This window comes from Callithrix jacchus, chromosome 2, assembly GCF_049354715.1.
Source record: "Callithrix jacchus isolate 240 chromosome 2, calJac240_pri, whole genome shotgun sequence".
Taxonomy (NCBI): Eukaryota; Metazoa; Chordata; class Mammalia; order Primates; family Cebidae; genus Callithrix; species Callithrix jacchus.
This window is the reverse complement of record NC_133503.1, coordinates 34,144,619-34,216,707: the sequence shown is the minus strand read 5'-3', so window position 1 is coordinate 34,216,707 and position 72,089 is coordinate 34,144,619. Positions and strand designations below refer to the sequence as shown.

General features: G+C 43.9%; 1 protein-coding gene across 1 annotated transcript in view; it reads right to left on the bottom strand.

The window, feature by feature from the left end:
- Nucleotides 1–392, bottom strand: part of LOC118150158 (uncharacterized) — a 4,870-nt gene extending 4,478 nt beyond the window's left edge. The window contains exon 1 of the mRNA XM_035285209.3: nt 358–392. The gene's annotated coding sequence lies outside the window, so the exon portion shown is untranslated. The remainder of the gene's footprint in view (nt 1–357) is intronic.
- Between the last annotated feature and the right edge of the window lie 71,697 nt (nt 393–72,089).

Below are 72,089 nucleotides of genomic sequence, written 5' to 3'. Positions count from 1 at the left end.
TCACCTAAGGCCCTACCCCTCCTGCCATCCGGTGGGCGCTGGACAGCACAGACTCTCCCTATGGCGGGCCAGCGGCCCTCCTATACCTCATTCTTTCCTGCCAGGGCCCCAGCTCCACTTCAACAGTGAGTCCTGGACTGAAGGAGGCCAGGTGTCCTCTGAATTCCCCTGGGAGGCCTCAGCAAGATGGCACGTGCACAATGCCACTCACGGTCTCTAGTGAGCACCACCTCCTGCGTCCTGTTTTTGGGTCAGCAGTAGCACTGTGTCAAGACACGATGAAGCCTAATTGTCAAACTCTGGCTAAAAAGACAGAGCCTCCCTCAGCAGTCCTCTTCCTCCCAGCCTCCTCTTTACCTTGGCAAATCCCCTTCTGCTTGCTGAGAGAAGACATCACCATGAAGTCATAAAGCCTGATGCCAGGTCATTAAAGCCATGAAGTCATAAAGCCAGATGGCTCTGTTGCCATGGAGACTCCACCCAAGCATCCAACACCTGTGATCATCACCTGTCTCTTAATTCATCTTAATCCACATCTCCCCAGGAGACTCAGGGGAAACAAAGAGAATGCAAACATCTTCTGGAATCTGATCAGTTTTTCATGACTGGGGGCCAGTGAGCTCACTAGGGACTTCTGCCCAGAGACTGAGAGTGACTCAGCGCCTCTAGTGGATGGGTCAGGAAGGGCCCCAGGGATTTGTTCCACCAAGCCCAGGGAACTGGGGTGAGGTGCATGGGCTGCTCCTCTCTGGGGTGCCTCAGTCCCCTCTGGGTGTGGCCGAGACAGCATTCTCTGCCCTTGTCACTAGCTTTCAGCTGCCTCTCCTCTGTGGCTCTTCTCCAGTCACTTGCTGGCAGGACACAAGAAGTGGAGCAGTCATGGGAGGGCTGATGATGTGGGACATCTGCTTTCTCCCACAGAGCCACCGTCCCCAGATCCTCCCCCAGGCCTGGTGCTCCTGTCAGCTACCGCCCAGGGCAGTTCCCACGTGGTGTGTCATGTGGTCCTCTCCACAAACCTTCAAGTCAGGAAGTGCACTGTCATGCCATTTTGCAGATTGGAGAGTTGAACCTCAGTGCTGGGACAGGAAGGTGAACCAGCCTGAAAAAGGGGCTCCAGAGTTAGTTTCTAGCCTTAGGGCTTGAGGCAAGAGAGCCTTGAAATGCCACTGAAGGTCACGAGGCTGGGATATCTCCAGGACCTCAGGCTTCCCCAGGACTGGATTCCAAGCCAGGAGTGGCCCAGCTGGGTTCTCCAGGCTCAGCATCTCCAGTTCTCCACATCTCTCTACCCTGTGCCCACAGACCCTACTACTCCTGGGCCCATCTACTCCTAGGTCATTTTCTTTCTTATAGAATTTATTTTTGGCAAGTGGTAATAGATACGCCTCCAACTTTATTTTATATTATGAATAGTCACTTGACCCAACATCATTTAAGAATAAATTATTTATCCCCAACCTGATTTGAAATACCAAAATAGACACATTCTAAATTCTTAACTATTACAAACTCAAGTCCTTTTCTATAATTTATTTTTGTATCCATCTCTTTGTCCCTCTTTGTACCAATACCGTATTATTCTGATCTCTTTCGTTTTAAATAAATTTAATTCATGTTGTATCATCACCATTTAAAAACTCAACTTCACTGAGGGCTAATTTACATATACCATAACATGTACTGTTCATGAATCTATACACCAAATAACGACCTGGAAATTAATACATAGAACTGCCTCTTTTCAGTTAATCCGCTCCCTTGCTTCCCAACCCCAAGCAACCACTGATGTGCTTTTTGATACTAGAGATTCATCTTGCCTGTTCTAGAATAAACGGAATCACACAGCACATGTTCTTTTGTGCCTAGTGAGCTTCTGGTTTTCAGCACTATGTTGTGAACATGCATCCTTTTTGTGGCATAGTTTGCTCCCTTTTATTGAGGAGTAGTATCCTGTTATGTGATGTAACACAATTTGCTTATCCATCTCCTGTGTGTACCAGCTAGTTGTTCCCATTGTAAAGAGTGCTGCCAGAAATACTTACAAGTCTTTGAGTAGGTATAGTTTTCATTCCTCTTAGGTAAATAGCTAGGATTTGAGTAGTTTGATCACATGGAAAGTGTATGTTTAACTAAATAAGAAACTGTCAAATTGTTTTCATTTTATGGCATATAAAATGGTACATTCATGGCCGGGCACGGTGGCTCACACCTGTAATCCCAGCACTTTGGGAGGCCGAGGCAAGTGGATCATGAGGTCAAGAGATTGAGACCATCCTGGTCAACATGGTGAAACTCCGTCTCTACTAAAAAAAAAAAAAATACAAAAAATTAGCTGGGCATGGTGGTGTGTGCCTGTAATCCCAGATACTCTGGAGGCTGAGGCAGGAGAATTGCCTGAACCCAGGAGTCGGAGGTTGTGGTGAGCTGAGATTGCGCCATTGCACTCTAGGGTGGGTAACAAGAGCGAAACTCCATCTCAAAAAAAAAAAAAAAAGGATACATTGATTTTACACTCCCAACAGTAATATGTAAAAGCTTCAGTTTCTTCACAGTCTTAATGCCACTTTTTAACTTTTGCCATTCTCGTGGGTGTATAGATAGCATGATGGTTTTCATTCGCATTTTCTTGATGGCTAGTGATGTTGAGCATTTCTTATATGTGTATATTGCCAATTTGTATATTTTCATTTAAGTGTCTACATCTTTCTCCCATTTTAATAACTTGATTGTTATAACTAAAGTACAGTAAGCTATATAGTTTCAAAGTGTAGAATTTGATCAATTTTCACATATGTACACACCTCAGAAACTATTACCATGGTCAGATTAACAAATATTTCTCCCCAGAGTAATATTTGTTAGGTGACAAAAACCCCTCACCTACTGTTAGGTGAGGGAGTCACAGCCAGCCAGAGAGTATCACTGGAGGGTGAGAGAAAGACCTGTGGATACCAGCTGTCACATAGCACGAGCCCAGCTCTTGGGAGCATTGAGATGTAAGCTCAGAGTTACACAGTTCCAAATCTTGGGAAGGGGCTTTCAGACACATTGTTTGCTTTCTGCTCAGATAAGGAATGCATCACTCTGCCAGAGTATGACTTTTTACAGATTATTAAATAAAGCTGTATATATCTCATTGTAAAAATAAAACAAACAAATATTTCTATCAACCCCAAAAATTTCCTCATTCGCTCTTATAATCCATCTTCCCCCCATTCCCTTCCCCAGACAACCCCTGATCTTCTGTCACTCTAGATTATTTTACATGTTCTAGCATTTTATATAAATGGAATCAAGCGTTTGCGTTTATGTGATTTCTCTTAGCATAATGCTCTTGAGAGTAATCTGTGCTGTTGCATGAATGAATAGTTTGTTCCTGTTTCATTGAGCACTATTCCACTGCATGGATAGTCCCCTGTTGTTATTCTACTGTATGCAGTGTGTCATTCTTCTCTAGCTGTTTTGAAGATGTTTTTCTTTATCCTTTGTAAGTGGTAGTGGATAAGGTTTTGAGCACTTTATAATGCGTCTAGGCATGGTTTTCATTGACCTTATCTTTTCTGGGGTTTACAGAGCCTCTTAAGTACATTTGCATTTTTAAGTACATTGATTTATGTTTTTCACCACGTTTAGGAAGCTTTAAGTCTTTCTTCGTTTTGTCAAGATTTTTTCTTTTTAGCCTATTTCTGCTCCCCTTCTGGGACTCCAACGTCATGTATGTTAGATTTTTTTAATGTGTTTCCACAGATCTCTGAGGCTCTGCTCATTTATTTCTTAATATTTCCTCTGTGTTCTTCAGATTGCAGAAATAATATGGATCTATCTTTAAGCTCACAGACTCTTTCCTCTTGACATCACCATTCTGCTACTGAAATCATCGAGTGAAATTTTTTAATTTCAGATTTTGTATTTTTCAGTCCTAACATTTTTGTGGTTTTTTTTTAATAGTTGCTACTTCTCTATTGAGAACTTATTTTTATTCATGCCAAATGTGTTTTTCTTAACCTCATGGAACATACACATAACAGCATTTTGAAGTCTTTGATGATAATTCCAACACATGGCCCTCCTTGGGATTGATATTTGTCGTCATTTACCTTGAGAAGTAGTCACATTTTTCTGGTTATTTGTACACTGGGTAATTTTAGATTGTCCTAGGCATTTTGAAAATCATTTTATGTAGACTTTGGGTCGGGCACATAATCCTCTGCAGAGAGTTGATGTTTTAGCTTTATCAGACAATCAATTTAGTTAGGTTTGAGTTGCAAGTTCTGTCTTGCCTTTTGTATACAGTGGTACAAATCTCAGTTCTCTAAGCTTTCACTGTATTCATTTGGGTCTGTTTTTTGCACGCATTATTGAACAATTAGGCTAAAAAGAGTACACATGGTTTAAATCTCAGTTTAGTTCTTTCTGAAAGCTTTGCTATGCTGGTTTAGGTCTATCCCACTCAGGCATAACTCAGAAGTTAGGCTGAGACTTGTAAGTATTTATTCACAGAATTAGAGGACTGCTTTTCTGGCTACCCTCCCTCCTGGATGTCCTCATGTTCTGTTTCCTTCCAGAGTCTCTGTCCTGACTCATTTGACCAGAATTACGGGATTTCTTCTACAGTAGCTATCCTTTGCCACCACTGCATTGCTGTTGGGTAATTAGAGTGTGCCCTCTGGGCAAAGCTGAGAGAGAAAGAAACAGAAACAGAGAGAGGGCAGAAAGAAAGAGAGAGAGAGAAAACCTGGGAAACTCTCTCCTGCATGGATCACTGTCTAAATCCAACTAATTTTACCTCTCATCCACAATGTTTTTGTTTACTTTTTAGAGTTCTCTGGTGCTAGTGTTTGCATTTGTGTAGAGTTTTTGGTATAGTAAGTGGGAAGAATGGGCCACAGTGAACTTATGCTATCACACTATGATCTTCATTTTGTCCATTTCTTATAAGATTATTTGTCTTACTGTTGTGTTGTAAGAGCTTTTTGTGTATGCCAAATACAAGTTCATTGTCAGAAATCGGTATTGTGAATGTTTTCTCCCAGGTTGTGCCTTGCCTTTTTATTTTATTAACAAAGTATTTCTAGGAAACAACTGAAATTTTAAATTTTGATGGGTCTAATTTATTTTTTTATTTGTGTTTTTTGTATCCCATCTAAGAAATATTTGCTTGCCATAAGATTGTGAACACGTCTTCTTTTTTGTTTTTCAAGTTCTATAGCTTTAGCTTTTATATTTAGGCCTGTGATTCCATTTGAGTTCATTGATGCTATTTGAGTTGGAGAGCACGATTTATCTATTTTTTCCATTTGGATAGCTGTTGTGCACCACTGGCTGAAAAGACTTTTCTTTCAGAGTCTTTCGAAAGATGCCAGTGTATAGACTTGGTTATACATTGTGGTCCTCCATAAGGCAGTGAGTAGAGATCAGAGGAACAGAACACAGAATCCAGCTATACATTGGCATCTTTGTAAAAAAATCAGTGATATACACGTGGATTCATAGATTCTCTGTTCTGTTGCACTGATCTCTACTCACTGCCTTATTGTGGACCACAATTTCTCAGCCTTGGCACTGTTGATCTTTTGAGCCAGATAATTCTTTGTTGTGGGGCATCGTCCTGTGCACTCTTGGATGTTTAGCAGCACCTTTGCTCTCTACCCTACTTGTCAATATCACACTGCTCTCCTCCCTCCAGAGTAATGACAATGAAGAATGTCTCCCAACTTTGCCAAATGTTCCCTGGGGCGGGGGGGATCTAGCCCCAGTTGAGCACTACTGCTATAAATTCACTACATTCCTTGATAGTTAGGACAGTCTGCCCACTCTGTTCTTTCTAAAATACATCTTTATATTTTTACAGTAAAAAAATACATCTAGGTCCTTTGTACTTTCATATAAATTTATATTAAATTTATCTCTAAATATTTTGGGATTTTTATGTCTTTTTTAGTTGGGATTATTGAGATCTGGTTATGTACAGTGAAATTGACAAATACACTGTTGCATTCTAAAGACTGTCTTCAGGTTGAAAGCCGAGGTAATTTTAGGGCTCACCTCATTTTTTCTCTTTTTCCTTGAATCATTGTTCTGTGTTTTCTGCTTTCCATCATCTTTAAATAGTGGCTTCTTATTTTACTCAGTTTTCTTGTTGTTTATAGTGGGAGGGCAAATCTAGAACCGATTACCTCACCAAGACCACAAGCAGAAGTCCCTGATAATCAACTTTTAACAGTCTCATTAATTTGAGTGGTTACTCAGTGCCAGAAAATATACTAGTCATTCTTCATTGATTATTTTATTTTTGTCTTAATAATCTTATCAGGTAGGTACCATGATCATCCCTATGTAAAGATAAGAAAATTAGGCTTAAAGAGGGTAAGAATTTACTGAGTACTAGACAGTAGCAATGGAAGGGCTGGAATTCAAATTTTGGTAGTTGGACTCTGAAGCCCAAGTGTTTAATCACTTTGCCAGTTGTCCAAAAGCACTATATGAAAAATGATTTTAGATAACACACAGGTGACATTTTTAATAGCAAATTAATGTAATATATGTTAGAAAAAATACAGTTACCACATCTGATATGGTTTGGTTCTGTGTCCCCACCCAGATCTCACCTCGAATTGTAATCCAGGGATGTTGAGGGAGGAACCTGGTGGGAGGTATTTGGATGATGTGGGTGGTTTCCCCCATGCTGTTCTCGTGATAGTGAGGGAGTTCTCATGAGATCTGATGGTTTTTAAAAAAGCAGACTTCCCTGTGCGTGCCCTCTCTCCCGCCACCATCTGAAGAAGTTGCCTACTTCCCTTCACTTTCCACCATGATTCTAAGTGGCCTGAGACCTCCCCAGTCACGTGGAGCTGTGAGCCAATTAAACCTCTTTTATTTATAAATTACCCAGTCTCGGGTAGTATCTTTATAGCAGTGTGAAAATAGACTAATACAATGTCTAAGCCATGATTTTTCAGATACTTTTGCTCGGGACAAGAGTGAGTAGATTTTTTAAAATAAAAAGATGAGTCTGTTTAAACATCTGTATTACAGGTCATAATCAGATATGGCAAGAACATGGAGGTGACAGAGAATATCTGCCTGGGACAGGTGCACTGACTATGAGTATCCCTTCAGGCTTGGTGAATGTGGCTCCAGTGTCCATGTGCAGCTGTAGACACGGATGAAAAGAACTACTTTTACATAAGGGAAACTCACATTGCAACTTGCTTTTTTTATTCCACAATATGCGCTAGCCTTTGACCTTACCCACACATAGAGATAGTTCAAAGGCAGCCCCAGGCCTTTCTGTGGGGTTGATGGTCTTCCTTACTTGAAAGCAGCTTTCGATGCCTTTATGGCAAGGGTCCCCAAACCCCGGGCCATGAACTGGTACCTGTTCGTGGCCTGTTAGAAACTGGGCCACACAGCAGGAGGTGAGCAGCCAACAAGTGAACATTATTACCACCTGAGCGCCACCTCTCGTCGGATCAGTGGGGGCACCAGATTCTCATAGGACTGCAAACCCTATTGTCAACTGTGCATGTGAGGGATCTCGGTTCCATGTTCCTTATGAGAACCTAACTAATGCCTGATGATCTGAAGTGGAACTGTTTCATCCCAAAACGACGCCTTCTCCCCATCTGTGGAAAACTTGTCTTTCAATAATCTGGTTCCTGGTGCCAAAAAGGTTGGGAACCGCTGCTTTTGAGTACCTCCTCCTCGTGGCTACTGTGAAAGTTAGGGTTCCAGGATTTCCATAGCAGGCCCTCAGTCATCCCAGCCAGCACAGAGACCAGGAGGAAATGCACCAATTCACAGTGCAAGATGAAACTTAATCAAACTAGGAAAGAACAAAAGGCCCACAGCTCCAGCATCTGGGCTAGTAGAACCCACAGCAGTCTGTGGGCCGATTTCAGCGAGTCCCCACCAGTTCACATGACAGTAGTCTCCCAGGGCCTCACTGAATCCTCACTAGGCCTTCATGCCCAGCAACCAGCCTGAATGATCCAGCTGAGACAAGGGATGACTTGTCCAGGGCTGAAAAATGGTGGAGCTGGGACTCAGCACTAGGAACTGTGCAGAGGAAGCACTTTAGACATACCTTCACATGTACCTCTCTCCACGCCAGGGCCAGGGATTCAGACCACTGTCCTGGAGATGCGGCACTCGAGGTCAGTGTGGCTGGGTGCCTGGTCCCAGGTCCCTCTGACTCCAGAGCCTGTGTTTCTAGCATCTGCTCTGCAGGAAAAGCATGCTTGCTGCCCAGACTGCACTATCTAGAAGGGGAGGGACACTAGCCCTTCTGATGACTCCTACCTCATCTGTGTAACAGGATTCTGCCAGGATCTGACCCATCCTGGCACAAGCAGGTAAGAACAGCACGGGCAGGATGTTTGAAATTCCTGCTGGAATTCCAGGAATACATGATTCCTGCGCTGCTGAGTGCAGTTGGAGATCTCAAAAAGCAGAGATTAGCAAAGGCTGGCGTGATCAGGGTAGGCTGTCTGCAGGAGGCAGAAGGGCTGGATTGCAACCAAACTGACTGAACCTTCAGGAAATGGATCTGAGGGGAAAGTCCCCAAGCAGAGGCAGCCGAGGGATGGCGCATGGAAAAGGCCCAGGGTGCAGAAGCTCAGGCAGTGGCACCCATGGCCATGGTGCTCATGGGCATGGACCCCAGGCTCAGTGAGAAGTCACTCCATCTTATCTGCAACTTGGTTTTCCATGTCAGGGGAAAAAAATCCCCAAACTCACCACATGGGTACCTCTGGTCAAAGTGGCCCTTCATGTTTTCCTTCTTCCTGGAGTGACAGGAATAGACACTCTGTGTCACCTGTGTGCTATTCCTTCTCAGGGATCCACTTCTGACCCTGTCTCCAATCACTCGTCAACCAAAAGTGGCTGGGGGGTTGGTGCAGTTGCTCTGCGGGGCACATGGGTGCCTTTGTTCCTGGGTGCTGCGCTCAGCACAGCACCCTCCTCTCACCCTCTGGGAAAGTTCTCTCTCTCCTTGTTCCCAACATTGCTCTTCTTCCCTCCCAGGATTTCTTCCTGAAAGGACTGATGTTATGTTTAATTTTCCCTCTCTGCCCGACTACCAGATGAGCTTCTTACCAACTCTCTTCTCCAATTCAGATAAGAAGTTTGCATTGTCAGAAGGACAAACTTTCAGAGTAATGTCTACTTTTCAACACTGGCAAATCACAGCCATGGCTGTATCTAATAGTTACTGGTCACAGTAACCACACTAATGCCACTCGAGGGTCTTACAGCTCTCCTTACCCCTGCCCCAGCTGTGGCGCTGACATCTCTCACCTATTAGACAGTGTCACCTGGATCCCCACGCACAGTCTCTGTGTCACTGTGTGCTGTTCCTTCTCTGGGGTCCACTTCCGGCCCTGTCTTCAACCACTCTCATTCCCACTCTCACTTGGATTGTGGACAACTACAGCCTCTCTCAGCTGGTCCCAACTTTCAACACTCCCCCAACCCAAGCTGCTGCCAGTCTTCTTTCTCTAAAATTCTGACTTCATCCCACCACTTCTGAGGCCCCTCTTAGCCTGTGGCTTCCGCATTTGAGTTCTGAGGCTTGGGAGATGGCAAAGGGTGGGTGGCATTAGGTAGCAAGGCCAGGAGCTGGGCACCTCCACAAGGGAGCTGGTGGACACATTGAGCCAGGAGTCCTCAAAAGAAATCAGCTTTATGTTCTTACAAGAGTATGTAACTCGTATCCTGACAAGCCAGGGTCCCTTCTCATAATTAAAGGGAGGCTTAAGTTTTACGGGGCTGGGGGCCCATAGCTAAGCCCTTGGCACCAACTACCCCTGGAAACAGCCGCCTTGCCTCCACCTGCAGCTGGTATTCACCTTTAACTCTTTCAGGGTGCATTGTTCTGCTGGTTTTCCTACTTCATTCACTCTTGACACAGACACAGCAGAGGACAGGCTGGCACCCTGGCAGTAGCTGTCCCTCCCACTGCCTGGTACACATGGGCAGCTGGGGTGGATACAGAGGGGCTGGGCTGCTTCCAAGTCAGCTCTGGGAGCTTACATCTTGGTTTGCTGTGCTCCAGAAGTCACCTCCTCCTCCAGAAGCCCTTGGACCCCCTGAAGGGGTTAGAACTGGAGTTAGGGAGAAAGACATTGTAGACAAGCCACCCTGAGAGCAAAGGGCTTGGTCAGGGCCAGACACATTGGAGAGCCCTAGGAAGACATGAGGGGTGGAGGTGTGCAGAGAAGATGCAAATATAACAGGAGGGATAAGGGCTGAAAGGACAAAAACAGAGTTGAAGTTCAATAATTTGTGTGCTCCTGTCCTAATTTCTCACAATTCCACCTATCACTGGGCCATTGTTACCTACAGTTTGTCTATAAATTAATTCGCTTAAAAAAACCTTAAGCACAGCAGGGTGACTACAGTCAACAATAACTTATTGCACATTTAAAAATAACTAAAAGAGGGGCTGGGCGCAGTGGCTCATGCCTGGGTGGCAGAGTGAGACTCCCTCTCAATAAACTAAACAAATAAACATGAATATTTAAGGAATTTTACTTACCAAATTGATTTTTATTTATTTTATTTTTTAAGCATTTATGGGTACATAATAGGTGTATGTATTTATGAGGTACATGAGTTTACGGGTACATAGTAGGTATATATATTTATGGGGTACATGAGATATTTTGATACAGACATGCCATTTGTGACAATCACATCAGGGTAACTGGGGTATCCAATCCCTCAAGCATTTATCATTTCTTTGTGTTACAAACTTCCCATTTATACTTATTCATTTATTTAGAGATGGAGTCTCACACTGTTGCCCAGGCTGAAGTATAATGGCTCAATCTTGGCTCATTGCAACCTCTTCCTCCCAGGTTCACACAATTCTCGTGCCTCAGCTTCCTGAGTAGCTGGGATTGCAGGCACACACCACCACACCCACCTAAGTTTTTGTATTTTTAGTTGAGACGGGGTTTCCCCTAAGTGCTGCTGGCTCCTTACTCAGTGTCCATTTAACCCCTCCCATGATTTTCTCCTGGTTGCAGGGAGAAACACTCACTTATCCAGACCACTCTGCAGCCAGAAAGCCCTTGTGACTGCTGGCAAATGGGCTAAAAATGGAAACACACTACAGGCCTTCTGGGAAAGATGTTCCCTGATAAAAAGTGATGGATGCCCATCGATGCATCTGCTCTTTGTTCTACCCTTGCCTTCCTGCCTTGAATGAGAATATCAAGAGGCCCCTGGTGCACAGGTACCTGCAATATAAAATATGAAACCTCCTTGGGAACAGTAGGACAAAAACACATGCTATGAGTGGCAGAGCAGAAAGAGAGGAGCCTGGGTCCCTTCTGGCACCAAGTTGAGGCTGCGGCAGTCTGATCTGTCTTCCTCTGGAATTTTCCTTATGACAGAAAAATAAATTCCTGTTTGGTTAAGCCACTGTTGTGGAGGATCTGTTACATGCAGCCAAAAGCCAGTCCTAATGAGCCCGGAGATGACTGGAGGCTGGGGGACCAAGGAAGTGTCACCAATGTCCACATTTAGTTTAGTTTTTTGTTTTTTGATTTGTTTTGTGTTTTGAGATGGACTTTGGCTTTGTGGCACAGGCTGGAGTGCAGTGGCATGATCTCAGTTCACTGCAACCTCTGTCTCCTGGGTTCAAGTGATTCTCCTGCTTCAGCCTCCCTAGTAGCTTGGATTACAGGCATGCGCCACCACGTCCAGCTAATTTTTGTATTTTTAGTAGAAACAGGGTTTCACCATGTTGGCCGGGCTGGTCTTGAACTCCTGACCTCAGATGATCTACCTGTCTTGGCTTCCCAAAGTGCTGGGATTACAGGCATGAGCCACCACGCCCAGTCCACATTTTGATATTTACTCATTTATTCAACAGGTATTTGCTGAATGCTTACTCTGTGCTTTGCCCTGTCCTGTGATGGGAATACATTCAAAACGTTAGTGTAAACATCAATCAGCACCGACATTGGTTGCTATGGGCCACACAGACATACAGATACCCTGCACTGAATAGTAGTCTTGAATACATCAATGACAAAGCAGGCAAAACTCTCTGCCTTGATGGATACTATCCTATATGCTAGTATTCAATCAAGTACAGAGCAGGTCAGAGGATGTTAAGTATTATGGGGAAAAATAGGGCAGTTATGGGGCAGGTGAGGTGGGTCATGCCTGTAATCCCAGCACTTTGGGAGGCTGAGGCAGGTGGATCACTTGAGGCCAGGAGTTCCAGACCAGCCTGGCCAACATGGAGAAACCTTGTCTTTACTAAAAATATAAAAATTAGCCCAGTATAGTAGCGGGTGCCTGTAATCTCAGCTCCTCAGGAGACTTAGGCAGGAGAGTTGCTTGAATCCAGGATGCCGAGGTCACAGTGAGCCAAGATCGTGCCACTGCACTCCAGCCTGGGTGACAGAATGAGACTCTGTGTAAATAAATAAATAAATAAAGCAGTTATTTTAAGTATATGCTGTAAGGACTACAACACACAGATGCTCATGCATGCACACATGTACACACATGCTCAGGCATGCATTCAGTATGCACACAATATCTTCATGAACCCCCTGCAACTTTGATGTAGCCTCAAGGAGAAAAGGAAATTCTATTCAGCCCAAGAAATGCTGAATTGACTGGGACTATCCTGAATTGACTAAGATTATATTACTGATCGTATAGGATGATGCAGCTCAAACCAACCTGCCTGCCATCTTGATCTTCAGTCAAGGCAAGCGGAATGAGTATGCAGTAGCCCCATCACATGGCCACAGCCCCGACCCTTGTACTTGCCTGCAACATGCAGTTCGCGTCATCAGCCATGTACTCCAGCTGCCTCTTGACCATCTCCAAGTTCTGGTTCTCAGTCAGAAGACTGTCCAGCTCATTGCTCAGCTCTCACTTCCAGAAGCCAATGTCCAAAAGCCTCTGGCCCAGATTCCCAAAGGTGCCCTCCTGTATCTGGTGCATCAGCTGGTCCTTGTCCTGCAAGAGCCTCATGGAGTCGTCTGTCAGCTGGCTGGCCCACAGCTGGGAGGCCTAGGCCCCACGCACCTGCAGCTGGTTGGACTGGTCCCAGTCGTGGGGGCTATAGTGAGAGAATAGTGCAGAGCGGAGCATCGGCAGGATGGTGGGCAGCCGCAGGGTGCTGAGGCTCTGGTCCGGGCAGATCTGGACATTGGAGATCTTGTAAAAGTGGCTAGGCCTCCATGAATTGAGGTAGCAGCATCCGGGCAGGTAGACGGGCTGACAGCACTCCTGGATCACTGGAGGCTGTACAGCCAGCAGCAAGGTCAAGCCACAGCATTTGTTGGGGCCACAGTAACTGGTGGTCTGATTGGTTCCAAGAAACTCCATCCTCCCTCATGAGTCGAACTCGGGCAAAACTCTGCTCAAAGGGCCGGGGAAAGTGCTTCTCTTGGGGACTGGCACTGGTGTCACAAAGGCTGGGGAGAGGAACTTTTAGCGGGGACTTTGCTCACTTACAGGCCAGCTGGGGCCTATTGTCCAAAACAAAAAGACAAAAACAATAATCGGCAAAGTGAATGTGAGTTTTACAATCCACACATTTGGTTGCAAGAAGTGACATTTTGTCTTCCTATTACAACTGAATTGTGTTCCCAGACCTAACTGGGCCACATGGGAGGAAAATTAATGTAGTTCAGCCAGTGAATTCAATCAGCTCAGGGCCAGTTTTGTCAAAGTGAGTTGTTTTCTTTCTTTTATTGTCCCCAAGAAGGCATCAAAATGGTCCATCTGAGGCAAAGCATGGTGGCTCATGTCTGTACTCGCAGCACTTTGGGAGGCTGCGGCTGGAGGATGGCTCCAGTCAGGAGTTTGAGACTAGCCTGCGCAACATATTGAGAGCCTCCATCCCTACAAAAAATTTTAAAATGAGCTGGGCACACTGGCTCACACCTGTGGTCCCAGCTAGTTAAGAGGCTGAGGCAGGAGGATTGCTTGAGTCCAGGAGGTGGAGGCTGCAGTGAGCTGTGATTGCACCACTGCACTCAGCCTGGGTGACAGAGCAGGACTTTTTCTCCAGGACAAAAGAAGATCTATTGACACCATGAATACTCGGTGTCAATGAAGATCTATTGACACCACTCGGCAATACTACTCAAAACAGCACGAATGAATCTCAAATGTTAATTCAGAAATGTGAAAGCAGCTAGGCTCAAAAGACGACATTGTATATTAATCCATTTATATGACATTCTGAAGAGACAAATCCATATGGACAGAGGACAGATCAGTGGTTGCCAGCAGCCAGAGGTTGGGGGAGAGTTGTTGACTCCAAAGGAGCACAAGAAAATTGGGAGGGGCAAGACAGTATGCTCTACGTCTTCATTGCGTTGGTTACACATTTGCCAAAACCCATAGATGTTTCCACTAAAAACAGTAAACTTTACTGTACATCAATTATACATCAATAAACCTGGTTTTTAAAAGTAGAAGGAGGGATCTTGAGCCTCAGAAGGCAGAGACCATGTCTATTTCGCTCACCATTAAATTACTGGCATCCAGCACACTACTGAATGAGTGAATGAATGGGTATTTAAAATGAGAGCTTTCTCATTCTAGAAAAATTATTCAGCTCTATATTCTATAACAATTTTCAGTTTTCAGAGAGACAGTCTTGCTCTGTTGCCCAGGCTGGAATGCAGTGGCATAATCATAGATTACTGCAGCCTAAAATCCCTGGGCTCAAGTGATCCTCCTGCCTCAGCCTCCCAAGTAGCTGGGACTACAGATGCACGTCATCATGCCTGGCTAATTATTATTTCTATTTTTAATTTTTGTAGAGATGGGGGTCTCACTATGTTGCCCAGCCTGGTCTTTAACTCCTGGCTTCAAGTGATCCTCCAGTCCTGGCCTCCCAAAGTACTGAGATAACAGGCATGAGCCCCCCACAACCCAGCCTACAACAATATTTTAATTACACCAAGAAACGTTTCCCACTTCTTTGGCTGGTGGGAGTAGCAACAAAATGACAAGGTATAGAACAAGAGTGCTTGATTTGTGGGGCTTCTTCCTGCTGTTGAAATGGAAAAGAGATGAATCGAACTCTCAAATGGTCTTTGTTAGTAGAGTATGATGTTCAATGGCAATTTTCCCCCAATCTACTAAAATCAGGAGTGGGTATGAGAGGACCAAGGCAGAGAAAGTAAAGATAAATAACATTTAGTAAGCACCTTCCATGTTCTTGTGCTTTACTAATTTATTTCATTTCCATGGCTTGACATCGACATCATCTAGGGTGGGACCAGAAAAGCAAGTGGGCTCTGGTCCTCTCGATGTCCACAACACTTACCTCTCAGGATCTTCTAAGATGAGACCTCGCATGCAGGGGGGCCTGCACACAGAAGCCAGCCAAGAAATGGACCAAAAAGATTTGACCATTTTTTTAAGCATTTAATGGTTATGGTAAAGCACTGTTTTGGAGGGAAGTGTCGGGGGAGGCGAGGGAAAAAGTTTTTCTTGTGTAACATCAACAACTATAAAGTAAAACTGAGGGTTTCTCATTGTCCTTGGCTTCTTGTAGCCTCCCTGGATATAATCAATATTATCAGATCTTTCCAGAGATAATTCATACATACATAGCATATAGATAATATCATATGTAATGCACTATGATATTAAATATCTAAAATATTTATAATAATATCAAGTGTTAACATATTATGATGTTAATAAAATATCTATATAACTAGTATTAACACAATGTGACATTAATTATCTAAGATATTTATAATATCTAGTGTTAATACATTTTGATTAATAAAATATCTATATTTAAAATATCTAGTTAGTGTTAACACACAATACTGTTAATAAAATGTCTATAATATCTAGTGTTAACACACTGATATAAATAAAATATCTATGATATTTATAATATCTACTATTAACACACAGTGTTAGTACACTGTATTAGTAAAATATGATATTTATAATATCTAGTGTTAACACACAATAATATTAACAAAATATCTATGATATTTATACCTAGTGTTTATAGTTTGAACACACTATGATATTAAGAAAATATCTTTATATTTATATCTAGTGTAACACACTATGATATTAAGAAAATATGTGTGACATTTACATGTGTTAACATACAATGTAAACACAAAATGATATTAAAAAAACCTATGTTTATAATATCCAGTGTTAACACATAGTGTTAACACATTATGATACTAATAAAATATCTATGATATTTATAATATCCAAATTTAACACACAGTGTTAACATACGATGCTATTCATAAAATAGCTATATTCGTAACTAATGTAAACAATGATATTAATAGAATATCTATATTTATAATATCTAGTATTACAACACAGTGTTAACACATTGATATTTAAAAATATCTATTATATTGAAAATAGTTTTAAAACACTAAGATGTTAATAAAATATCTATGATATTTATACTATCTAGGATTAACATACACTGTTAACACACTATGATATTAATAAAATATACATGGTATTTATAATATCAATTGCTAACACTATGAAATTAAGAAAATATCTATATTTATAATATCTAGTGTTAAAACACAAAACATTAATAAAATATCCATAATATGATATTCAAGAATTATCCAGGAATTCATATTATGGACATTAAGATATCCATGATGCTTATATATAGAGGTAACACACTGTGAAATTAATAAACTATCCGAGATACCTACAATATTTAGTGTTAACACACAATGATATTAATAGAATACCCATGATATTTGTAATAGTGGTAACACTGTTAACACACTATAATCTTAATAAAATATTTATGATATTTATAATATCTAGTGTTAACACTATATTAATAAAATATATATTTACAATATCTAGTTTTTACACACAGTATTAACAAACTATGACAATAAAATTTCCATACTTATAATATCCAGTGTTAACACACTATGATACTAATAAGATATCCCTGATATTTATAATATCTAGTGTTAATACATGTGCTATTAATATATCCATGATATTCATATGTAATGTTATCACAGAGTGTTAACACACTGTGACATTAAAAGAAAGTATTCATATTTGTAATATCTAGTGTTAGCACACTAGGATATTAAAGTATCCATATTTAAAATATCTAGTATCAACACTAAGATATTAAGAAAATATATATTTATAACAGCTAGGTATAACGTGCTGTGATATTCAGAAAATATACTGATAAGTATAATATCTAGTGTATTAACACTCTGTGTTAATAAAATATTAATAAAATTAATAAAATGTCTAAGGTATTTATATATAGTGTTAACGCACTATGATATGAATACGATATCCATGATATTTAAGATATCTGATGTTAACCCACTATGATATTAATAAAATATCTGATAACGTATATCTAGTATTTATATGCTATATTAACAAAATATCTATATTTATAATATCTAGTGTTAACATACTATTATATTAATAAAATATCTATAATATCTAGTGTTAACACACTATGATATTAATCAAACATCAATGATATTTATAGTATCTAGTGCTAACACACTATATTAGTAAAATATTTATACCAAATGTTAACACATTAAGATATTAATAAAATATATTTACAATATCTACTGTTAACACACTATATTAAGAAAATATTTGTGATAATTATAATATCTAGTGTTAACACAGTGTTAATCAATATATTAATGAAATATCCATATTTATAATATCTAGTATTAACAGTGTTAAAACAGTTATTAAAATATCTAAAATATTTATAATATCTAGTGATAACACACTATGATATTAAAAAATACAATATAACATCTAATGTTTACATACAATGATATTAATAAAATATCTTAGTATTTATGATATCTAATGTAACATGCTATAATATTAATATTATATATTAATTTATTATTCGTATTTTATTATTAATAATAAAATATTATATAATGTTAATATTATATATTAATAAAGCAAATAATAAAAATGAAATAAAATATACTATTAATAATAAAATAATATTAATAAAATAATATTAACAAGAAAATAAAAAATATAATATAATATAATATATTATTATAATACATATATTATTAATATTTAATAATAATCTTAAAAATATCTTCAATATTTGTCATATGTACTGTTAACAGTGTGAACACACTATGGTACTAATAAAACAAACATGATACTTATAATATCTAGTGTTAATACTCACTGTTAACACACTAGGATATCAGTGAAATATCCATATTTATAATACCTAGTGTTAATATACTATTATATTAATAAAATATCCATATTTATAATAACTAGGGTTAACACACTGTGACATTAATAAAATACCCATGATATGTATAATATTCAGGGTTAAAACACTATAATATTCAGGGTTAACACATAGTGTTAAACACTATATTAATAAAATATCCATGATATTTATAATAGAGTTAACACACTAAGATGTTAATAAAATATCCATTATAATTATTATATGTAGTGTTGACACACTATATTATAAAAAACTTAAGATATTTATAATATTTAGTGTTAACACACTATATTAATAAAATATTCATATTTATAATATCTAGTTCTACACAGTGTTAGCACACTATGATATTAATAATTTATTACTACTTATAATACCTAGCATTAAAAAACTGGCATTAAAAAATAAATCATATTCATAATATTAACACACTGTAATATTAATAAAATATTCATGATACTTACAACACGGTGTGCTATTAGCACAATATCTATGATATTTATATCTAGTGTTAACACACAAAGATATTACTAAAATGTTTCTAATATCTGGTGTTAACACCCTATGATACTAGAAAAATATCCTTGATAATTATAATGACTAGTGTTAGCACCAGTATTAACACACTATGATATTAATAAACTATTTCTGATATTTATAAAATCTGTGTTAATACACTGATATTAATAAAATATCTGTATTTATAATATCTAGTGTTAACACAAATGATATTAATAAAATATGACATTTATAATATCTATTGTTAACACACTATTATATTAATAAAATATCTACAGTATTTCTATCTAGTAATAACACACTATATTAATAAAATATTTATATTTATAATATCTAGTGATAGCACACTATGATATTCAAAAACTGTCAGTATTTCTTTTTTTTTTTTTTGAGATGGAGTTTTGCTCTCGTTACCCAGGCTGGAGTGCAATGGTGCAATCTCAGCTCACCACAACCTCCTCCTCCTTGGTTCAGGCAATTCTCCTGCCTCAGCCTCCTGAGTAGCTGGGATTACAGGCATACGCCACCATGCCCAGCTAATTTTTTGTATTTGTAGTAGAGACAGGGTTTCACCATGTTGACCAGGATGGTCTCGAACTCTTGACCTCGTGATCCACCCGCCTCAGCCTCCCAAAGTGCTGGGATTACAGGCGTGAGCATCTGGTGTTAACACACTATGATATAAATAAAATGTCTCTGATATTTATTATATCTAGAGTTAATACACTCTGATATTAATAAATACCTATATTTATAATATCTAGTGTTAACATACTATATTAATGACATATCTATGATATTTATAAAATCTAGTGAACACACTATGACATTAATAAAATATTCATACTTATGATATCTAAGTGTTAACACATATTATACTAATAAAATATCCATGACATTTACAACAGCTAGTGTTAACACACTAGGATAATAAATATCGATATTTATAATAATCGACACAGTGTCAACACAGTTTGATATATCTATGGTATTAAAAATGTCTAGTGTTTACACACTATAATACTGATAAAATATTTATTTTTATAAGTTAACACAAGTGTTAACATACTATGACATAAAAAACTATTATATCTATTGATAACACACTATGATACTAATAAAATATGTGTGATATTTATAAAATCTAGTATAAATGGTGTAAAAACACTGAGTAATAAAACATCTCTCATATTTATAATAGCTAATGTTAAAATGCTATAATGTTAATAAAATATTGATGACATTTATATCTAGCATTAACACACTTTCACAGGTTGTACACCCACTATAATATTAGTAGTAATATGGATTATATTATGAATAATATCACAGAGTGTACACCCACTGTGATATTAGCAGTAATATATCAAAGATAATATGCATATCAGAGAGTGTACACACACTGTAATATTAGCAGTAATATATAAAAGATATTATGCATAATATTACAGGACACACACAGTGATAATACTGGTAATACATTGAAGATATTATGTATAACACTACATGTGTACACCACTGCGATATTAGAAGTAATACATTGAAGATTTTATGCATAATATCACAGGGTATACACCCACTGCAATCGTAGATGTAATATATAAAAGATATTATGCATAATATCAGAGGATGTACACCCACTGTGATATTAGACCTAATATATCAAAGATACTATGCATAACATTACAAAGGGTATGCACACAGGGTGTACACTCATGGTGATGTTAGCAGTAATATATTGAAGATATAGTGCATAATGTCACCGTGCGTGTACACACAGAGTGTACACAGTTGATGTTACACACAGGGTATATTACAGTGGGTGTTTACCCTGTGTGTATACCATGGTGATATTAGCAGTAATATATTGAAGATATCACGCCTAGTATCACAGTGGGTGTACACACAGGGTTAACACCTGCTGTGAAATTAGCAGTAATATATCAAAGACATTATGTATATATCAAAGGGTATACACCCAGTGTAATATTAGCAGCAACATATTGAAGATATACATAATATCACAGAAGGTATATACACAGGGTAAAACCACTGTGATATTAGCAGTAATATAGCAAAGATATTCTGCATAATATCATATAAGGTGTAAACCCACTGTGACCTAAGCACTCTATGGGCACTACCCACTATTAGCATAAATATACACCCATGTATATATATTCTCCAAATCAGCTACATCTTAAATCAGCTACCTTGACTCTCTCCGGCATGTCTGAACATAACTGGACAAGCTCCGAACCCTTGTGCATGCCATTCCTTATTTGGAAACCCTCCTGACCTTCTCCTAACTAGCTTCCTCTTTTTCCTTGTCTTCTTTCCCCCTTATCTATTCAGGAAATGTCCAAGTTTTTAGCCAATTGAGTCAAGCATAGAATGTGAGCTTTCATTCTGGCCAGTGGAAACTGGACACAGCAGTAGGGCAATTGTGTCAGGTTATGAAAGTTATAAATGTCCCTGTCTCCTTTGTTCATTTGTGCCCTCATGGCAAGACTGCTGGCGAGTTGCACCCTCCCTGCAGGAAGCAAACTAGCCTTGCTGTGTGATCCATTGTCTCGGTGTGGATTTTTAAAAGGGGAAAAAACGTGCAGGAAAAAGTGCAGTAGGCCTTGAGGCAGTTAGCTACTTTCTTAAGAGATTTTAATTAGTGCCCAGTACATCTATTATATATAGAACATAAGGTAAACATTCAAAAGAGGGAGTAAAGGAAGAATTAATTAGGGAGATATCTCAGGGTAGGAGAGGAAGGATTGATCTCATCCTGTCTTTGGCACAAGGGAAGATAAGCTTATAATGGACTTGTCAATGTGACATTTAACATCAGTAACAGACAAGGAGTTAGACTGAGGTTACAGTCCTAAAGTTACAGTTGACATGTCCTGGTTTATGGGAGGATATTCATCTTCAAAAGTTTAGGGACCAGCTGCGGTGGTTCATGCCTATAATCCCAGCACTTTGGGAGGCCCAGGTGGGCAGATCACGTGAGGCCAGGAGTTTGAGATCAGCCTGGCCAAAATGGCAAAACCTGTCTCTGCTAAAAATGCAAAATATCAGCTGGGCATGCTAGTGCAGGCCTGTAATCCCGGTTATTCGGAAGGATGAGCCACAAGAATCTCTTGAGCCCTGGAGGCAGAGGTTGCAGTGAGTTGAGATTGCGCCACTGTACTCCATCCCAGGTGACGGAATGAGACTCTCTCAAAGGAAAAACAAAACCAAAGCTGATTCCTTAGACTAAGTTGAATTGACCTCTTTGGAATCTCCATCCCTGCAGAGAACAAAGAAATGCCCAGTTTATTGCATTACGTTTACCTTCTTTTTCCTCTTTATTAACCCTTTTTTACTTTTCTCTAAGCCAGGGACCTGCAAACTATAGCTAGTGGGCCAAATTCAGCCCATCTCCTGTCTTTATGGCCTGTGTACTAAGAATGGTATTCACATTTTTGAACTGCTTTTTGTTTGAGACAGGATCTCACCCTGTCGCCCAGGCTGAAGTGCAGTGCTATAATCAGGGCTCACTGCAACCTTTACCTCCTGGGCTCATCAAGCTATCCTCCCACCTCAGCCTCCCAAGTAGTTGGGACTACTGGTGTTTGCCACCATGCCAGGCTAATTTTTGTGTTTTTTTGTGGAGATGGGATTTGGTCATTTTCCCTAGGCTAGTTTTGAACTTCTGAACTCATGGCATCCCCCTGCCTTATCTTCCCAAAGTGCTGAGATTACAAGCATGAGCCACTGCGCCTGACCTAAAATTGCAATTTTTAAATTAGTATATAAGCACCTACGTATGATCTTTGATTTTGCCCATAAAACCTAGTAATATATTTTCTATTGGCCCTTGAGGAAGATGTTTGCCGGTCCTTACATGAGTTATTCATTTCCACCCAAGTATTCAGACGAGCACGAAAATTCAAATTACCCAGTGCTGCCCTCTGGATTTCAACTTTAATAAAAGGGGTTGTGGGTAGCTAAGAACACACACTCTAGAGTCAGACAGTCCAAACTCAGGTCCTGGCTCCATCCACACCACTGCTGTGACCTTGGGCAAGTTACCAGGCTCACTCTGCCTCCATTTTCTCGTCTATAAAATGGGACTCCGAGGACTCAGTGAAATGACACATGCAAAGCACTTAGTATGGGCCTGACAAACAGTAAATGCTCAGTAAATGTCTGTGATGGCCATCATTTTTATTACTTTATTCCACTAACCAGATATGAAGGGATGATGATTATATCTGCCTTAGAGATGAGTTTGTAGCCTACCCAAAGTACAGTACTCAGCAGATTCAAAATATACTTGTTAGGCCAGGCACAGTGGCTGACGCCTATAATCCCAGCACTTTGGGAGGTGAGGCAGGTGGATCACTTGAGGTCGGGAGTTTGAGACCAGCCTGGCCAACATGGTAAAACCCCATCTCCACTAAAAAATACAAAAATTACTGGACATGATGGTCCGTGCCTGTGGTCTTAGCTACTCAGGAGACTGAGGCACGAGAATCGCTTGAACCCAAGAGGCGGAGGTTGCAGTGAGCCAAGATCACCCCACTGTACTTCAGCCTGCGTGACAGACTCAAACTCCATCTTGAAAAAAATGTACACACGAGTGCGCGCGCGCGCGCGCGCACACACACACACACACACACACTTGTTGATTCGATTCATTGTTCTGTTAGTCAGCAAATGGCCATTTGAGGTTCAAATTTGTATTGGCCTAGAGGGATGGCCAAGAAATCTGCTTTCTCAGAGTGTCTATATTGTTTAGAATAATCTTTGCTTTTTAAAGCTGCGAGGAATATTCTTAAACAGCTCACTGGAGATGGGCTTTCATCTGGCCAGTTGCAAGTAAACACTTGCGAGTAGACAATTGTTTAGATCATTCGCTTTCATGTAATTATGTTCTGAAGTCTCTGCTGCATGCCTGTCTAGACTTTGCAATATACAGAAGGAAAGCACACCATTCAGTGTGGAAATATGGCTACATCCGCTGTATTTCTTTATGCAGTGGTGGTTTAAAAAAATAAAAAGAAGTCAGCATTTAAGAAAGTGTGTTTTCCCCAGGCAGACCTAGTCATGACAGTGACATCACTATCTGCAAAGTGTCAACACGTGGAAAATGCTGAATATGTCTTGATTAGTCAAGCAGCACAGATTTCTCCCTGCCCTAAATCCAGCAGGATGGTGGGATGCGCCCTGACCCTTTTCTGCCTGCCATCTGGTGGAAGCTTGGCTCTAACTCTATGCAAGGCCATCCCATGTTAATGCTTGAGGCAGGCAGGTATCTGTCATCTCATTGACAAAGGGCCTTGGATCAAGAGAGACAGCAGAATTAGAAAACACCCCTGATGAATCACAGGCAGGCTAGGGAGTAAGTTTGGCTGAAGGCAAAAGGAGCCTCCATAGCATACGCCTAAGCCATGAGACAGCAAAGAGTCACACACCGTCATCCACTGCAAAAGTCACCGAACCCCAGCCTGGCTATAAACTGAGATGCCTGTCTCCACAAATAAATAAAAAATAAAAATTTAGCCAGGCATGGTGGTAAGCACCTGTAGTTCCAGCTACTCAGGAGACTGAGGTATAAGGAACACTTGAACCTGGGAATTCAAGGCTGCAGTGAGCCGTGATTGTGTCATTGCACTCCAGCCTGGGCAAGAGACTGAGACCCTACCTCAAAAACAATGAATAAATAACTAGTCACCAACTTCCATAAATTAAATATTTTGTGGGGTGGAGGTGGGATGGAGTGTTGCTCTGTTGCCCAGGCTGGAGTGTAGTGGCGTGATCTCAGCTCACTGCAACCTCCACCTCTGGGGTTCAAGTGATTTTTCTGCCTCAGTCTCCTGAGTAGCTGGGATTACAGGTGCATGCCATGATGCCCAGCTAATTTTTGTATTTTTTAGTAGAGATGGGGTTTCACCATATTGGCCAGGCTGGTCTCGAACTCCTGACCTCAAGTGATCCACCCATCTCAGCCTCCCAATGTGCTGGGATTACAGACGTGAATCACCACACCCAGCCACAATAAATTAAACATTTATGATCTTTGTGATCTGAAAGGCAAACATTACAAGGTCACAGCACTGGGTGTTTCAGGACTGAGTGTGCGAGGCCCTCCTGTGGGGGTTGGAACTGCAGAGCTGGAAGGGGCCTTAATGACCCCAGAGCACTCATCTTGCATATCAGAATCCCAGACAGCCGAGGCTTAGAGAGCAGAAGCCACTAGTGCAAGGACTAAAAGTTGAGACTAAAGCCCTCTTCCCCTACCGTCCTCATCAGGGGCAGTTTGGGGTGCCCGGTAAAGGAGAAGCTTTGGGTCCTGACAGCCCTGCAGCATCCCCATCCCTCCACCTTCTGCAGTAAATGCCACCTCTTCCCATCAGCTGCAAACATGGGCCCAGAGGTCCTGGTGTGGAGAAATGCAAGCGTATTGCTCTCTGCTTTGCTTCTCTGGCCTAATCCAAGCAGAATTAATTGGACATATTTGGGGGTAGTAATAGGATCCCCAGGAAGTCTGAACAGAGAGGACATAGGGCCACCCTGGCCATCTGGGTAGCAGAAGCTTGTCAACAGCCTCTCGGGCCTGCACTTGATCTGCTTCTCATATCCTTATATCATTTCGCTCAAGATTCCTCTAAAGGGAACGGATTAAATTGTTTCCTGAAGGAAGGGCATGGAGACAGAGTAGCTAGAAACCTGAGAGTATCGAGGAAAGTCTCCATTACAGTCATATTGATGGTGTCATTTCCCCGTGGATCACTGACACATCAATCTTAAGCATCAAGGTCTGGAAAGAGCAAGTCAGGTTTTCCCATGATGTCGCTCTGCTGTGCTCCTTGGATGGCCCTCTAGAGGGCGCCTGAGGCCAGCGCTGGTCTGTGGATGGCGTTTTCCTGTGCATGGGTTTGAGACAGCGCTGGGTGCTGAGGAAGTAGGAGGCTGGATTTGTTGAGAAGATTGAAGAGGGAGGCAAGAAACTAATTCGGGCAAGTTAAAAAGTGACCCGGAGGTACAGCACTTTGGATCCGAGTCATTGCAGCTTTCAAGATGAATACTAGCCCTGTTCTCAGAAGGTTCCCAAAGGCCGTCTCAGACCTCCTGTATAAGAGGGGAAGGCTTGGGAGGTGGAAGGGGTAGGCTGAAGCTGCACCTGAGTCACAAGGAAAGAGCTTTTCCAGGTTTCCGTCTTACTTTAAGTTTCTGTTTTGAAAGTTTACCCTAAACCATCATTCTCCTTTAGAATCAGAGGAAAACAGGCCTTAGTCAGGGTTCAGCTAGAGGTTCCACTGTGATCCTCAGCAACAGGTCCTGTGGTGTACTGAAAAGAGCCCTGGTTAGAGCCGGAAGACCTCAATTTATGTCCCAGCTCTGTTCCCCACTTATTGAACTGATCCCCTCTGAACCTCAGTTTCCTCCTCTGTAAACCAGAGATAATGATACTCACCTTCTAGGCACATGTCACCTTTGCTTCAGCACCCAACAAGTTCCTCTTCTCCATCTGAGACCACCTCAGCCTGGATTTCATTGTCCACATCATTATCAGTATTTTGGTTAACGCCATTCTCTAGGAAGTTGCAAACTTTCCCACATTTTCCTGTCTTCTTCTGAGCTCTCCAAACTGTTCCAACCTCTGCCTGTTATCCATTTCCAAAGTTGCTTCCACATTTCTAGGTATCGTTTCAGCAGTGCCCCATTCTACTAGTACCAAAATCTGTATTTGTTCGTTTTCATGGTGCTGATTAAGACATACTTGAGACTGAGCAATTTATAAAAGAATTTTAATTGGACCAATTTTCCAAGCCTTGGGGTGTGTGCGTGTGTGTGTGTGTGTGTGTGTGTTCAGGGGAAATTCCAAGAGGATGAAACAATTCTGCATGGCTGGGGAAGCCTCACAATCATGGCAGAAGACAAGGAGGAGCAAGTCACATCTTAAGTGGATGGTGGCAGGGAAAAAATGAGAGAGCTTGTGCAGGGGAATGCCGCTTTTTAAAACCCTGAGATCTTGTGAGACTTACTCACTATCATGCAAGCAGCATGGGAAACACTTGCCCCGATGGTTCATCTACCTTCCACCAAGTCCCTCCCACAACACGTGGGAATTCAAGATGAGACTTGGGTGTGGACACAGCCAAACCATATCAAATGGGAGCAATAACAGCATAGGTTTGTTATGGAAATTAATTTAGAGAATAGTCATAAAGAATAAGAGCAGCATTTGGACTCTAATCTCCCCCAAAATGATAGTGATTTTTATTTATCACGTCTTCTGTCTGAGCCCCAAAGCTTCTTGTCTATAACCTCCTTATATACCTTAGACCTCTCTGTTTATGAGCTCTGGGCAGGGACATGAAGAGTGACTTACCTGATGAAATTGCCCATTGCTCTGGGCACATAAGACAGGAAACACTAAATAATATATACAATGACTGTATAACATCACCCCTTTTATTTTTATTGTCTTATTTAAAAATACCAGTCATAAAGCCAATTAGATATAAAATGTACTTCCTATTACTTTTAGATGAGAAGGAAAACCCATGTAGCCCATGGTTCCCTCAGAACTCTCACATGTAAGTTTTAGTGGGGAAAATGAGGTACTTTCAGAGCTATCCACAAGGGGGTAGACTGATTTCATTTCTTCTGGAAGGTATCCATGGGGTCATCATTAATGATCATTTAAAACTGATATTTTTCATTTTGGGCGACTGTTTCCTTCAAAGAAATAAAATTTCTCTATGCAAGCAAGATGGCACTTTTTTAGGCTGACAACTTACAGATGACCCTTGGTTTAAAAATGCATCGCAAAATCATTTACACATATTTTCCTTGCAATCAATCATGGTTGAATCTAAGTAATGCCACATTCAGAATGTAAGAACACTGCGGTCTTTCCACTAGAAAGTCAAGCAAATTATTTAAATTCCCAGGGATGGAAAAAAAGGAAAAAAACTTTTCTCAACATCAAACAAAACATTCTCTCTTTGAAAATGTAAATCCCTTAAACATATTCAAGAATTTTAACAAGCATCCTAGAAAACTATCCTATTACTCTTTGAAGCCCTTAAAGAGTTTTCTTAAAATAGTCACATGCTACTCAGGGTGGGGAGAGGGCCTAAATGACGATGGGAGTTGAAGCTCTGCCGTAGGACCCCATGTACCTCCTTCCAGAAAGGAAGAGCAGCCCCAGAGAATCACTGGGCACATGGAAGGCGTGTGGGGAAATCTTCTAAAAAGAGTAAGGCACAGGACCCATTTCCCATCTGTTTTGCATCTGGGGTTAGCAATACGACACAGATCTCTGAACTACAGGAAGAGCCTCAAGGAAGAGGTTAAGAACAGAGAGTTGTGGAGAATGTAGAGCTCTCATCTGCTTAACTCCTCTATCCTAACCTTGGCGGGGGTGTGTGTGTGTGTTCAGGGGAAATTCCAAGAGGATGAAACTGAGATTCTAACAGGCAAGTCAGAGATAGAAAGTGGCCTGAGCTGATAACCAAATGCTAGCTTCAGTTCAAGGAACTGGATCTTCATCTGACATCAGAAAAACAGAAGAACCAAGAAGGCACCAGCAATTTCATTCAAATGAGTTTTCCTAAGGAAATAATTGAGTATGTTTTCAGAGACATGGTTTTAAGATATTTATCACAGTTTGTCTATAACAGGAAAAAGTAAATACACAAACAAGGAATTTTAAAAAGAGACACTCTTAAGTATGCATCAATGAGGGATTAGTCATAAATGATGCCCTATCCACACAAGAGAGTAGCATGAAACAATTTAAAATTACAGCACAGAAATGGGTTTATCGTCACGGAATGGGTCATGATATTCACTTATACTGTTAGGGGAAAGGTGATTCTAAGTCTATATAGATTGTATACATTGTGATAGACTACAGATGGGTTTAATTCTTTTTTGCTATTTTTAAATGTTCAACCTATTAAAAATACAAAATGCATGCTAGCTATAGAAAGCCACATTCTTTTAAAAGACAGAACACAAAATTCCTATCAAAATCCCAGCAAGTTATTTTGTAGGTATAGGCAAGATTATTCTAAAATTTGGAAAAGCGAAAAAACAAGAAACTAGAATTGCTAAAATAAAATGGGAAAAATCACTCTCCCTCATTTCAAGACTTACTTTTACAGCAATCAAGATTGGCAGACAGACACACACATAGATCAATTAAATAGAAGCGGGAACCCCAAAATGGGACTCACACAAATATGTCCAACTGACTTTTGCCAAAAGTGCAAACGCAGATCAATAGAGAGAAGATAGTCTTTTCAATAAATGATGTTAGAACAATTGAAAATATATGAAAAAAAAAAACTTGACCCAAATCTCACTCTTTATATATAAATTAACTACAAATGGCTCATAAACCTAAATGTAAAATGAAACACCACAAAAATTTTAGGAAAAAAACAGGAGAAAATCTTTAGGAACTAGACAGAGTTTTTCAACTTGACCTCAAAAGCACAATCCATAAAAGGAAAAACTGATAAATTGGACTTTATCAAAATTAAAAACTTTTGCTCTGAAAAAGACCTTGTTAGGGGGAATAAAAAGCAAGCTATAGAGCAGGAGAAAATATTATTTGCAAACCACCTATCTGACAAAAGACTAGAATTTAGACTGTGTGTGTGGATGTGTATGCACATATATTTTAATCGGAGTGTTAGCTTTTTTTTTTTACTATCACACACACATATATATGTATCTTTTTTTGCTATTACACACACAAATATATCGCTTATATACAGTCTATATAGCTTATTTATAGCCTATATATATTGCCTATATAAGCTTATATATAGCCTATTACACATATATAAGCTATATAGGCTATAAATGGGTGTGTAATAGTAAAAAAAACAGTCCAATCAAAAAATATACAAATGACAAGAAGAGCCATCTCTCCAAAGAGGATATACAGACGACCAATGCACACATGAAAAGATGTACAACGTCATTAGCCATTGGGGAAATGCAAATTAAAATTACAAAGAGATGATCACTACACACCTTTCAGAAAGGCTAAAATTAAAAATAGTGACACCAAATGCTGGCGAGGATCTATAGAAACTGGATCACTCATACATTGCTGGTGAAAATATAAAACAGTACAACCACTCTGGAAAACAATTTCTCAAAAAAACCACACATTCCACTACCAGAGAAACCAGCAATTGCACTTCTGGGCGTTTATTCTAGAGAAATGAAGACGTTCACACCAAAATCTGTACATCAATATTTATAGCAACTTTATTCATAATAGCCAAAAACTGGAGGTAACCCAGATGTCCTTCAGTGGGTGAAAGGCTACGCAGACTGTGGCACATGCGCACCATGGAGTACTACTGAGCAATTAAAAGGAACACACCATTGACACATGCAACCACCCGGATGGAGCTCCAGAGCATTGCAACTGCGTGCGAACCTACAATGATCTCAAAAGCTTAATTAAATTAAAAAGGACACAGCATGAGATTGTCCCCAGAAAACTGGAAGACATGGCCCTGCTGCTACACTTCTGGGGCTTCATCAGAGGCCTCCAATTCCACAGAGGACCCAGATGGGGTGAGGCAGTCATCATGAATTGTTTACTCCAGGTAGCACCTGAGTAAGCAAGTCAGGGCCATGGGGTGGTGGTGGCAGGCAGTCAGTCCCCAGATAGCTCAGCAGTCCACTCTGAGCCCTTGAGCACACTCCCTCCCTTACTTTATCAGTAGCCATCAAGGCACGGGGATGGGAAGAGGGGAGCCTGAACTGCATGCAGGGCTCTCCTCGAGCCAGCACACAGCTGCTGGGCAGTGTGCAGTCAGGCGCCGCCAGCCTGGCAGAGCCAGACTCCGGCTACAGTCTTCAGTGCAGGGCACACCTGGATCGGTACCACAACAGTCACACTGTCTCTTCACAGGAAGATCTTCAAGTCAGCCAGTGTCCATCAGCAACCAGCCAGTGAGTAGGCAGGGCTTGTCAGACTGTCCCTCCTGGCACTAAGGGCATGTTTAGCTAAGAGGCTTTAGCAAGAGTAGCTTTCTCGGATTAAATAACCACAGAAGGGTTTTTTGCAAACCGTAGCATTCTTCCTAGGAACCAAAAGGTAAACATAACATGATTTGTCACTTTGCAAGGTCCAAGAAATGCTATTTTGATCTGTTAACTGCCTCTGATGAGGACACAGCTATCTGAGATGTAAACATGCCATCAGATGGAGAGGTCTGAAAGTTTGGAGGGAGCAGGCATTTAGAATAGCTACTGCTTTCCCTAGAGCTACAGCTAACACCTCCCACTGCTGTATGCCAACACAGGAGCCCACGAGGGGAAGCAGTCATGACTGCAGAGGCAAAGGAGGAATAAGCTCAAACAGGTAACTTGAGGAAGGAGAGGGAGGCCATTTGAGTGATGCAGGTTAGGAATCCTCTTACTCTAAACAAGACTAATGCTGAACCTAGTATAAAATCTGTCCCTTCAGGCTCCTTTCTGTTCCTGAAACTCGCAGAGCTGTTTCCCAACTCAGGAACTTTGCATGTGCTGTTTTGCCTACCTAAGTGCTCTGCCACAAACCTGCAGTTCCTCAGAAGAGCCATCCCTATTGCAGGAAGTAGAAAAATTCCACTTCAAAGTTTCCTTTCTTGTTAAATAATAATAATAAATGTTAGAAATAATAGTCTCTTTTAAAGACTAACTCTCTTCAAAGCCCTCTTGCTTTTTGCCAGTGACTCTTTGTTAAGCCCTATCCTATGTAACTGTTAGATATAAAGGAATAAGTACATTCTATGTCCTTGTGCTTTAACCAAGATATTTATGTTGCAAGCAACTTCCTGTCCCTTCCTTATTTAGACTTCCTCTTTTTCTTTTGTTCTCCATTGCTTTTACCGGTTTAGAAAAGTTTTAAGTTGTTGGACAATCAAGTTTTAGTTTAGATTGTGACATCTGGCTCCAACCAACAGAGATCAGACACAGCAGTAAAGACCACCTCAAGGGCATAGAGGATAAATATGTTTTCCTTTGTTCGTTGTACTCTCATAGCAAGATAGCTAACAGGAGCACCCTTTCTGCAGGAAGTAAAATTGCCTTGCTGGGAGATCTTTTGTCTCAGTGCTGATTTTTCTGTGTGGCACTGAGCATCTGTTTCCAACACATGACAACACCCCACTCCAGTCACGGTCTCTGCCACACCACTCAGATTGTCTCCTTCCCATCACTTGTCTTCAGGAAGGATCTTGCTTGTTGACTAGCTTATTATCCCTGTTGAGATAGATGTTGCACAAAGATAGAAAGCTTGTCTGTCTTATTCCCTCAGTTAACCCCATTGTCTGACACAGAAAGCTTCAATAAGTACCTGTTGAATGAATGAGTAGCAGAAGTTGTCTCTGTTCCTGTAGCAGTCTCTGTTCTTGCCCAGGAGAGATATGGTCATCTTGAAGGTCCATCTCAGGATTTTTACTGCTTATGGAAGACTCAAAAGAGCAAAACACCATTTCCTTTTAGGAAATCCCTTTGGTCAGGCTTCTGTGATAAGCCTGACCAGGCAGGCCAGTAGCCAAAGCTGGGCTGGGCCCTGGACTGTGTTCCTCACACACTCAAGTCTGTGCTGTTTCTTCACCTCTGTCCACCACACTGGGCACCAGTCACTGCCTTCTTTCCAATTTTTGCCCTGGACTCTCTGGTTATGTGACTGCACCAGCCTGTTCCAAGGGCAGAGCTGTTGGCCAGCTCTAAAGCCTCTCTAGTTTCAGATGCAATCCATTGAAATCATCTCCCAATGAGGAGGACAGAACGCTGGTCATAGGTCAGGAGACCAAGGTTATAGCCTATCTGGGCCAATGACTCACCCTGTGACCTTAGGCAAGGCTTGTCCTGTTTCTGGGCCCCAACTTCTGCCAGACACAGGCTTCTCAGTTTCCATGTAAGCCAGGCACACACTATCCTGTCCAGGGTTCCTGTGGGGTGGAGGAAGACTGGCTTTTCTACCCAAAGAGAGATGCACTGTGGGGAAGGCACCTTGGGCCCAGCAGCCCATCTTGGGAGATTTAGACCAAACTCCACACTGCAGAAAGGCCCTTGCTTAAGGAGCTGGGTGGCACTTATACCTAAGGAAGCTGCAAGGGGTTGTGGGATGGAATGAGGTAGTCAGCCTCCGACATTTAAGAGCCACTAGACTTTGGACAAGCCACTTCACCATCTTGAGCCTCAGTTTCCTTATCTGTAACTGAGGACAATAACAGTGACAACTAATGGGATTAAACAAAATAATGATGCAAAAATAATATTTAGAGTGCCTGGCACAGGGAAAATGCTCAATAAACGGCAGCTCTTAGAAAGACGATCATGATGATGCTGGTGATGGTGGTGACAAGATGGAGCACAAATTGAATTCCCATTGAAAAACACTATTGAAAGGAACAATCCCTGGTTGTGCTGTTGAAAAGACAAACAGTGTGTGCAAGGCATCTGGACTTGAGCCTCCTTAGGAAAAAAAGGACATGTATTTAAATAAGTAGAGAAGAGCTCCAGTCTTGGATCAGCAATGTATCTTTCCCAAGAAGCTTTTTAAGACCAGGCATTTCTAGAGCTCAATAACATTGAGAAATTATAGAAATCACCTAGATGTTTGTTTCCCAGTTAATTTTGGCTCTTTCAGGAAATTATGTAATATTCGTCTAGGGGGATGGTAAGTAAATTTCAGAAGCTCCACTTGATGGAATTGAGTGAGCCATTAAAAATGATGCCTATGAAGACTGCAGGGCAAGGGTTAAGATATAAGGAAGAAACAGAATGCAAAACTGTGTTATGATTATAGTTGTTTAGAAACATGTCTGCTTACAGTCAGGCTCTGGAAGGGAAGATTAAAAACAGTTGATTTGCTTGAGTGATGGGATTAGGAGTGATTAAAGCAACATTTCTGTTAGGGTTTTAAAGTGTGGTTTGTGTCTTTTTTTTTTAGTGGGAAAAAAGAGGACTGCAGTTGTCACACTATGGTTTGTGCTCTTTTTAAATAAAAAAGATTGCAGGGGAATGCATGTACCTCAGACGTCCCTAGAACTATCCCCCCCCAATTTTCACATTCTGTGTGTGTGTGTGTGCGTGTGTGTGCGTGTATGTGTGCGTGCGTGTGTGCGTGCGTGTGTGTGTGTGTGTGTGTGAGAGAGAGAGAGAGAGAAAGAGAGAGAGAGAGAGACTCTCTCCCACTTGATACCATTCCGAATGGCTTCAGCTCCCATTGAATGGGGATTTTTACAAATTTCTAGTAGCTGAAAGAATAGTGAATTCATTAGTCAACAAAAACCCATTGTTGAGCTTTGTCATCAAGGTTATCAGTGCATGGGGAAATTAAAGAGACTTAAGAGCAAATACAGAGTGTGGGGCACCAGACCGTGGAGTTGAGCTTGCTAGAAGCCTCATGCTTCAGGAAGGCTTGAGCCCTCAGGTAGCCACCCCCAGGGGCTGGTTCTTTCCTCAATGAGAAGATACCTAGCCACACAGACCTCTCCTAAGAGGGGCAGGGACTCTGCAGTGAGAAAAACAGTCATGCAGGAACATCAAGCCATGTGGTTTGGCCCTATCTGGGGGTGACCCCCTCATGAGTAGCCAGAGTAGAGATCTTCATTCCCTCTTGATGGCCTATGGACTCTGCCTCGGAAAAGCTAAATAAGGTGAAAAGCCTGAGCCCATTATAGCTGAGCTGAGGTCAACCTGGCCAGACACCAGGGACAGGGAGGACAAGGCTGGCATTCCAGAGCACCCTGTAAGAACCCCTGACTGTCCAGACAATGATGGGGTCATTACTTCTGTCGTTTCAAGCATGAGACCTCACTGCCCCCCTGACACTGTTCTGAAAGCTTTACATGTGTTATTCAATTCAACCCTCATAATACTGTAAAGAAAGTACCATTAGTAATTCCCCTTCACCAGCGAGGAAATAGTGTCTTTGAAGAAATTAGTAACTTGCCTAAGATCCTAGGCCACACATCCTTGCAGATGACAGAATGAGATTCAATTCCACACCATGTTCCTGCCTGTTGACCATAATAAAAAAATGTCAATATGTGGCAAGGTGCCTGGAAAGAGAAAGAAAATAAAAATTGCAGGCAAATGTCTTTTGCTGCAAACACACACATTCATAGGTCCCTCAGCCAGTCAGGCTACACAATCAAACTGCCTAGAAGTTTGCCCAAAGTGTTGCTAATAGTGTGAGAAGCTTAGGGTAGGTAGGATGGAACCTCTGATGGTTGAACCATCAGAGAGACAGATGCTCAAACAGCTTGTCAACGCGCTGCTTTCAGATAAAGCAAGCACAAGTAAATGTTAGAGATTTCAAAGAAAGAAGAGAAAAACGAATTCCTGACCCATGACTGCTCAGCATGTTCCTACATAGATTCAGAAGACATTTCATTTGAAATTTTTTCTGTTCTGGGCCTTCTGAAACTGTTGACAACAATGGCAAAAACCACAGCATACAATTTCACAACAATGTGGAGTCCAGAGAGCTCTTTAGACTAAACTCTCAGGGCTGCTGTGGAGCAGCCTTGGGGAAGCCAAGAGGGGCCCCCAGGCCCCACGTACTTGGGCTCAGTGCCCTCTCTGCTGGTCATTTCTGGTTTTCAGCAACATGATTGTCACCAAAGCACATCTTAAAATAATCAACGAAGAATTCCAGGGCATCACAACCCCATCCTCCTTGGGCTGTGGCCAGGTTCATCTTCCCAGAGCTCTGGCACCCTCCCAGCCACTGAGCAGGGCTGTCAGCAGCCTGCTGTGGACACACAGTTCTTCTTTGCTGCCCTCTTCCACCCCCTGACCTACACCCCTTGAGAAGTCTCCTCCTGCAGGAACTGTCCCCCTCTAGCCCTCTCAGCTCTTACAGTTGCTTCTGGAGAGCAGGAATCTATTTAAATTATGCAGTGCTCAGACGATCTAGCTGGTAGCTTTTACATAGCTTCAGCTGTGGAATCCTTTGAAAATCAATCTTATGTAGGTCCAAAGTGTAATCAGACAGAAGTGGAACAACTCCAGTTAAAAAGTGAATGGGAGGCTGGGTGCGGTGGTTCACACCTGTGATCTCAGCACTTTGGAAGGCCAAGGCAGGCAGATCACTTGAGGCCAGGAGTTCGAGACCAGCCTAGCCAACATGGTGAAATCCTGTCTCTATGGAAAATACAAAAATTAGCCAGGAGTGGGGGTGCACTCCTGTAGTTCTAGCTACTCCAGAGGCTGAGGCAGGAGAATTGCTTGAACCCAGGAGGCTGAGGTTGCAGTGAGCCAAAATCGCACCACTGCACTCCAGCCTGGGTGACAGACAGAGTGAGATTCCACCTCAAAAATAAATAAATAAAGGAATAGGAGCTCAGAGCTCTCTAGCCAGGTCTCTCTCTACTATCTACCCTAAGAACACCCCATCCTTTAAGTATTGTCTGTGCTCTTGATATACTCAGGAATGCTAGGATTTCACAGGTCAGTGTCAGAGGGAGGGCCAAAATCCAGGGTTACAAGGTCTAGCCAGAGACTTCCACCACTTCCACCCTCCTCCAACACCAGGAGAGCTCCAAAGTGCCCGCTTCTCCCTTACTTCCACCACCCTGCTCCACTCCCCAGTTTTGTTCAGTGGTTCCCAGGCCTGGCTTATGTTCCTCTTTTCCCTTCTTTTTCCACCCTGGTACCTCTGTGCAATGGATTGGAGGAGATGATCATGTGACCAGGATCCACCATGATTTTGCCACAAAAACAGTTTATTTGCTTGAGTGATGGGATTAGGAGTGATTAAAGCAACAATTCTGTATTGGGTGCAAATTCAGCCCACTACATTACCCACAAAGATCTCAGCATCTGCTCTGGGGTGAACTGGCCCTGGCACAAGGCAGCCTGCAGTGACACTTGCAAGCAGGGCACAGATATGGCATTGGTGATTCCTCATAATCTGCTCATGGGTTGCCAAGGCAGAGTAGTAAGCAAGGTGCTTTCTGTGAATGCAGGAAGCAGAAAGGCGACCAGTGGGCAGGACATATAGGAGACTAGTTTGTTGCCATAGCTAGCAACCTGTGAACGGACCCGGCTGCCCTGAAAGAAGAGCAGGTAGTGAGCTCCCTAATGCTAGTGACATCTGCGCAAAGCTGGACAGCTACTGATCAGGATATGCTAGAGGACACACTTTCTCAAGCAGGGTGAGATTAGCCCCAACAGGACAAAATATGCTTGAGGGCTGCAAAAAATCTTAGCTATTATAATGGTTATGCCCTCCAAAGGCCCATAGTACATAAACAGGTATACAGTGTGTTTGTAGTATTATAATTTTATGGGAAGGAGTGATTAAGGGAAACATTTCTAAATAGGCTCCTTCAGGAGCTATTAAAGAAAAAAGGCTGAGAGACATTGCTATGGAGGGAAGGCTATGCTGGCAGGAGCTTGGGATAAATGGTCTCAAAGGCCATCCTTCTGAGTCCAGAGCTTTCCACAACCTAAATCCTATGTTTGTAATTTAAGGTTTCAGACACACTGCCTTGCCCTTAATTGATCTTTTACATGGATAGAATCAGGGACTGCCTTTTTATTAGGAAGACTCCTTGTTGGACAAGAGTCCTTTCTTACCTGATACCGGCTGACAGATGCCTGAAACCTCTTGAAGAGGAAACAAGGCCAGGTGTCTACTAAGGGAGGTGGAGAACAGGCAAACCTGTTCACACTAAGGTGTAGAAAATGATCCCCAGTGAGAGCAGAGCATGTCTGGTTCCTCTGTGAAGGTTTATCTACCCTTGGGGAAGCCCAAGAGATTCCCAGGGAGCTTAGGTCAGCAATAGGCTCACCCTATTCTTGAAACCCAGATTGCCATGCACCTGCTGGCCCATATAAATGTGTTGATTAAAAAAAAAAATCTTTCTAAGCCAATGCAGCAGCCACGTGCCCAGTGGAGCAGGTGGTGGAGTGGAGCAGCTTTCTCAATAATTTCTCTCCCAGTTTTCTCAATAATTGTGCTAAGTGTTGCTTCTCTCCCCTGATGGGGATCCTGCTGGCTGTCCCAGACCAGGTAAGCATGAGGTTCACTTTTTCCTGTAGGAAGCAGCCTCCATCTTGAGGAAAGGAGGATGGTTCAGCCAAAATGCTTTGTCAACAGTGAGAATTTTTCACAAGGTAGGAACACACCACCAGGTGACAAGGGGTCCAAGCTACAGGCATCACAAAGCCTTGAAAAGCAAACCCTTGGATTCTGCACTTCGGGATAACTGGCAGTTATTAGTGCTAGGAATAAAAGAACCAAATCTCACAGGAAGCTACTTGTTCCAAGTAAGAGCGAGGAAACACAAAGTGGAGCCCCACAGCCCAGAGAAACAGGATTACATCACAGCACAGGCATGCCAAGCTGATTTTAGCCTCCGAGAGCCACACCTTGGTCAAGACAGGTCTTCAGCTTTATAATACAGGAAACGGCTTTAATGAGGCACTGCTTCCTAATTATAGGAACAAGTGGTTCCAGGAGAGAAAAGGCAGTGTGATTCAAGTTGAAGGTTTTCTTTCAGGAGGAATTAGCATAGAGCTGACAGATTAGTAATTTAAGAAATTTGTTTTCTCCTACAAATGGCCTTTGGCATGCCAACATTCTAGGGCGCAAACATTCCACCCATTTCCTGAGGCTCTGGAGAGAGTCCTGGGAAGTGAAGTCACAGCCTCCCAACCCCCTCCTGGGCAGCAGTCCACCCAGCACTACAAGTGTCTGTAATAGCCCACAAAGGGACAATGGCTCAGGCCATGCTGGGAGAGGGGTGGGGTGGGAAAGACCACTAAAGTCAAGAGGAGCCATCCTAAGGCACACCCACTATGTCATCAGGCTTGCTGGGGAGAGCTGTACAACCCTGCCTAGGGCTGGGGCCACTGGGTCAAACACCAGAAACCTGAATGAAGTCCCCACTCACTTCATCCCCTGCTATAATGACTCACACAGCTCATGCAGAGAAGACACAGAAATGTGCCCATTCTGCATCAGAAACCCCAGCCTAGACAAGGAATGCATTGTAAATATCGAATCAGCAGCCAAATTCGATCCCATTGTACCTCTGCTGGTTTTTTCTAAGCGGCCCATTGGCCTCACTATCTCTGCCCCAGTTCAGCCCTCACCTCCTCATATTTGCCCTGCTGCAATAGCTTCCTTGGGGCCTCCAGGCCTCCTGTCTCCTGCCTTTCCAGTGGGGCCCCCAAAAAGCTTACCTGAACCATGGGACAGATTCTTTCCTCCCCTCCAGGGACTCCCCTTTGTTACAGGGTAAAGCTCAGACTCACCAGTCTGCCTTCAGCATCCTTTCTCCACATCATCGCCCACAGACCCCAGGCCAGAGACCAGGGCACTGAACAAAACGTTCTGTGTGTCACCTTTGCAGAGGTCTTCATACTGCTCTGCACAGGACCATAGGGCTCTTCTACTCACCAGTGTGTGACTTTGGGCAAGTACTTGGCCATTTTGTGCCTCCTTTGATCCATCTGTGAAATGGGATAATAATGGTTTTTCTATCTCCCAGGATTGGGCTGGAGGTCAAATGATGTGATGTCTGTAGTGTTTAGAGTGGCTGGAATAGGAAATGCTCAGTATTAAGTAGCACTAACATTATGAACTTTGTCCACCTGATTTTCGCAGACAGGGCACCTAAGTCAAAGTGTGGGTCCAAGTGCAAGGGAAGGTGATACACCCTGGACCCCATCCCCTCCAAACTGCCCATGCCCTGAGCAGCCTCAACACTGTTGGCTTCCATTGCAAGCCAGATACGGTGGGTGGAGCTTCCAGCGGGCAGCACACCAAATGGATTGCAGGACATCCCTGGAGGGTGGGCTGGGACTGTGGAACAGGGCAGAGGGGGCACTGCATGGGAAGAGACATCTGGAGCACATCTTTCCCAAAGCAAGGGCTGGGGCTGGAGGAATTTGTGGACCAGCAAAGCCCTCATCTGCCTCTGTCTTTACAGTGGATCCCCAGGAGGCTGGGTGCATTCCTGTGGTCCAGGGTTTCTGCGCTCAGACCTCCCTGCCCTTCCTTTACACTGCCCATCAGACGGCCTCCCCTCTGGGGCATGTGAACCCCTCAGCCAATGCGCCTCTCTGCACTCTGGCCACACCTAACCAGCTCCAGGTGGATAGCTGGAGCCAAGCGCCCCTGGGGAATGGCGGAGGCGGGGCGGGCAGGGGTAGATGGTTCTAACTTCATAAGCCTCACAACCCGGAAACCATTATCAATAAGCCCCGCCTTGCATCTCACCCGCACTCCTGCTCCAGCCTTTGTGGCTGCTTCCTCTTGCTCTCAGGGGATGAGAAGCAGGTGTTCCCATCTCCTGGAATAGCTCCCTGCGTGGTTTCCCACCACAACCAACCCAACGGAGGCTCCTCGAGGGGATGATGTCCCGGAGACAAAGGGCCTGCAGCCAGTGCAGGAGGGAGGCTCCCAGTGAGGCTGTGCAACGTGCATGGGATTCTCTGCCCTTCCCGAGCAGGAGGGTCATTCCACACAAACTCAAGTCTTGCTTTAAAATTTGAAACCAGTTTTATATGGTATGACGGGGGAGGGAGGAACACTCAAATCTGTCGGCTACAGAGCTCCAAAAAGCCTCCTCACCGTAAGAACTAACTTCAGTCACTTGGAGATGCAAAGTGGGAAGCCTGGGGTTGGAGCATCAGTTCTGCCACTTACAAGCTATACAGAGCCAGTCTTGCCCTATTTGAGCATTAGTTTCTTCATGTGCAAAATACATAATGTCTCCTGTCCTGTCTCTTTCGGGGGTTCTGTATTTGTTCAGCTACTAATTAAACAATTTTCCAATGCCAAGCCTCAGCAGGGGTGCTGGGAGACTTCAGAAAAGCCCCTGGTGCCCCCGAGAACTCAGTCTAGCTGCTTTGATAACCACACAAGTTCATAGTCATGAAAAAGTTTTGTAAAAGTGTGAAATACCAAACTACCAGCATCATTAACATGAAATGCCTAGCATCAAAAGCCACTATACTACTGAAAAGAGCAAAATATACACGAGGTGAGTGCTTCTCCGAATTTAATGTGTATTTTAATCTCCTGAGGATCTTGTTAAAATGCAGGTTGCTATTCAGAAGGTCTGGGCTTGGCCTGAGATTTTGCATTTCCAATAAGCTCTCAGGTGATGGCGCTGCTACTGGCCTGGGGAACACATATTGCAGAGTGAGTTCTTAGGTTAATGCTGAGCAATCACTGTTCATTCAACCCAAAATGCAAGCTAGTTTATCAGATCAGCTGATTGCAGAATTTGGCAGAAGGGGAACATAGGATGGATAAGTTTGGGTTTGGGGTGCCTGAGACTGGGCAAGTTCTGACATATAGGGCCTCCCTGAAAGGTGGCTACGGAGGATGGTCCATACATGCATAGCTGCTTTGCAGAGTGAGACACGGGCATTTGAGTGAAATGGATTCTGAAGAAGGGAACAGGTAAACACACTTCATGTCCTCCTCAGTCATGTCTGAAATGCTTCGTGGAAAGGCAGCTTGCCCCAACTGCAAGGTGCAGATGTGGTCTGAGCACAAAGCTTGGGCACTTCACTTAGAGTACTCTCTTCTCCCCACAAGCATTCAAGGGGAGGAAGCTATCTTTTGGTGAGCCTCAGTTGAGACTGGATTGAAGGAATAACCAGGCATAAGCCAGAAGTATCCTCATGATGAGGTATCAACTCATGGAGCCTGAGGCAGGGAGCACAGTCAGGTCTCAGGGGAAGCCAGCTGGGGACTGATCTCTTCCTCAGATCTTCTCTCTTGTCTCTTGTATTTGTTTCTCTCTGTGTATTCTCCAAAGTTTCTACTGTAAGGCTGCAGAAAGCGCCCAAGGAAGTCACCAGAAAGAGGGAGTTAATAAGTATTAGGGTCATAAATTTAACCTTGAATGACACAGGCCACTCAGGGACATACTCCCGCTTTATGATGGGAGTAGAGTTGGAGCACCTGGAAGATTCTGTTCTTCACTTGATGAATTCTTTGCTCCGAAAATAAAGCTCATAAACTTGTTCAACAGCTGGAATTTTCCCTGTGAAGAGAGTACCTCGTCTGGCAGTTGACTTAAGCAGTTATTTGCAGCCTATAATTTTCACAAAAACAGTAGGGTGTGCCTGGCGGGAGATGTTTTCTACAATCCCATGGAAAGAAAACAATGAGAAAACTTTGGAACAAAGGATGCTCTGATTCCATTAGAAAATCATCGCCAATTCAGGGTCAAGGCCAACAAAGACGTGGGAAGTTTTCAAACAGACTTGCAAGAAGTTGGGAGAACTGTGCTTCAGAGGCACTTAAGAATGCAGCCTGCAGGATCGCTGGGTGGGAGGAGGTGGGAGGGAGATGCTAGAGGCAAGGAGGCCAGTGAAGAGGTGGCTACAGAAGCCCAGGTGAAGAAGTTCTGAGGCCCACGGAAGTGGCAGCTGTGGCCCTTAGGAAGAGGGATCCGGGTGAGAACCTGCATAGGAAGAGCCAACAGGCCTAGGCAATCAACAAACAGGAGAGAATTGAGGGTGCCGCAGACATCAGCAATCATGGGGTGCCAGCCCCAGTAACTGAAAAATACAGTCCAACCACGGAGGAGAGAGCACAAAAGGATGACAGATTTTAATGTGCTGGGAAGACTCTGGGGTCAGTAGCAACTTGAAAGTAATCTTCCATTTTTCTATGTATAAGCAGGTCCTATATATTCCTGGGCCTATGTGATGGGAGAAAGATGAAGTGAATGAAAAGAGCTTTGTCTGATGGCCTTAGCACTGAAGCTCTCCTTGCCTCCAAATAACATGAATCTAGCAGATAACATGGCACTCCTGAGAACCCACCAGCATACCCATGAGGCCACAAGCCACTTGTGAAGCAGCCCCTGGAGAGGCCTGCAATTCTTCTCCCACAGGCTGAGGTTTATATTTGTAGCTACGGATGGTTTCCCCTGCCTTCTTGCTGCTGCTGGTATGCCTAAGACAAGCGCAGTGACTTAGGGACACCTCTTGTGCCTTGGCTGAGCTGCTCTGGAATATGACCAACTGTCTCTTTGAGTGGTTCCCAGGCTTCCCAAAGTGCATGTTGCTTGTGTGAGGTATCCGTCAAGGTTGCCTAATCTTAGCTAATGCAGCAGAAATATCTCAAATCTCAATGGTTTCATGCAGAAGAGGTGTACTTCTCGCTCACAGAAAGTCCGCAATGAATATTTCCGGTCAGGCAACTCTCTTGCACTGCTCTCCTCAAATGGGAACTTGGGATTCAACCTCTTCCCTTTTTGTGGCTCTGCCATCTTGGAGCTTTTCCTATTTCATGGTCAGGCTTCTAAGTGCCATGTCACCATCCAACTTGTATACTTCAAATCAAAGCTTCCTAAATATATCTTCCAATTTTGGCTTAAAAAATCCACATGGTGGATTTTCAGGAAAGAACTTAGTATTTCCTTATGTAGAAAAAAATTACTTTAAGGAGGAAATAAAACTTGAAACTTGGCATTGTAAAACTGTCCACTCTTCTCTCCTGTACAAATGTGGCTGGGTTCTCAGTGTGCATCTAAACACCTGGATAAAAGACGTCAGAAAAGCCATTTGGGCAGCACCTTCTCCCCAGGAACAGTCATAGGTTGAGGTTCCATTCACTGAGTTTCTTTTCTCTTCCAGACCTTTTCCTATGCACATGACTTATGTTATGTCTAATTTCAAAATACTGCAATGCATTCACTAAGATGCCCATTTACACAGAAGAGCAAACTGTGCTGCAGAAAGGTCAGGTAACTTGCTCGAAATCTCATTATGTAGCAGTGCTGGGATTTGATCCCAGACAGTCTGGCTCCAAGACCCACACTTGTTTCATGACATAAGCCTGCCTTTGTCAGTGATCAAAACAAGACAGAACAAAACCAGAACCAGCAACAGAGACGGCAGTGGCTTCAGAGGCATCACACCCTTTCATGTGATCCATGGCAAATGGTAAATATTAGCAAGCTGGAGTCATCTCTCCCCTTTGATAACAATTTCTGCTCTAGGTTCCCAATGACAGTAATTGAGGCTACAAGTCCCATTTCCTGCATCAGCTGTGAGTACATACAGACTGCAAAGCTGTGCAAAAACCAGCTGTCCTTTGCAGCAGGAGGTAGAGTTACGTCAGACTCTCTGCTCACAGCCATCTCTGTGTTTACCAGCCTCAGCCAAGGCAGCAGTGACATACTTGGGGCCTCACAGTGAAAGGGGACTTCCTGGTGGTGTGCCAGAGCCAGCTTTTACCAGCTCATATTGGCCAACTGTGCACATCTTCCCAACTTGGTGTTCAATGTCAACATGCTGTAAGCTTTAAAATGACCACGACGGGAGAATTTACACCACAGGAATTGGTAAATGTTGTCTGTCTGAGCCTTTTTAAAAACCCAACGACCTAGGTGATAATATTCTTGAGAAACGTGGGAGTAGGGGACAGATGCACAGTTAAGGAATGATGGAAAGTAATAGTAATAAGCAGTAAACCTGAACCAAGTACTACAGTGTTCCTGGTGCTATGCTGAACTCATAAGGCATTATCTTATATAACCCAGAGGAAGCCCGTGATGTAGATGTAACTATTATCTACATTAAAAAGGAGAAAACTAGAGTTCAGAAAGGCGAAGTAACATAGCAAGCCAAGATTCAAATTCAGGATTTCAAACTCCAACAACCCTGACCTTTAAACATCACACAGTGCTTCTCAGCATAGCAGCGCCTCTGGTCCAGGGCGCCTTGCTTCAAAAGCACCAGAGTTAGCTTACTAAAATGCAGATTCCAGGGCCTTGCCCTTTCTGTACTGAGTCCGAACCTTTCGAGTGGGGTGTAAGAGTTTAGATTTGTATCAGGCTCTCTGGCTGATTCTACTCCCTAAAGGTTGCAAGCTAGGACCTGTGGGTTAAGAACTGGCCTTCAGCAGGGTTCTTCCCACAAAATTATTCCCACAAAATTCAGTGGGGAATCTGGCCAGAGAGTCTGCCTAGGACTTGGGTGGGGTTGGAGGAATTGGCCCAAAAGCCCATGGCTGGGGAGTCCGGGCCAATGCCAGCTCCTTCCCAGAGGCAGGCCAGTTCTCTCTCACTCAGTGGGAAGCAGGACAAGGCAGTGCAGGGAGCTGGTGTGGACCCAGGGGCTGGATGCCTTGGGAGGGGGCAGGGGTCTTTGTTTTACTGTCATGAAGAGTTGCGGATGGAGATCTCAATTTTCCAACAAATTTTAGTATGTGAACCAAAATCTGTTATGCATTATTTTATTCTTCAAATGGAGTTTTCCACATTTTATAATAATAAAATCACCTTGGCAGGACAGTCAAGCAACCTAAATAAAAACACTACCAATAAAATGGCATTTTACCAACTTTAAGCAAAGCAAATATTACATTCTACAAGGAAAGAGAGCCCATCTAGCCGTGACAGTGATGAGAGCCAGCCCGGTCCTCAAAAGCAGTATCTGTCCGGCCCTGCCCTGCCCTGCCCCACTAGGATTCATGGTACTCGCTCACTCACTCTCTAATGTGTTCTTCCACCATAAGTTATGAAGAATGATTCCGAAGACAGCTGGGCTCTCCCCAAACCAGGCCCAACTCAGGTCTTGACCAGCTCACAGCAACCATTTCTTCCATTGCCCTTGCCCCAGTCTTTGCAGGGCACCATGGCAGCAATGTTACAGGCTCAAACCCAGATGTAGTCCAGGGTTGTCCTGGGATGGCTGGTCATCTCTGCCTGACCAGGGTGGGGCCTGACATTTCATCATTAACATAGAGAATTTGGATGAATGCACCATTGCAGTAACCATGAAAATCTCGGACATTTATAGCTTAATGGTAATATATTTAGTGGATCCTTTAACTCGGGGAGAAGACAGAGCACCTGAGGACTCAGGATACATGGGGGACATGCATGAGGGCCTGCAGAAAACATTTTCTGGGAAGTATTTCTGAGCTCTCTGCCTGAAAGAGAGGCCCGTAGATTTGCTTCAGAATAACTCTTGCAGGGTGACGTGGGATACAGAACAGATAAACAAGATTTTCCAGGAGCTGTTCATTGTTAAAGCTGAGTGATGGGTACATGGGTAGGATTTATGCTATTCTCTCTATTTTTGCTGCTGTTTAAAGGTTTCTACAATAAAAAGTTAGGAAACAGGGCCGGGTGCGGTGGCTCATGCCTGTAATCCCAGGACTTTGGGAGGACGAGGCGGGTGGATCACGAGGTCAAGAGATCGAGACCATCCTGGTCAACATGGTGAAACCCCGTCTCTACTACAAATACAAAAAATTAGCTGGGCATGGTGGCGCACGCCTGTAATCCCAGCTACTCAGTGGGAGTTTGGATTTTGCTCTGAGTGGAGGGGAAGCTACTCAGGTGGCTGAGGCAGGAGAATTGCCTGAACCCAGGAGGCGGAGGTTGCAGTGAGCCGAGATCGCACCATTGCACTCCAGCCTGGATAACAAAAGCGAAACTCCGTCTCAAAAAAAAAAAAAAAAAGTTAGGAAACAAAAAGTTCATGGATAGAATCTATATCCCTATCCCAGATCCCTTCTGCCTGCAAGGTTAAAGGGTGCATGCCACAGTAGCTTAGAGCCAACAGGGAAAGGATTTCCCAACCCCAGGGACCCAGCTGTCCAGGCCTCTTCCTCCTCTGTCACACTCAGCTCCAGACACCAAGGCCTCAACTAGCCAACTCATCCATCCATCCATCCATCCATCCATCCATCCATCCATCCATCCACCCAACCCTCAACTCCTAAACACATATTTACTGTTCTCCTACCTCAAAGCCTGCCCCATGCCAGGCACCAGAGTCCAGCAATCAACAAGACAGTCATGCTCCCGAGCTACATGCACTCGCAGACAAGCTGAGGGAAAGAGACAATCAACTCATGAACAAACAAACAACACAAACAAATACTTGAGGCCATTTCAGGCTGATGAGGGGCATAAGGGAATAAGACAGGACGACAGGAAAGAGAGAGGGAGGCTGCTTCTGCTAAGAGGGTCACAGGTGGCCTCTCTGAAGAGTGACAATGGAGCAAGGACCTGAGCAAAGAGAGGCAGTGACAGCGTAGCTGCGAAAGTGTTCCAGGCAGAGGGAACAGCAGGTGCAAAGGCCCCGGGGCAGCAGTGTGGATGGTGGGCAGCAGGGGCAGTGGGGCTGGGTGGGGGGTGGCAGGAGTCTGAAAAGAACAAGGAAGCCAAAGCAGCCAAAGTGCATTAAGCAGGAGGGAGGAGTAGAAACTGACTCAGGGAGGGATCTGGGCAGTGCAGATCACGAAGGTGGTTGCAGACTCAGTGGGAGTTTGGATTTTGCTCTGAGTGGAGGGGAAGAAATGCCACAGACACTTTGGTTTCTGGTGAAGAGAGGAGACATTCAGGAGCAAGAGTGGTGGCTGGGGCACCAGATCAGAGACCATGGCAGTTGTGAGGCAGGAGGTGAAGACAGCTTGGGCCATGTTGGTGGTAGAGGAGACAGAAGGAGGCAGTCAGACTTGGGATGTGTTTTGGAGGTGGAGGATTTGCTGACAGATTGTATGGAGGGGTACGGAAAAGATGGCTGGGGTGAAGAGGGAAGCTGAGTGCTGAGAAGGAAGCACCTGAGGAAGGAACTACAGGGAGAAAGCAGAGGTGTGGGGATGAGAGGTGATGCTAGAGGGGCAGTGGGAGCCGATCCCCACAGGGCCTCTTTTTCAGGCTGCAGAGCTGGCTCATCAGATGGGGTCAGGCCCTAGGGACATGTGTAGCCCACAGGTCATGAGTTCAATCTCCAAACACAGGGCCATGTGCAACAGAGGTGAATAAAGGACCCTGGGAGCTTCCCTGGACAGATTCCTACCCCACTGCTCCTACAGCACATGGGTGTCCCTGCCACCCACCCACCACCCAGCCCTGGCTTCCTCACACCTTCCTCACACTGGAAGGGCCCCCACTCAAAGCCCACTCACCCACTCCCTGCACACCCACACCCTCACCTCCTGCATTTTCCGTGTCTTCTTTGTGCTTTTCTCTACCTGGTTCATGTGGTCAACAAGCAGCTATTCTTAGAATCCTTCACAAACTCTGGTTCTCCCTAGAAGATTTTCCCAATCACTGAAGCCAAGAGAAGCTGCTACCTTCACCCAACACTCCTGACCGCATCCTCAGCTCTTCATGACATGTGTCATGGCCCGCCTATCAAGCAGACCCAGACGGGGAGATGAGACCTGTCTGCACATCAGTGGCTGGAGGGAGGAGACTGTGCCCCTTACCCCTCTGGTCCTCCCAGGGGGCTCCCTCTTCACACTTCATCATAGTGGTACCTCCTGGGCATCTAGGCGCCCCTTCTCCATGCTCACACTATGTCCAGTACCTGCCACACTGGAGCACTGGTCTCATGCCTCCGTAACAACTGGAATCTTCTTGAGAAAGAATGGCGATAGCTGATAAATAGTGCTGATAGCTGATAAATAGTGAGTATTTCTTATGTGCCAGGCCCTGTACCAATTGCATCTTATCCCATCAGTCCTTTGAGGTGGGTAATATTGCTAACCAGCTTAAAGATGGGGGACCTGAGGTTAAAGTGTCTTACCCAAACACACAGCAGTGATTAGCAGAGCCAGGATTTGATTTGAAGCTTGCCTGAGTACTGAGATCCCGCTCTTGCTGTGTGGTACCTCCCACACCCAACTCAAGGGTAGAGAAAATGTAAATCACTTTTGTAACCCAGGGCCTGGCACAAGTTATCAGGAGTCCTGGAGGCTCATGACAAACATCTCCCTCCTGGCTGCCCAGCCCAGAGTCAGGCCCTGTCTTGGGAAAGTGGTCGGCAGAAAGGCCATGTTTACCCAGGTGCCAGGTGTAATGGGCAGGGTTGGGCAGCCTCAAAGGCTGGGCACCTTCTCACAGAGAAGAGGCTGTCTTTGAAAAGAAAGGGTTAGGCTGATGACCAGAAGGGCAGCCGGGAAGAGACAGCCCAGTTCAAAGAAAGCAGTTTCAGGTGACAGACTCTTGAGAACAAAGGTAGGACAGCTGCTATACAAACCAGTCTGTTCAGCCAGGCCAGCTCGCCCTCAAGAACAGCCCCTGCCACCCTGCCAGCGTGGCCAGGGGGGAGACTTTGCTGTGGGGACCAGTCACCCCTCAGAAGCTGGACATCCCTGATGCCCTGGGAAGGCTTAGTTCCGTCTCCTGGGAACAAACTCCCAGTCCTCATGCTGCAGGCGAATTTCTTCTGAGCAGATGGACTCAGAGAGGCTGAGTAACTTGCTCAGAATACACTGTTTTTAAGATCCAGAGCCCAGATATAACAAACCGTAAGGTCGACTGCAGCCAACTATATACAGGTAGTTTTATGTTGTCATCTGTTCTTCCAAGCAAGGTCGCCACTTATGTAGGCACTAAATAATGTTAGTGCACGGTCTAGCATGAAATTGAAACCTGCTAGAAACATACCTCATGCTTTGTCATCATCATTGCTGCCATCATTTAATACTTATGGAATATTTATGATGTGCTAATCACCTTGCATGTATTATTTCATTGCCACCTCACAATGACTCATGAGACAAATGTTACTATCCCCACTTTATAGATGAGGAAATCAAAGCTCTGAGAAGCTCCATAGCATGCCCCAGTTCTCACACGACTAGGTGGCAGAACCAACCTTCCCATTTATCAACAGTGACAGCAGCACTGGGACTGCCATGAAGGCAGCTGCTTTCTCTGTGCTGAGCTAGAGAGGCCACAAGGACTGCTGCTCTCTGTGAGTCAGTCTCAAAAATGCAGGCCTGAATGGAGCTCTGAATCATGGGCCCAGCACTGAGAGCTCTGAGCACAGGCACGCAGGGAGGACAGGGGTCATGTCAACAGGGGATTTCAGTGCCTAGCAAGCAAGAGTCAGGGCCCAAGAGATAGTGACCAGTCCCTCTGTGTCCCAGGTCATCTTTGTTCAGCCAAGAGGTCTCCTGGCACCTCTGAAGCCCCATTTAGCCATCCTCACCATGCCCACCTGTATCAGAGACTGTCCTCAGCAGTCCTCTCTGCCCCTAACACCTGAATGCAGTCAGAGACACCACTGGATGTGCACCATCAACCCAGAGCACATACTGCAGTCTGCCTAATGCCAGGAAACTACTTAGACATTTGTAGAAGCTTCTAGAAAAGTCAACTGGGAACACAATCACTGGCCATCACTCAGCATGGGATTTGAATCCTGGTTCTGTCACTTATTAACGTGTTATGCTGGGCAAGTTATTTAACCTCGCTGTCCCTCAGTTTCCTTGGCTGTTAAATGGAAATAATAATAATATCTACCCCCAAGACTTACTAGACAGATTAAATGAGATCATGCATGTAAGGCTCTCAACATACTTCCTGGAATCCAGTGAATATTAACCGGACAAAGAATAAAACTAGTTAATTGTGATACAATCTGACCCCTACCTCTGTCCCATAAAGTAACTGGCTGAATAGCACTGGTCTGGAAGTCAGAAATCTCAAGTCTGAGTTTAGCCAAAGGACCACACATCTCTGGGCCTCAGCTTTCTCTCCTTTAAGAAAGAGATGTTGTCACCATCCCTACTCAATATTCAGCCAAAGTATTTATGCTGCTGATGCATAAGAAGGATCTTTGAGAAGCCTGAAGCCTCAAAGCCCAAGTTAAAGACAGCCCCGGGGTTGGGGCATCTGCTATAACTGAGAAGCCAAACTGGTGAAGAAAACTGCCTTGTTTTTAGTCTGATTTGCCACCAATATGCACATTCAGGGAATTTGCTCCATAGCAAAGAGCCCTCCTCCTGGTCTCGACATCCTCCAGCTAGCGGCTCCTCTCGCCCCCTGAGCCTCCTCAGTCCAGAACCCATCACTGGAAGCTTTGCTTTCTTCATAACTTCAAGCTAGGTTCAAAACGGAATGTGACAGCCAGAACACTAACTGAATGGTACAAATTGACACAGATATTTGTTGTACCTCAGGGTGGAAATCTTTGCGAGAACGTGAGGCTGCTATAAACACCAAACACTGTCTGGCATTGTGCAAAGAGAACTGAGAGGGTGCTCATGATTCCGCTGTCCTTCCCCCCCAGATCCTAGGGGGCCAGCATGCAGGAAAAGGATGCTGATGGGCGAGGCAGTGAGGACTGAGTGGGTACTGGAGGAGAGGGCAGATGTCTATTCCTGCTGTGTGCTGGGCACATAGTGGTAAACGTGACCATCCAGTCTTCACAGAGCCTATTGCCTGGCAGGGCCAGTCACTGAACAAGCCACTGTGTGGTGTCAGTCAGTGCCTCAAGGGAAGAGGCTCTCACAGGAGGACATACAGTGTTCCCAGTGAGAGAGTAAACAGGAGAATGGAGTAGGCTGGAGAGTCAAGGAAGGCTTCCTGGAGGAAGTGATATTTTTGCTGAGAGGTTAACCAGGCAGAGACAGGTGATGGGGAAAACTGGGCAGCAGGATGCCAGGTACGTTACCTGAGCTTCTTTTAAAATGCCCATGCTGTTAGAACACAGCAGGGCCAGGTGCGGACACAGCTCCTTGCAAGCTAAGTAAGTGTATGGCCTTGGTATCTGCAACCTCAGAGGGTAAGAAAAGGCAGCTTCTCGCCCTTTGTCTGCAAACAAAAGGAAGGCCTCATTGGGCTGCCTTGTGGGGTTGTCTCTGAGACATTCTTGGCTCAGAGATGGAGGCATGCTGAAGCAGCCCTGAGTAGTGATTGAACATTTCAGGTTTGCCTTTGGGGTAATTCCTCTGCAGAAGCTAACGTGGAGTTCCCACAGAGTGGCTCCACATTTCAGACTTCTGTCTTTCCCACTTTAGACAAAACAACACAAGCCTGTGCATCTGCCTCTGTTATTTGCCTGTGGGCCCCTGTCTGTTATGAAATATTACCATCTTGTTCACTGCTCACAGTGAATGGCATTTTCATGGCCATTTCTATAATTATTAAATTTCTTGAGGCCTTTTATTTTCCAGCACTGATGAGAGTGCAAAGGGGCTGTCAGAGATGATGAATAAGCTCAAGCACAGTCAATCAAAAAGAAGGTGTTTTCCCGAGCAGGGTCCTGTGCATGACTCCTTTCTGGCCCTGTGTTAGCCAGGAAGGAAGCCAGTTTGGTGTTGAACAGCCTTTCTCAAAGGGTGCTCCTGGGATCCCCAGCTTCACACCACACTAACATGTGTTTCGTGAGAATGGGATCTCAAGATCAAATCTGTTTGGGAAACACATGATTTAACAATATTGTACAGGCTTCCTGGCCTTGGGACTTCTCAGAATCTTTTGAGGAGGAAACAGCACCAGGCATGGTCCAAATTCTCCCAACTATAAGAATAATAGTCCACTGGTTTTCTAGAGATGTCATAACAAAGTACCACAAACTTTGCCTGTGGCTTAAAACAAAAGAAATTTTTTATCTCACACCTGGAAGGCCAGAAATCCAAAATCAAGGGATTGGCAGGGCTGTGTTCACTCTGAAGGTACCAGGAAAGAATCCACTCTTGCCTCTTCCCGGCTTCTGATGGGTGCTGGCAGTCCCCAGCCTTTCTTGGCTTATAGGCACATCGCTCCCACCCCTGTCTCTGTCATCACATGGAGGCTTCCCAGTGTCTCTGTGTCTTCACATGGCCTGCTAATAAGGACACTGGTCATTGGATATAGGGCCCACCCTAAACCAGCAAGACCTCATCTTAACTTGGTTACATCTCCAAAGACCCATTTGCAAATAAAGTCACATTTACAGGTACCAGGCATTGGGATTTGTACATATCTTTCGGGAGGATGTTATTGAACCCACTATAGATAAGTTAAAGAGAGAAAAATGAAAAAGCAGGAAGCAGTGCACGAGGTGGCTCAGTGTACAGACTTTGTAGCCAAATTCCCACCCCTGCAATTGTTATGATTTCCAGCAGGTTAGTAAATGCAGCATCTCCAGGCTCATCTTTCTCATCCGTATTTAAACATCCTAACACCTACCTCTTAGGATTGTTGCAAGATTAAAGAGAGAAATATATAAAGCATGGAGCCCAGTGCCTGGGCACACAATAAGGACATTAAGCAAAAGAATGACATGGTCAGATTAATTTTTTGGAAGGAAACAATCACCCTTGTTTTCATGTGGAGGACATGCTGGCAGGGGCCAGACTGCTTCTGCTTTGATCTTGCTAGGTTCCATCTCAAGGGCACCCAAGGATTCACACCCCATATAACCCATCCAGCCACGTCTGAGGAATGCCCAGATCTGGACCACATGAGTATCTCTTGAGGGAACATGGAGCATGGGCTATCTATCAGTCTGCTGGCTCAGACACCACCACAGGCCATGGGCTTTGGGGCCTATCTCCTTTAAAAGTGGGAGGGACAGTCCTTTGTTGTGTACCTTACAGGATGACATTGGGAATGAATGAGGAAATGCACAGCAAAAGCTTTGCAATATGCAATTCAGTGTTCAAGGTGTGTGTATGGGGGTGGGGGATTATGTTCCTCAAAATACTCCTCCCAAGAGGTCACCAGTTCCCTCGCTTAGGCGATCTGGCTAACTTTGGTAATGAGGAGGGTGAGAAGAGGGTGTTGAACCTTAGCATGTGACCTAGATGAAGCCATCACCAGCCACGTCACTGAGGTTTTGGTTCCCACTAATCAGAGATGCTAAGAGGAAAGACGGGTGGTATACAGCCTGGGCCAAGTAGACCAGGGCAGGCAGGCTGAGCATCAGTCCCTGGGGTTACTGACTGGAGGCCTGACAGCCCACACTCTGAGGAAGACTGGAGCGACTCTGTCCATTACCACTGGAACTAGTGGCTGACAATACTCTGGGAGTGGAAAGAGCTGCGAGTCCCCATTTACTCTGTGCAGGTGACAGTAGAGGATGGCCCATTTCCGGATCTGTAGCCAGGACAGGGCCCAGCAGAGCTGCCTCCTGATTTCAAGGCAGGAAAGTGAGTGCCCCAAGGTCCCAGGACCCCTGTGATTTATGAGACCCCATCATGCCTCAACTTGCACCAAATCTGCCTTAGAAGCTGGGAGCAGAGGCAGGCCTGGCGGGCCTCAGATCATGTGCACATGTGGCATCCACTGTGTTGTTACTGGCAAGTGCACTCCTGCTAGAACCCCAGACATGGGGAGCCATGCAGAGGCCACATAGGCAACCAGAGCCTAAGGGAACTTCAGAACTCTCTCTCCAACAGAGCGCCTGTGAAGAAAGGAGGGCTTCTGCGCTATTGAGAAGAGAATTTACAACCTGGGCCACAGAATATAAAACCCAAGCCTGAGTCTTAGGGCCAGAGACAGTCAGGGAGGAGCACCAGGAACAGCAAACACACAGGGACCACCAGATGTCTGCCCACGAGGGCCTTTCCTGGTGGTGGGCTCTGGAGGCTGGGCACCCTCCTTCATTGCTGTCTTTGGCCACTAGCATAGCATTTGATGTTTAGCAGGCATTCACTCGGTATTTGGCAATGACTAGAATTCACATTTTCAGTCCAATAGCATTTTTTTTTTTCTTTTCTTTTTTTGTTTTTTGAGACAGAGTCTTGCTCTGTCACCCAGGCTAGAGTGCAATGGCGTCTTAGCTCACTGCAACCTCCGCCTCCTGAGTTCAAGTGATTCTCCTGTCTCAGCCTCCCAAGTAGCTGGGATTATAGGTGCATACCATCATGCCAGGCTAATTTTTGTATTTTTAGTAGAGACGAGGTTTTGCCATGTTGGCCAGGCTGGTCTCAAACTCCTGACCTCGGATGACCCACCTTGGCTTCCCAAAGTGCTGGGATTACAAGCATGAGCCACCATGCCTGGCCCAATACCATTTTCTAAGTGCAGGCCTGCAAGGCCATGTGTCAAATGCTGGTGGATACCCAGAGATTACAAAATGAGGGGCAGACAGAATTAGAAGGAATAAGGCCTTGGGCTGCGGAGTTGAGGTTCTGTCTCCACCATTCGGTGGCTTTGTAACCCCTCAGAGACTCTATCTCCTCATGGGTAAAAAAAAGGGGTTATGATAGTTTTTGGTACAAGTTTTCAGGGAGCACTGGAAAGGGTAATAACAGACTGGATATTAAAATACCAGATAATAATGCATGCTGTATGACTAAGAAGCTCCTCTCTTATCTACGGCCATACTATCCTGAACATGCCTGATCTCATCTGATCTCAGCAGCCAAGCAGGGTCAGGCCTGGTTAGTACCTGGATGGGAGAAGCTCCTCTCTCAACACCTAGCCATCACGTGGCTGTGAGCATCGCTGAGAACCTCACTAGGGAGTCCATCACTGTGCTGCACAGAGGGAGTCTTCAGTCCATGCTGGCTATTGACATTGTTTTTCAAATCAAGTATGAAACATACAACATATTATATTAAATAAAATGCACAGATCCCAAATGTTCCAGTTGATGAGTGAGTGCTGACAATTGTACAGACCTGGTCTCCAGTCACCCTGGTAGTTCCCTCATGCCTTTTCTCAGTCAAGCTCTGCCTCCTTGCTCCCAGAGGCAACCTTTCCTGAGTTCCATCATTGTTGTGCTTACTCTAGCACTTCACATAAATGGAATCATATCAGTATCTCCTGGGCTCATTCTTCTGTGTCTGGCTTTTTTCTTTTTTGCCCAGCATGGTTTTTGGGGTTTTCATCCATATCGCTGCAGGTGTTAGTAGTCTGTTCTTTCTCCTTGTTGTATAGTATTCCGTTGTGATGTATATATCACTTTAAAAAATGTATTACCCTGTTGATGAGCACTTGCTTTGTTTCCAGCTTTCAGCTATTATAAAGTTCTCTATAAATACTCCTGTGGAAGTCTCTGTATGGACATATGTTTTTATTCTCTGTGGTAAAGAATTAGAAATCAAATCAGTGGGTCATATTATAGATATACTGCCAAATTGTTTTCCAAAGTGGTTGGATCACTTCTGTTCCCACCAGTATTGTATGAGAGTTCCATCCATTCCATAGCCTCACCAACATTTGGTGTTACCTGTCCTTTTCATTTTCATCACACTAGTGGGTGTGAATTAATATTTTATGGTGGGTTGGAGCTGTTTTTCCCTGATGACTAATGATCTTGGGCATTTTTTCATGTGCACATTGGCCACTCACATATCTTTCTTTGTGAGATCTCTGTTTTCATTTTTTAAATTAACTTGTTTGTCATTTTTTTCTGACCTATAGAAGTTTAAAAATATGTATTCTGGATATAATTCCTTTATCAGATGTATGTATTTCAAATACATGTATTTCAAATGACTTATTCATTTATTAGTGTCTTTTGATGATGAAAACCAAAATCTTTTACTGTTGATGACCAATTTATTCTTCTTTCTTTTTATAGCCAGTGCCTTTTGTAGCCTATCTAAGAAATCTTTGCTTACCCCAAGACTATAAAGATATTCTTTCCAATATCTTTTTTTCCAAGAAGGTTTTTGATTCTGGGTATTAGGCTTATGACCCAACTCATAATATTATTATTTTTAAAAACTGCCCTGGTTGCTCAGAGCCATATGGAAATACTCAGGTTCTTTATAGGATCGGACTTTGCTGAAGCTTCAGGCTGAAGACAGTATCAGTTCTAAGAAAGGGTTTTTGTTGAGCCATGGCTTTGACCCATCCACATAGCTCTGCTGACTGACCACAGGCCACAGATAGCTGGCTTAAGAACCACCAGACAAAGAAAAAGCTAAGTTGACTTCCCCGTGTCCAACCATGGGGCACTAAGCTACATGTTACTAACTCAGATCACCACAGTGTGACCTTACAGTAACCATGAGAACCATAGCAGGTCCAAGCCCAGGGCCCTAGGGTGACCATTAGGAGACAGCACTGAGGATGTTAGGTGACACTTTCCCCCTGAAGCCCAGCTTGTTCTTAGGGGCGTCCCTGCTCTGACAACTTGGTAGATAATGTGGTTTAGGCAGCTCCTCATGGGTAGATACAGACAGTCCTAAAGGTGGCAAGGCATGACTGCTGTGGATGTTAGAGTCCCCGGCATGATCCAGTGACAATCTGGACAGTTGGAGTGCCAGGTCCAAAGCAGGGTGAGGTGGCAGCCTGGGCCAGAGGCAATGGGAGGCCGCGAGGGGATGGGTTTCTCATGAGGCCAGAAGGAGAGGCCCTTGGAGGTCATGATCTTGGGAACAAATGCCTGCAGCCCAGTTTTAAAGAGCCTGACCCTGGCAGCTCACCTGGCCGCCAGGAGCCTGCTGATGTGTTCCTATCACTCTGGGAATACACCAGGGACAGCTCTGTTTTGGGCTCTTGTAGAAGACTGCTGGCATGTCCTGTCTCTCCAGGAGGCACTTGCCTGCAACCTCAATGCCACTGGCTCTGCTGGCACATCTGACATACAGCCTGTCTACCTTCCTGTTAGGTAGGAGCTGGTACTCTTATCATGGCACAGGGGAAAAGAGGGTGCATCTGGGGCTCACAGAAGGACAGGGTCCAGTCTCTGGCAAAGGAGGTTTTCCAGCTGGGCACACCCCCACTGTTCTAACTCCTCAAAAAGAGAAAGGATATGCCATGGTCATGCACCAGCAGAACACACAGCCAGCAGGGCTCTCAGACAGCCCTTGACTCAAGGAGCAGTGACCACCCTGTGTGGGGAGTCCCAGAAAATCACCACCTACCGAGTCCAACAACCCTTGCAGAGCTGAGCTGAGCCAAGCCGAGCTGGCACTGTGGAGGGGCAGACTCTATGTTGCCTCTCTCCTTCGGAGGGAACCATTACCTGAGGTGACCTGTGACACTCAGGATTAATCTGGAACTTAGAGTTTTAAAAAGCAAAGTTCCTTCCCTCTGGGTCTCTTAAAAGAGATTCATTCCAGCATCATTTCTAACTCAAATAATTTTGGATGTCAATTGTATGTCTTTAATGAGCCCAGAAATTTTCGTAATTATCCTTTTTTTCAAAACCATAATTATAGGTTAGAGTATATGCTACAGACAAGAAATTTAAATAGAGCTTTTTACACACTTAGGCATTCTGCTTCTTTCTCTTCTTAAAAAAAAATTAATTATCCTTCTGTTACCTTTCTTTTCTCCTTGAGGTAAACACTGGAAGATGAGATTTTAATTGTCCAATGCCTCATCCCCAGGGGCCCTGCTCCAGCCCCAACTCCCTGCTCCTTCCATTTATACCCAGCTCCCCTGTGGCTTCACTGGGCATAGTAATTAGCAGGAGGTGGAAAGGCTTGGCTGGAGCTGCTTCCTGGTATGGAAGACCCAGGCTAGCCCTGAGCATACCTGGTGGCCTCCTACAGGTATACAGGGAAAGAGTGAATGAAGACTCAATAGGAACTGGGACAATGTAGCAGAATCTCCCAGATGGGTCTCCTCCAAGGTTAGAACCTGCTTCCAGTGACAATCCAAGACCTGTCCTAGTTCCATTATGTGGAGTTGTATTGGCAAGTAGGGAAGGCCCTAATAGAGAGAGCACAGGGAGCCAAGGAGACCATGATTCCAGATTTAATTAATCATTCATTCATTCACTCACTCACCCAGCATTCACTGAGCATCCCTGCCCTTCTGGAATTCACTGCCAGGACTGTCTGTCTCTTCCTTCGCACCTACTGTGTGTCTGGCACAGAATTTCACACAGGGGATCCAAGATAAGCGATCCTTCTTACTCAGAGCACCTAACATCCTAACAGAACCACCAAGTTTGGCATTAAAATGGTCCCTAGATGACCCATGTCCCCAGCTTGCCCTCAATTGGGAGCAGAAGCAAGGACTTCTGCTCTTTGGCTCATCCCCTGTGCACGAAACCAGTCTGGTCCCTACCTGGTGGTCTTGCTGCAATGCATTCTGCTGACACTTCCTGGCATTCCCAGATGTATGACACTGAGCTTGTGCCAGGCACTTTCTGTGCATGTGCTGCATTGTTTACTTTCAACAGTCGCCCTTGGGCTTTAATGCCATTGCCATTCCTATATGTGGGTGATGACACTGAGGCTCAGAGAGGTCAATCAATGCGCAGCAGGATCTGCCCTATGTCGTGGCAGGCAGTACAGGCTGCAGACTTGTGTCCTCCTGGGTTAGGATGGGCTGTCTTGGCTGTGAAGGGGCAAACATCCCACTTTTGGAGAGACTTTTACATTTTCTCTCTTGCTGAGTTGACTGAGATTAAGAGCTGACCTCCCTCCCATCCCAGAGCTGCTGGGAATTTGTTTACTTCGGAACCCAAGAGCCCATATCCTGGAGAGACGTTTGGGGCAGGAGCAAAAACATGTGGCCAGCATCAGAGGAGAGACTTCCAGGAGCCTCTGTCCTCCGGCTGGGGGCCAAGAGGAAACACAGCCGCCTCCAGCACAGGCGGTGGGAGGAAGGTGCCAGCACAGCTGCCCGAGGTGGGGGGCCAGCCAGAGAGAGGTCCCTATGGGTGGAAAGCAGTGCATTCTCAGTGTCGAGCAGGTGCTGAAGGAAGAAGGGCCACAGTGGCCTGTACACGCATCACTTTGGCATACCAGAGGCAGGAGGGCTGGGCCCATGCCCATTGCAACCCACCACCTGCAGAGCATGCTGGGAAAATGCAGGGAAAGAAAACAATTATCTGGTCCCAGGACACCCAGCAAAGTTCTTTTTGTTGTCAAATTCTTATTGAGAACAGACTCTGTGCCAGGCACCAGATTTGCTCTCATAGATCTTACATACTTGTAGAGGAGACTGACAATAAGCAAGAAAAACATAAATAGCACAAGAAATTCAGATGGCTGCCAAGACAGGGCAGGGCAATAGCACAGAATGACTTTGGAGGAATGGAAGTCCACTACCTTACACTGGATGGTCAGGGAAGGTCTCTGCAGAGGGGATTTGGAATTGATTCATGAATGACAAGGAGCAGCCACCCAACAAGAAGCATCCAGGGAAGAGGGGTACAGACAGAGAGACCAGCTAATGCAGTTGCCTGAGGCAGGAACAAGGTTGATGCTTTGAGGAGCAGAAAGATGTGAATGCAAAGCCCAGGGCTGCCAGGAGGAGAAGTGAGTGATACCCAAGCGGCCAGCTCATGCCCAGCCTGAATGTCATCTCAGTGAGGAGCTAGGATTTCACACTCAGTGGCTTGGGAAGCCTTTAAAGATTAAATTCTAAAATCATCTATTAGGCTGGGTGTGGTATAATCTCAGCACTTTGGGAGACTGAAGTGGGTGGATCACCTGAGGTCAGGACTTCAAGACCAGCCTGGACAATATGGTGAAACCCTGTCGCCACTAAAAATACAAAAATTGGCCAGGTGTGGTGGTGGGCACCTGTAGTCCCAGCTACTCAGGAGGCTGAGGCAGAAGAATCACTTGAACCCAGGAGTCAGAGATTGCAGTGAGCCAAGATCATGCCCCTACACTCTAGCCTGGGCAACAGAGCAAGAGTCTATCTCAAAAAAAAAAAAAAAAAAAAAAAGGTAAACAAATAAATAAATAAAATAATCAATCTGGCTGCCAGGTGGCTAATGAATTTTCAGGGAGCAAAAGGCAAAGTAGAGCAATGGGAGCTGACAGAGTTCTTATTTTAATATCATTGTTTGCAGCCACTTCCTGGAGCCATTTACATCCCTAAATATCTAAGCTTTAAAGGATGCTGAGATATTTCTAATAGGGAGCTGGTTTCATGTTCATGTACCTCAAGGTGAAGACTGTTCAAATGGCTTTAACCTCCACAGCCCTCCCTCCACAGAGCCTGCAGCTAGCACGGGGCCTCTGGAAGCCTGTGTGGGCGGGACACATCTGTGTACTCAGCGGTTCAATAAAAATAGTTAATACAGCACACCAGGCCGCCCAGGAGACCCGTGGCGTTTCATCCAGAAGCCAAGAGTCTTCTTTAAAGTCCCTCCCGGTCTCTGTGCAGGCCCAGCCATTCGTTCCTGTCCACTGTGTGGCTGTTTGGCTTCCTGTGAGACACTGTGTCTGGGAAGACACCCTGGCAAGGTGGAAAAGGCGGGCTCCAGGCCTGGTGCTCACCAGATACACCCTCACTGCAGCCTTTCAAGTGTATCTCCTAAACCACTTGGTAAGGAAATGTATTTTTTTTTCCCTCCAGAATGTTCCATTCTGCTGACCCCAGAAATCTGCAGGACAAAGGGTCTGAGAGGCTTACGGCTTGTCTGGGAGGCTGGGGAGGCCCATCACTCCGTACACCCTCACACACTGTGAGGGGCAGGGACCTGGCAGGCCTCATTCAGGTTATGGACAGTTGCTCCCCGACAGCCCTTCTTCCTCTGTTCTCTAAAACCCCCTCATTTCTCCCATGGTAGGTGCCCAGACAGGCTGCTGCAAAGCCAGGAGGGCAGTTACATTTCACTTGGTGTCAATTCCATTCAATTGGTAGTGGCTGCTTGACACTGGTGGTGTCAGGAGGAAACAGGGCTTCAGAGTCTGTCTTGCCTCAACAGGAAAGATGGACTACTGATGTCTGCCCTGAGCACGGGAGAAGATTGTGCAGGTACACATGTCAGTCCTACCCAAGGCTGGCAAGTCTGGGTACCTCGGAGAGACCTGGTAGACCACCACATCCTCCTCTCCTTTGTAGCTGAGCCTCTCAGAGGCTACTGAGTCACTAGGTAGAACCAGTCACCTTATTTCAATCAGTCCCCTTCAGTGAGGAGCTCACAGGACAGCCCCTACCGAGAACTGCTCAGCCAACTCAGGCCTAACCCATTACTCTCTTTGACCTGATGCAAAATTCCCTAACTGTATAGCAACTGAAACAGGTTTCCAACCCAGACTCTTCTGTCAGCATTTGCCAAGTAGACTATACAGCCTTTACATCCCTGATAATATACCAAGCCAAATGTAGAAGTTTTCATTAAATATAAATATGAAGACAGTTTAAATTTTATAAAAACCATGGACATCTTAAATTATTAAAATTCCACTCACAAATGGAATCAAAGAAGGAAAAAGTACATTGAATGAGGGAACCAATGAAAATGCATCCCAAACACAAATACTTTTGAAATTTAAGATAATTTGTTTTGAGCATTTAATTTGATCTTAACTGGTATTAAGGTTTCATCTTCAAAGGAGGAAAATTTAGCACTTAGAGGACCTTTACTCATTGGGCCTTATATTCTGATCCAAATCTTCAGTCTTCAGCTTCAGTGGAAGGCAGCCAGGATCAAATCCAGCTCCACTGGAAAACAAATATTCATCTCTTAGTTGAGTGGCAGGTTTAATTAGCAGCCTCATTCTATTTTAATTGCTAGATTATTAGCAGAAGCAGCATCACCATGGATGATTGCATTGCATGTAAATTTGGAGTGAGATACTCTGCTATGTAACTTTTTCCAATGAGATTCAGACATGCAAGAGGACGGCTCCTCTAAGCTCTCAAAGATGGCATTCCCTGCCTTCCCCGTGGCTTCTCCTCCGTCTGGGGCACTTTGTAATAGCAGCCCTGAGAGGACAAAATGGGATCAACTTTTTTAACACTAAAAGAACCTCCTTAACAAATCCATAACCCATCTGCATTGTCTATTTTTCCACTTGCATGATGCAGAGTATTCAAAATAAGTTTAATCAGAAAACTGACCAAGTCATTCTCAGGGCAGCACATTTGATTCTCTGTGAAACACTGGCCCTTCTTGTTGGCTCCTCCGAAATGAAGCCCGCTACCAGACAAAGAGCTAAGGTGAGCTACCTCTTTTTTAAAGATTTGTTAGCTTGAAGAAGACAACTCAAGTAGATCTTGGGCAGGACTCTGCACTTCTCTGAGCCATGTTTCTGGGCTGCTGCAGGGTTGAGAGGATGGCTGCGACACCAGCCACACTTAAGCAAGGGCTGGATGTTACATGGGCTCTGCAGCTGCTCAGCAACTATGATAGAGTCCATGCCCTGTGCTCAGCACTCATCTGCCTCATCTCACTCAAGCCTCACACGACCCCAGGAGGAGGGGAATATGTGATTTCTACTTTACATTTCTAGAGGTGCAGGCTCTACGTCGAAATCTAGCATCTTTGGTTTTAGTAATCCTGCAAAATGTGGGGGCAGGTAATAAGGAATCTTGCAAAAAGAGAAAGGTCATTTATAGAGTGACCATCTTGTCCTGGTTTTCCTGGGACTCTTCTAGTTATAGTACAGAAAGCCCTGCATCGCAGGATACCCCTCAGTCCTGGGCAAGCTGGGATGGTGTTTCAGACTATTTCTAAATGTCCAAGAAGAGGCACATACAACATGCCCCACGCAGAGCCTGGCACCTCCAGGGAAGCACGTAGAGCAACACCAAGCTGCCCTTGAGACCCTGACTCTTTCCCACCTTCCCTCCTCCTGCTGAAGCAGGACAGAGCACGGGACTGGGTTCCCAGGAAGGACTCCCACACAACCGTGCCTTTTACTACCCAGCCCTGAGCTAGGAGCGTTCCTCCTCATCTATGTCTGTGTTTGAGAGCTACAGCCTCTGAGTAGCAGGTCTATCTGTGAGTAAAATTTACGACTTGTATTTCCACTGGATCCAACCTCTTAACCCTGGGAGTGCTTAATTGCCTTTTCCAGGTTTTGCTTTAATAACCAGCTTGACTCCTGCCAATTTTGGCTGAATCGAGAAGCACTGAATGTGTGACTAGAAACGGAAAGCTCATTACTTGATACTTGATACAGCTTGTGCCAAATCCTTAATTCATTAATTTCACTCGGTGTGGCATCTTTTCCTAAACGACAAGTCAGAAATTCATGTGTAAAACTTCCAAACTCAGTGGGGGATCCTCAAAGCTGATTTTTATAAAAAATGCCTTCCCTGAAGACACACTTTGGGAGAAATTCTGACCATGAATTACAGGACAGCTTTGGAATTCTTGGTCTCTCCCAGAGGAGCTCAGCCTTTCTGTTGGGACCTCTTGGGCCCCACACTCCACCTTCCAAAGTCAGCACGAAGTAAGGTGTGGACATCTGGTTCCTGTTTCTGGATCCAAAATTGATCTGCTGGGTGATTCTTGGCAAGTCACTTAACCTCTCTGAGCTTAAGTTTCCCTAATCCTGGCTCACCAGACACCTCTCATGGGGAGGGGGCGGGGTAGCCAGTTAATGAGCAGGTGTTTTAGGAAGGGAGGGCTCAGCTGATGCCACAGCATAAGTGAATCCCAAGGAAAAGCGGGGACAGGTGGGGGTTGCAAATCATAGCAGAGCAGTAGCTAAACCCTGCAAAACACAAGTGGCTTGTAGCAGCGAAGAAGTTATTTCTAGAATCACTCATGGTTTGTTCCAAGACAATCAGATCTCCTCAGATAATCTCAGACCCAGCCTTGTGATTCTTCACTGCCCCTCTGGAGCACTCTTCCCTTCATGCAGCCTTCCCCAGCTTACTTTGGCTCATGCTGGCTTTGTCTTCTGGAACGTTCCACAGCTCCATGTGATTCTCATCCCTCCATCATATATTAAAGTATTCCTACACCAATGTTCCAAGTTCCACATGCATTGAGGCTTCCCACATTCACTTCTCCCATACATGAGCTTCAAGAGTTTGTTGTTATCTCCATTTTACAGATGAGGAGATGGAAGGAAAGGGAGGTTCATTAATTATGGGGGTCAGCAGTTTGTCTTGGTTTGCCTGGGATCATCCTGGTTTTAGCACTGAAAGTCCTGTATCCTAGGAAACCCCCAGCCCAAGGTAAACTGAGGCAGTTAGTTACGCTAGTTCAAATGCACACGTCCGGCTGATCGAAATAAGTGCTCTTTCCTCAGTGGCCCTTGCTCTTCTCCTTCCTTACCTGATCTTCACCCCTAAGTCCCCAGGCAGATACAAACTCCCCAAGGACCGCAGCTATGTCTTAAAGCATTTTTGTATAAATAACCCGGAATAGAATGGTAGTGGGTTCATATTTGCCAATTTGAATAAAATTGTATCTTCATTTCCATAATGGGAGGATCAGTTTTCCTCTAATAGCATGGCTGGGTTGCTCTTGTAAGCTATTTTCGAGAAATGTCTTGCACAATTCAGCATTACAGAGACAGGCACTTTCAAACGCATCTCTCCTCTTTACCAACAAGGAAGTGAGTCGGCACAATGGAGTTTTGAGACCTTCAAGTTTCCAAGCAAGAATGACCTGCTATCCTCAATCCGTGTAGATCCAAATGTGTGAATGCACAAAATAGATCTTTGAAAAGGCAACCATAGGACTCACTGATACAGGGTTTGAGCTTGCATGTCCAGCTCTCAAGGCCCTTTCCTTTAGGTCAGAAACTTATTCAACAATATATGTATGCTGTCACCAAGTGCTGGTGCTGCCTCACTTGCAACAATCCATATTGAGCACAAACCTTGATTGACCAATTCTCTGATTCCTTCCCCACAACCATAGGCAGTAGAAGGAGGGTCTATTATATGGAGAACCACAACAGGTGCTCCAATCCTCAGGGATTACAGTTAAGAGAGTTCCTGTATATTCCCTCTTAAGACTTGGATGAGGCCTCCCTATAAAACAGACAGGACTGATAGGTCCAAGATGGTCTGAGGCACCCAGTTCTTTGCTGCCAAAGGCCATCAGGAGAGTATTTGGCTGATCTCATTGATTTCATGCAAATCAATGATCAGAAGCTGCAGAGGATGGTGGTTAGGCTCACAGATTATGAAGCTGGACAAACTTGCTAGCTGCGTAGCCTCGATCTTATTAATTAACCTGAGTCTTAGTTTACTCATTTGTAAAGCAGAAGTAATAATACTATCTTATAAGACTGTTGTGAGGATGCACTGAGAAACATATGCAAGGAGTTGAAACATAATAAGTGTTCAAAGAATGATAGCTGTTATTATGATTTGATCATGTGGTTGGCCATGATCCCATTGGCTCCCATTGATATTGACTCCCAGTGAGGGCTCAGCCAAGCTGAGGTGGGGGCAGCTGCTGGTGAAAGCATCTCTCCGCTGTCCCATTTACCACTCACCTCTCATCAGTGGCAGCTGGAATTGCATCTCCACAGACTCATGCCCAACCTAGCCTTCAAGGACTGCTTTTCCACTGAATCCCATTGCATGGGATGAGTGTTGGCTTTTCACAGAGTGTTGGTGTTTTAGCCTTTGTTTTTTCAGCATGTTTACAGGGAATGTGAATGTTCCAATCAATATTCCCTGGATAGCAATCTCGATGTTCCCTAATGGAATCAATTCTTCTTCAATTTCTTTCCATGCTGTGTGTGTGTGTGTGTGTGTGTGTGTGTGTGTGTGTGTGTAAGCTGCAACAGATCATTCCATGGCAGGCTTCTTCAGTGTTGCTGAACTTCTTCACAGACGTTCATGCAGTTGGAACACAAGGAGCACTTTGGATCCTAAGTCAAAATCTCTTACAGAAATATCTGTATTATCTAGGGGTCAGAAGGCCAATAAAGCCAACTACTTAACTGTGTCCACAGAGACTACAAAAAGCCTGAGAGAAACATGGAAGCAATCCAAATATCCATTGGTGGATGGATGGATAAGCAAAATGTGACACAGACATATGATGGAATATTATTCAGCCTTAAAAAGGGAGGAAATTCTGGCACAGGCTACAACTTGGATGAATCTCGTGGGCATAATACTAAGTGAAATAAGCCAGTCACAAAAAGACAAATACGGTACGATTGCACTTGTATGAGGACTTAGAGTAGTGAAAACCACACGAACAGAAACTAGACTGGTGGTTGCTGGGGCTGAGGGAGAGGTGATGGGGAGCGATTGTTTAATTGATACAGAGCTTCAGTTTTACAAGATGAATGAGTTCTGAAGATGAATGGGGGAGATGGCTGCAAAACATTAATGAGTGTCCAGTATTTAACACCACTAAGCTGTAGACTTCAAATGGTTAATATGGTTTTATATTATGTATATTTTAACACAATTTTAAAATAATTGGGAAAAAAGACCCCAGAAAAATAAATAGTTATCAGAAAACCCATATATAGTAAGCCACACTCAGGACAAAGACAGACACAAGTAAAGCCATGAAATAAACATGAAGAGGAGAAGAATTATTAGTAAAACCAGAACAGTCAGAGGCCATTTCACTCTGCAGGAGCCCTGAGAACATTACTGAATACAAGAATCTATGAAAACAATGTCTATTTACAATGACCACCCGAGTCTTCATGAAATTGTAACTTGTGTCTAGAATGCTATTTACTGAGGAGGGAAGGGAATATATCTTTATTGAAACAGCAACATAAAAAAGACTTGACCTGAATTGACATAAAGGAAATTATAAAAGGTTTCAGAAATGCTTTGAGTCACAACAATAGTGTTAGAAAAAGAAAATGAACATTTAAATATCAAGCCTCAGTTATCCAGAAATGTCAATTGCCTGGAACCACATGTTTCTTAACTTGCCAGATAAATGGAGCATTTTGCATGTATAAATACTGCAATTCTAAGTGTCACTGTAAAATTTTAGAGGATTAAGCTTTTGATGCGTTATGACTGGCTTTTACAAAAAAAAAAAACCTAATGATTTTCCAAACATATAGGTGGTAAAGTGTTCACCTTCTTACTCAATCTGTAGGTAACATTTTTGAAGAGTAAGATTATTTAATATCAGAGTAAGTAAGATTCTTTCATATCAGAATTATTTAAGTCTCCCTCATTTCCTGAGCACTCAGAGTGAGGATATCAAGACACAGAAGAGCACACAGCTTCATGCTCTTTGGGCATGGAAATCCTGGATGAGTCAAGCCAATAAGTCGCTTAGTGGATTTTTAAAAAACTTATCATGGTCTGGGTTGTGCTAAGAGGACATTAGGTTGTTCATATCGGGATTCTGCTGCTCTGTGGAAATAAAAAATAAAAACACGCTTTCCCTTGCTTTGAAGTTAGCAAGTCATTGCCTTCAGAAATAAATAAAGCTCTTCCCAGAATGTCTGATGATAACCTAAACTCTTAATCTATCCATCAGTTCATCTCTCCTTCCATCCACCCTTCCATAGTTATATCCTTCTATCCTTTCATTCCCTCTATCCATCCATTCCTTTCCATTCTTCCTTCCTTCCCTTTTTCCATCCATGCATTCTTCTATCCAGCTGTTCATCCAACCATCCATCTGTCCTCCAGTAGAACTTCACTGGTGCCTGCTAATTATATGTGATGTTCTGTACTGAGCCCAGGGGAGAGATGCAGTGCCCCTGCCCTCATGGCATGCTCAGTCTGAGGAGATAGGTTCACAGCAAATGAGGAGCATGAAGTACTATAGTGTGCCAGGGTGGAGCATGGAAGCTCCACCATACTGAGCAGGGGAGTCAGAGAAGGCTTCCCTGAGAAGACTACCTTGAGACTTACAAGATGAATGGGCATTAGCCCAAGTAGAGTTATCCAAGGAATAAGAAGACACCCAGTGTGGCTGGAAAGCAAGGTAGAGGCCAGGGAGCTGAGGGACAAAGAGGAACTCGTTTCTGAGCAGTTTGGACATAATTTTTTTTTTTTTTTTTTTTTTAGGGAAAAAGAGAAAAAGAAGGGGAAAAAAAGAAAAAGAGGGAAAAAGGAATATTACTTCATTCCTAAAATGGGTTTCAATAATGGCCGATCAATATTTTGAGTGTTTAAAGTGGTTAATGCATATTTTATGTGTTTAAAATGGAGACCTCTATTGTGTTTATTTGTTCTGGCTCTGAGTTCAAATCCTGGATATCGTTATCAATTTGTTGTCTCGTTGAATCTAAATCTATGTGTCTTATGTATCTGGGTGTTAAGATCTCTTATTGTTACATTAATCCTTTTACCCTTGTATCCTTATAGCTTTGAAATCTATTTTGTCAAATGTGAAAATTGCAACTCCTGCTTTTTATTTATTTATTTTTGCTCTCCATTTGGTTGGTACGTTTTTTTTTTTTCCAACCCTTTATTTTGAGTCTATGTATATCTTTGGATATACCGTTGGATTTTGTCTGTATCTTTTGATTGGGAGATTTGGTTGATTTAACTTTAGGGTTGCTGCCATTTGATATTAACTGGCTATTTTGTCCTTTTGTTGATAAAAATTCTTCTTTATGTTAATGCTCTTTACTTTTTGGTGTATTTTTAGAAAGGATCATACTGGTTGTTCCTTTCTGTGTATAATGCTTCTTTTAGAAGTTCTTGTAAAGCAGGCCTGGTGGTAATAAAATCTCTGAGTACTTGCTTGTTCCTAAAAGATTTTATTTTTCCTTCAAATGTAAAGCTTAAATTGGCAGGATATGAAATTCTGGGCTGAAAGTTTTGTTCTTTAAGTATATTGAATATTGGCCCCCACTCTCTTCTAGCTTGTAGGGTTTCCATTGAGAGATCTGCTGTAAGCCTAATAGGCTTACCTTTATGGGTAACTTGATCTTTCTCTCTGGCTGCCCTTAATATTTTCTCCTCCGTTTCGATCTTGGTGAATCTAACGATTATGTGCCTTGGGGTTGGTCTTCTTGAGGAATATCTTTGTGGTGTTCTCTGTATTGCCTGGGGTTGAATAGTGTCCTGCTTTGCTAAATTAGGAAAATTTTTCTGGATAATGTCCTGGAGAGTATTTTCCAGCTTGACTTCATTCTCTCCGTCACATTCAGGTACACCAATCAAGCATATATTAGGTCTTTTCACATAGTCCCATATTTCTTGGAGACTTTGCTCATTCCTTTTTATCCTTTTTTCTCTATTCTTGTCTTGTCGTTTTGTTTCATTAAGTTGGTCTTTGACCTCTAATACCCTTTCTTCTGCTTGATCCATTCGGCTGTTTAAGCTTGTACATATTTCACTCAGTTCTCGTGTTGTATTTTTCAACTCCATAAGTTCATTTGTATTCCTCTCTATATTGTCTATTCTTTTCAACATTTCATCGAACCTTTTTTCCAAGTTCTTAGTTTCTTTACATTGGGTTAGAACAAGTTCCTTTAACTCCCAGAAGTTTCTTATCATCCACCTTTTAAAGCCTACTTCAGATAATGGAACACAGTCCTTTTCCATCAGGGCTTGTTCCGTTACTGATGAGTCCTTTTCCATCAGGGCTTGTTCGGTTGCTGATGAGTCCTTTTCCATCAGGGCTTGTTCCGTTGCTGATGGGTTCTGATTTTGAGTAGACTCGGCCTTCTTAGGCTGTTTTTTTCCCTTCATTGTAGATGACCCGCCTTTCTAATTAGTTTTCTGAGTCGACGTCCGACTTATTGATTCCCAGTGCTGGGATCCGAGCCACCCACTGTGGCAGCCTAAATAGCAGCAGTAAGACTGATGGTGCTCTTCTGCCCGGGAATCTCTGGTCTGGCTTCCCTCTTGAGTCCGCAACAAGCGGCTCTGACTTCCCGGAGCTCCAAACTCTGGTCAGTAGGGGAAGCGGTCCCGTTGGCTCTGCGTGAAGAGCTGCTGCGCCGAGACGCCGGCAAAACCACTGCAGCGGCCACAAGAGTCGCGCTGGCGACCCGTGGGGCTCCTCCACTGGGAGTCGGCAAATCGGTGAGTGACGAAAATTCGTCTAATGATGTGGCATCGTCTCGTTCTCTGAGCTTTCACTGGGAGCTACAATCCTGAGCTGTTAGTGGTCGGCCATCTTGGATCGGTCTGGACATAATTTAATCCTCTCTACAACTCACAGAAATGCCTGTTAATTTTCCCATTACAGAGATGAAGAATTGCACCTCAGAGAGATTAACCAATGTGTCCAAGATGAGATGGTTAAGTGGTGATGGGAAGATTTGAACCCAGGGCTGCCCAACTGCATTACCACGATAATAGACAGGACACTCTCTGAGAAGCTTCATCCAAGTTCAGCTTGCTCTGGCCTCATATGGACCAAGTTACAGACTGTGTTACAGCTCCAGCAGCAGACATCCTGAGAGACAGAAGATGGGACATGGGAGGGACCACTGTGCCTGGGGCAACAAGTCCACTGAACAGGAACTCCAGGTCAAAAATCCCCAGGGAATCTGCAGGACTTACTGGGCTAAAATAGGGCACACACCACTGAAGGCAGAACAGCTGAAACTGGTTTCAGTTCCAGCATGTGGATTCAGGGGTAGATGGAAGAACACAGGTCATGTGTAGGAATCAGAAATGCCACAGAACCTACTCCTTAAAAGGTCCTTACATAGGCCGGGTGCAGTGGCTCATGCCTGTAATCCCAGCACTTTGGGAGGCTGAGGCAGGCCGATCACCTGAGGTCAGGAGTTCAAGACCAGCCTGGCCAACATAGTGAAACCCCGTCTCCACTAAGAATACAAAAAATAGCTGGGTGTGATGGCGCGTGCCTGTAATCCCAGCTGCTTAGGAGGTTGAGGCACGAGAATCGCTTCAACCCAGGAGGCAGAGGTTGCAATGAGGCAAGATCGCGCCACTGCACTCTGGCCTGGGCAACAAGAGCGAAACTCTGTCTCAAAAAAAAAAAAGTCCTTACATATAGAACAGCTTCTTCTTCCTACCTGAGATAAAGAGCTAACTTGTCAATTTCTACTATAAAAATGTTATAAAATATATAACATTTTTCAAAATACATAAAATATCATAATATATAAAATAATACATAGTTTCTATAAAATACACAAGAGAATTGCCAAAAACCTAAAAGATAAGCGGATAAAGGCTATAATCAAAAAGTTTGCAGAAAAAAAAAGAGACACAAATTGCTTTTGACATAACAAAAAGATCCTCAATCTTAATGCATAAGAAGAGAAATTCAAACTGAAACTACCACAAGATGTCATTTTTAACCTTTCGGATTGAGAAAAATTAAAATTTTTGATAATATAGTGCAGGCAAAGATCAGGAAAACAGACAAGATCATACACTGCTCATGAGAGTGTAAACTGATACAGCCTCAGTGGATGGATTGGATAATAGTTTCCAAATGAAAAGTGCACCTAGTCTCTGGCCCTGCAAGTTGACTACTTGCACGTGTATGAAGAGATGAATCTACACTGCAGAACTGGATACAACTGCAAAAGAATGATAATAAACCAAATGTCCATCAGTGGGGAACTGACCATGTAAAATATGCTATACCCACACAATGGAACACTGCAACCATTAGAAATAGAATAAGGAAGTTTATGCAGTGATGTGAAACAATTCTCAGGATCTACTGTAAAGTGAAAAAAGCAACATACATGTGCTGCTAGAGTGGATGCTGGCCCAACCAGATCCCCCAGCTGCTGTGAGTGTTGGTGGCTGACAGTAAAGTCCTTCTCCAGGAGTTCCATCGCTGAAGAGGGTGGTCTTTGAAAAATTATGCCCACATTCAATGGCCTGATCCTCTCCAACCCAAATTGGGACAACTCTGAAAGGCTATCTCAGCTCCCCAGAGGGCTGGTGGAGGCCTCTATTGAGACTGCAATACTGTTGACTCGCTCCCTGTGCTCAGTCCTGCTTCCTTCTCTTCCTTGTAGATGTTGATCCTGAGGGCGCTCCCCAGGAAAATTCCTGACCTGCAAATCTCCATCTCCCAGTCTAGGTCCACAGAA